Here is a 72,089-nt window from a genome sequence, read left to right as displayed (position 1 = left end):
GTGGCCACACTGTAGAGAAAAGGGTTAGGCTCCGGATTTATACAGCGGTTGACCGAAAATGCTCCGATCAACTTGAAATTTGAAATACAGCAATTAGAAAGGGTAACGAGCAAAAAGGGTCGGATAGGGACATATTTCTCCCGGGTGAGGAAAACTTTGCGATCCCCCCCCCCCGTTCCGAGATATAGAAAAATACAGACCAGGTTTGAGTGCTAGGACACAAGTGATAGGAGAACGGAGTAGAGTAGTAAAAGACCTTTCCAACGAGCCCTGTAACGGCCGGATCGGACAAAGTTGAGTTTCGTGTTATACCGGGTGACGAAAAAGTTTAGAATCTTTTCGGAAAAAACTGGACACGTGGAGACCCATTAGGGGATATTTTGAGAAATAAGGGTGGGGTGGGGTTAGAAAAACCCCCTGGTGGGAGAAAACTCGCCTACCCCCACTTTTTAGCCAAAAAACGGGCTTTTGCGAGTAAAAGGAGACGTTTTTCGAAAAAAAGATTAACAGGCCGAGTAATAGGGACCGCTAGGGCTAAACGAAGAAAGAATAAAAAAGTGGGGTAAACTACCCGAAAACGCCCACTTTGCTCTTGGTGAAAGAGCAAAAAAGTGTTTTTTGGGGCATTTTTCGGAAGAACCCGAGAGTGGGAACCGTTAAAGATATTTTATAATATATTTTATGTTAGGATAGCAAATATAGCACATAGTTTAGATAGGCAAAAAATATATATAAGCGCGTGCGTTATGTAAATAAATTTAATTATTTTCTCAATTATTTTTGTTTTATACACTAGGTTAGCTTAATTCTATTTTGTAAGTGTAGGGACTACAGAAAGTTGGAAAACTGCTGAACACGATTTATGGTATACGTGACTAGACAATGCTATTTTTGAGAGAAGTGTTTAGTTTCAGACCCTAGCATGATTTTAGTTCGAGTTCGTCACAGTCTCAATAGCTGCACACGGGTACCATAAATCGTGGAGTGCCGAAGGACCTTCGACAAGAGGGCAGCGGTCGTCTGCGACCGGAAGAGCCCCACGTGCGAAAGGTCTGGAGGACACCAGCACTATTTGGAAGAGATTTCTCCCTGCCACAAAGGGCAGAGAAAAGTATAAGTAGACAGGGCGATGGAAACCTAGGCAGTGAGTCCTCAGCTACCAGTCTAGACGTCACTCTGTCAGTTGTCCATTCTAAAATAAATCCTCTACAACAAATATCCGTGTACATTGAACCAGATTCCAAACAGACTCCTCAAATTGGTGACTCCGACGTGATCACGAGTTTTGTTGTGAGTGATTTTTTTTTGGGAAAGCGTGTTAACGTGAAGTACAACACTACCATTCACAATGGACGGAAACACACTCGAAACTCAAACACCGGCTCCGGAAGTCAATCGTGTGGCAATCAGAGTGCCGAAATTTTGGCCGGAACAGCCAGAACTTTGGTTTAACCAGCTGGAAGCACAATTCCTCCTTAACAGTATAACGGCCGATTCAACGAAATTCTATTATATCACATCGCAATTGGAACCAAAATACGCGATTGAGGTACAGGACATCCTCAAGAATCCACCAACGACCGACAAATATGGAACGCTGAAACGCGAATTAATAATTCGACTGTCAGCGTCGCAGAGCCAGCGGATACGACAGCTCCTCGAGCAAGAAGAAATGGGCGACAGGACGCCTTCACAGTTCCTCCGGCATATGCGTAATTTGGCGGGCGCGACAGTGAACGAAGACTTCTTGCGAACTTTATGGGCGAGTAGACTTCCCAATTTGACTCGCGCGATTGTTACGGCACAGACTGATCTCCAGTTAAATAAACTAGCAGAAATTGCCGATCAAATCCACGAAGGGACGAGTCGACCAAGTGTCGCGAGTGTTGTGCCGGAAAGTGCGATGGACGTGTTGCTAAAGAGACTCGAAGCTATGCTCAACATAGCTGAGCTATCGAAATCGCGAGGACGATCCCACAAGAGACAATATCGCCCGCGATCTCGATCGCGAAATAGTGCAAGGCGTGCAAGGTCATTTTCCGGAGCAAGGGTTTGCTGGTACCATCAGCGGTTCGGGAGCAAGTGCCGGCCGGAAAAATGTACGCCCCCTTGCAATTACAATTCGGGAAACGACGACACACGCCACTGAACGCGGCTATCGGTGACGGGAGTAAAACAAGCCGCCTTTTCATCGTCGATCGTGCAACTAGAGACGAATTTTTAGTGGACACGGGCTCGGATCTGTGCGTATATCCGCGTACGCGAGTGAAAGACCGAGTTTCAAAGACAACGTATGAACTATTTGCGGCCAACGGGTCCACGATAGCGACGTATGGAGTGCGTACGTTCAACTTAGATTTTGGGTTACGTCGTGCATTCCAGTGGAAATTTGTCCTCGCTGATGTAGCGAAACCGATAATTGGAGCCGATTTCCTCGGACATTACGGTCTTCTAGTGGACATAAGAAATCACAGGCTATGGGACCAGAGGACATCGATGTCTTCCAGCGGAAGGGTTGCAGTGGATGCCATCGCATCAGTGAAGACCATAATGGGAACTTCCCCTTACGAACAGCTACTGGCGGAATTCCCAGGTATCACGAATCCCACAACCGCAACGCGCGAGGTAAAGCACGATGTCGTTCACTTCATAAATACAACTCCCGGACAACCAACTTTTAGTAGACCGCGCAGATTATCGCCAGAATTATATAAAATAGCTAAAGCGGAATTTGAGATTCTCTTAAATCAAGGTTACATTCGTCCTTCAAAGAGCCAATGGGCTACACCACTGCATATGGTGCCTAAGAAAGGTAACGAATGGCGACCTTGTGGAGATTATAGAGCTCTCAATGCCCGTACGGTGCCGGATCGTTATCCCATACCTTATATAGAGGATTTTTCGCGAATGTTAGCGGGAAAGAAAATATTTTCGACTATAGATTTAATTAGAGCTTATCATCAAATTCCCGTTAACCCGAGCGATATCCCAAAGACAGCAGTAACTACGCCATTCGGATTATTTGAATATGTTGCGATGCCTTTTGGATTAAGAAATGCAGCGCAAACTTTCCAAAGGTTTATCGATACAGTTTTAAGAGGTTTAGAATTTTGTTACGCATATTTAGATGACATTTTGGTAGCCTCCACTAACGAACAAGAACATATAGAACACCTGCGTCAGTTATTTGCTCGTCTGGATAAGTACGGGATAATAACGAATCCAACTAAATGCGTTTTTGCGAAAACCGAAGTTAAATTTTTAGGATATACCGTAGATGGACAAGGTACGAGTCCATTGAGAGAAAAAGTTCAGGCCATATTAGATTTTCCAAAACCTCAGCAGATAAAACAATTACGTAGATTTTTAGGAATGATTAATTTTTATCGCCGTTTTATATCTAACGCAGCCGAGTTACAGTCACCTACAAATCAATTATTAAAAGGAGCGAAATTAAAAGGAGATGCTCCCGTAAATTGGTCCAAAGAACCTGAAGAGGCTTTTGAAAATCTAAAAACTGCATTGAGTAACGCAACTCTTTTAGCGCATCCTGTAAACGGTTCAAGCCTTTCTCTCATGGTCGACGCCTCTGATTACGCGTTGGGCGCAACGTTACAGCAACGTGAAGGAGATTTGTGGAGACCTTTGGCCTTCTTTACAAAATCCTTGACGAGTGCAAAACAAAAATACAGCGCATATGACCGCGAATTGCTTGCGATCTATTCCGCAATTAAAAGATTCCGCCACGCGTTAGAAGGCCGTTCATTTACAGTATTTACCGACCACAAACCCATCATTTTCGCATTTAAACAGAAGCTAGACAAATGTACTCCTCGTCAGTTTCGTTATTTAGATTTCATAGCACAATTCACAACAGATATCAAACATGTTAAAGGGGTAGAAAACGAAGTCGCAGACGCATTGTCGCGAATAGAATCAATTACCGAAGCAGTAGATTATCAAGAATTAGCAAAGTCACAGGAAACCGACGAGGAATTAAAAGAATTCTTAAAATCCGAAGGCAGCGCGTTGCAATTGAAACGCCTCAGTCTGACATCTGAGACTTTGGTTTATTGCGACGTCGCGACAGGTAGGATTAGACCTTTTATTACTAAACCATACCGACGCCAAATCTTTGACTCTATCCACGGGTTAGCCCATCCCGGCATTAAGACCACAGTCAAGCTAATAAAAGAGCGTTTTGTATGGCCAGCAATGGACAAAGACTGTCGCGAGTGGGCTCGCGGCTGTATTAAATGTCAACGTGCGAAAGTGACTAGGCACGTGACTAGTCCCATAGGAAATTTTGCGTTACCTGCGGAAAGGTTCGAACACGTGCATATCGACCTGATAGGACCCTTACCAGTTTCGCGAAATTATAGGTATTGTTTGACCTGTATAGACCGTTTTACGCGTTGGCCTGAGGTTTTTCCTTTAGAAAACATAGAGGCCGAAACGGTCGCGCGAAAATTTATGATGGGTTGGGTAGCAAGGTTCGGTACGCCAGCTCGAATTACTACCGATCAAGGTCGACAATTCGAAAGCAACCTTTTTAAACAATTAAACGATCTATTAGGAACCAAACATCTTAGAACCACGGCCTATCATCCTGCGGCGAACGGTTTAGTCGAACGAATGCATCGACAATTGAAAGCTGCAATAAAGTGTCACGGTGATGAACGTTGGACAGACGTACTACCAATAGTTTTATTAGGGTTGCGAGCAGCGTTTCGACCGGATTTAGACGCATCGGTAGCAGAGTTAGTTTATGGCGGAAACCTTCGTTTACCTGCGGAATTTTTTGTTAAAACTCCAGAAAACCACAGCGAACCAATAAGATTAATTAGAGATCTTAAAAAGCATTTCGAAAATTTACAACCAGCAGCAGGGTCACGTCATGGAAATAGAAAAATATTTGTATTCAAAGATTTGAAAACAGCATCACACGTGTTCTTGCGTGTCGATGCAGCAAAAAATGCATTACAAAACCCATATGAAGGTCCGTTCCCAGTAGTCTCTCGTAGCGATAAGACTTATGTTATTTTTGTTAAAGGTAAAAATACAAATGTATCAATCGATAGACTTAAGCCAGCTTATATAGTAAACGATGTAGTTAAAGATAACTTAAAACCACAGCTTTTACCAGTTAGAAACGAAATTGCGGTAGAGCCGGAATCAGAGCAAGCACCGGTGCGGACGCGTTCCGGTAGGCGTGTTAGGTTTCCGGATCGTCTACAAATCGGTAGTTAGCAGTAACTTTAGTAATAAATAGATTAAGATGTAAATAGTAGGTTAAATAATATTAAGTTAGTTTAAGAATTCATTCTAAGACCACTACCGACGCATGTAAATAAGATAACGTTTACACTGGTAAGGGGGTGAATGTAGGGACTAGAGAAAGTTGGAAAACTGCTGAACACACCACGATTTATGGTATACGTGACTAGACAATGCTATTTTTGAGAGAACTGTTTAGTTTCAGACCCTAGCATGATTTTAGTTCGAGTTCGTCACAGTCTCAATAGCTGCACACGGGTACCATAAATCGTGGAGTGCCGAAGGACCTTCGACAAGAGGGCAGCGGTCGTCTGCGACCGGAAGAGCCCCACGTGCGAAAGGTCTGGAGGACACCAGCACTATTTGGAAGAGATTTCTCCCTGCCACAAAGGGCAGAGAAAAGTATAAGTAGACAGGGCGATGGAAACCTAGGCAGTGAGTCCTCAGCTACCAGTCTAGACGTCACTCTGTCAGTTGTCCATTCTAAAATAAATCCTCTACAACAAATATCCGTGTACATTGAACCAGATTCCAAACAGACTCCTCATAAGTAATTAGATTAGATTAGGATTAGCATAGAAATAAAAATAGATAAGTATTTCGAATAGGCGAATAAATAAATAAATAAAGAAATTAATAGTTAAGCTGCGAGCGATCAAACATAGAGAAATAGTTAGAGATAGATAGATATAAATAGATATAGTTATAAACATAGAGACAGATTTGAGGAAAACGGCGAGCGAAGCGAAAGCTAAAACTAAAGAATACGTTTAAGACTCAAATTTGAATTCATGCACGGAGATAGACATAGGAAGTAAAGCTAGAAATAGACTTGAAACTGCGGCGAGCGAACTAAAATTAAAACCAGCGAATTTATGTTATTTTTGAAATTTGAAACGAAATAATAGAGACAAATACCCGTAAAAAAAAAAATAAAAAAAAAGGGTTAGGGTTAGGGAACGTCACGAATCCAACCGCCACGGCGTCCAAACGGTACGAGTTCAATCGGCACGGCGTCCAACTGGGCATCACCCGTGGTCGACCACGGTCGACAGCGCGCGGTCCCACCCGCCCACTGCGGCTCTCAGGACACGGCGCGGCCCGGTCCAAGCTGGGCACTCCTCCAGTGTATGCCGCGCCTGTCGACATTTTCGCCGCAGTGGTAGCACCGCGCAGTCGGCTCCCGCCCCATCCTGTGCAGGTACTCTCTGAAGCACCCATGGCCGGAGAGCACCTGCGTGAGGCGGAAGGTCAACCTTCCCCGCCTCCTGCACCATATATAAAATATGGGCAGGAGGGCCCGGACAATCGGACGTGTGGAGGGCGTCAATAGCGTCCTCCACTCCGAAAATGCTTCCGTCCGGGCCTGACGATTCTGGCTCTCGAGCTCCAACTCCTCCTCGGGCGTGAGTTCCACCCCCGGCGGGCGGCGGAAGGAGCGGGCGATGTGGTATAACTTTGCCCGCTCCGCCGCCACCACAGGGAAGGGTGGAATCACGGCGAGGAGTCCCGCCGCCTCGGCGGAGATGGTGCGGTAACCCCGTATGGGCCGCAGGGCCAACCGCCGCCGAACTCTCTCCAAGAGTTTTCGGCTGGGCGTGCTGGCCCCGAGCAAGCGGTGCCATGCGGGGGCCCCATACAGGGCAATAGACCGCACCATCTCCATATAGAGGCGGCGTATTTTCAAATCCGGTCGCCCGACATTCGGCAGCAGCCGCGCCAAGGCTGCCGTCCTCTCGAGTCGGGGGGCGAGGAGCCCGAAGTGTCCTTCGAATCGCCAGCGGCCGTCTCAGACCAGGCCCAGATACCTCATCCTGGGCCCGATCTCGACGGAGGTTTCAGCTACGCGAATCCGGAGGTCCTGACCACGGGGTAGCCGCCACGGCCGAGGCGATCCATACAACCAGATCGCCTCGGTCTTTGTGGCGGCCACGGTCAACCCCATCCTCCGAATTCGCCCGACCACGCAGTCCAGGGCGGCCTCACCGAGGTGCATGGTCCTCCTCTAGTCCTCCCCCTCGGCATAAACCAGGGTGTCATCTGCTATGCAGATGACACCCGTATCCGGGGGGAGGACAACCCGCAGCACCGCGTCGTACGCCAAGTTCCACAGGAGCGGTCCGAGGACCGACCCCTGCGGAACACCGCGGTGCGTCTCCCTCGTGTGAACGATGTTATACCGGCCGGTGTAAGCCACCTTCCTGCCGCGGAGGTAGTCGCCCACCACCTCCCGGAGATAAGGGGGCACCTGGAAATGGTCGAGCGGCTTATTATCTCCGTCCAGGGCAGGGCGTTGAAAGCGTTAGATATGTCTAACGACACAGCTATCAACACCCTGCCCCGAGCGACAGCCTGTTCCCGGAGGAGGCGCAGGCGCTCCAGGGCGTCTATTGTAGAACGCCCCCTCCGAAATTCATGGCTGTCGCTCAGGTCCGGACCACCCCGCGACAGATGCTCGACGAGGCGGGCGACAATTATTCTTTCGAACAGCTTGCCCGCCTCGTTGAGTAAACACACCGGCCGGTATGCAGAGGGAGACTCTGCGGGTTTCCCCTCCTTTTGGAGGAGAACCAGGCACGCTTTTTTCCAAACAGTGGGGAAGATTCCCCGGCGCAGGCTCGCGTTCATGACGCTCCTGAACGCTGGGGCGAGAACCTCCAGGACTAAGGCCATTATACCAGCGGGAACCCCATCGGGGCCAGGGGCCTTCTTGCCCCTAGCCCGGAGTTCTCGGACGGCCTGGTACAGCTCCCACTCGGTTACCCGGAACTCGTCCGACCATCCCATGGTCAGATCCGGGGCGCGTTCCCACCTCCCGTCTACCCCATCACTCAGGGGGAAGAGGGTGTCAACGACGCGCCCCAGGAATTCCGGGTCTAACCTCTCCGTGACCGGGGACGCCCAGGGGCGGAGCTTCCCAAGCACCGCCTTATACGAGCGTCCCCACGGATCGTCACGGAGGGTGAACAGGAGCTCATCCCAGGCCTTGGCCTTAGCAGCGGCAATCGCACGCTTGAGGGCCACGGCCGCCGATCTGTACTCCCTGTACAGCTCGGCGACCCTCGGCTCCGCGTCGCCGCCCAGAAAATGACTCGCCCATCTGCCTCGCGCTCCCTGGCCGAAGGCCAGGCGGATCCGATAATCACGGCCCTCGGGAGGTCCCCGTCCAGTCGTTTCAGCGCCCATCTGGCCGCTGCCACGTCGGAGGGGCGTGAACCTCCCGAGTTCGGCGGAGTCATAACTGGGTGAGCTGTAGCACCCCACGACCAGAAATCTTCCCCACTTTACCATAACCACCCCCCTGCCCCGTTCGACCACGGAGCAGGGGGGCACTGTCGCCGAGTGGCGACGCCACCATATCGCCACGGAGCCGTCAACGTCACCGGACCAGTGTGGATGGTCCGGGAACCTTTCCTGCCTTCTGCACCATATATCAAGTATGGGCAGGAGGGTCCGGACAATCGGACGTGTGGAGGGCGCCAAAAGCGCCCCTCACTCCGCTAACATGTCCGTCCGGGCCTAGCGAATCTCCTCCTCGCACGTGAGGTCCACCCCCGGCGGGATGGCCACAAATCCTGGAAAATATTTAACCCCAGAGGCTTCTAATGTTTCGTCATTAATATATGACGCATCAATGACAACTTCTTCGACATCAATAAACGTTTCTTGATCAATTTCCCGTTCACGACTTGTATTTGTCGATATTAGTGCAACATTAGATGTACCATCATATTTCGAGTTTGGAAGTAATGTTTCATCCTCATCATGTAAATAATTGGCAGACTGAGCCGGTTTTGATAAATTAAATACAATTTTTTTTTAATGTGCGCCAATCAGCGAGCGCCGAAGCTTCGCGAACATTTCGCGAGGTCCGCGCTTCGCCTATAAAATGTGACGTTATAAGTTTTGCAGCGCCACTGGCCCACCCGTTACGAGATAGCGGAGGGACCGGACCGCCGAATTTTGCGATACACGACTGCTCGTGAGGTTAGGGAGCGCTCCCCGAGGAGCTTCCGTATCGATTTTTGATCGATGGCTAAGACTTTTCGTGCGCGCCGAGCACGGCCGAGTTTCAGGGGCGTGCACCACGCACCAACGGATTCCGGACTTAGCGTGAGGTAACGTCCCGGGCTGCGCCAAGATTATAAAATTGCGAACGTTCGAATCGGGAATCGCGTCTCGCGTGGTTAGTGCCGTTTGTACCGGCGAATTCTTCCCGGCGTACCACCAGCGGGGATCAGTGCGCCACGCCAACAGAGCGTACGAGAATTACCGCATTCCGAGGCATACACCAGCCGGAAAAAGCGCCCCAAAGCGAGCCCCGTAAAACGAACCAGCGGAGTACGGTAAGTCAACGCAGTGGTCCACGCTCTTGGTCCTTTTATAGAATCTCGCGAGTTGGTTCGCAACGCTGCGTGGGAGAGCGACACGTGTGTACGACGTCGACCTCGCGCCCTCGCGACTTCGCGAGCTCGCGGGTCGGTGAGCGGACACGTCGCCACCCCGACTCGTTCTCCACATTTCGTGTGCCGAGGCGCTTCCCGCCTCGCCTAGATTGCTCGTGCCGAGCCGTCGGTGCTTTGAGCGGTGCCGTAGTTTCCCGACGGAACAAAATACGGAAGTCTCTCCTCGGAGGAGCCGCAGTCATTGTAATTTGCCGTCGTTCGCGTCACTCTCGTTTACCGTCGCTTGCATTCTCTCGCGCCGGTTACCGTAGGTCCGTTCGCCGAGTATTGTATCGGATCGCGTCGCGGAACGCCTTCCGTCGGGTGCACGTTCGGTACGAATCCACCGGCCCTCGCGGGCCCGCGACATCGCGAGCCACCTGTCGACCACCTCCGCGACCGTATCGTTCCGGGGTTTATCGCGACAGTCGTTTGTAATTGCGCCGTCCGCCTGCGCGCCTCCGAATCCCGCTCTGGCGAGCGCGATTTCCTCGTGCCGAACTACCGCACGAGCGCGGAGATTTTTACTAAATCTGACCACCTCGCACAGCGACACGACCACCCTATCGCAAATTTGTATGAAGAGCGCCGGCTCTCGGGTGCGGCCTCGTGGCTGCGGCTTTGTAATCCTGACCCAAAATACATGATTTGAGCCCATTTTTCACGTTATTATTTCCGCCCCGCGAGATCCGCTCTGCCGTGGGAGCTGTCCCCGCTATCCCAGCGTCCGAACCCCCGACTCTTCCGCGCTTTCCATCCATCTCGCGGTTCTCGGAGATTTGCATTTCGCGTGGCATCCTTCCGGTGCTGGCGCCCGAACAGAAGGCTCTCGTTACGGTCTCGCACCTCCGGGAACGTGTTAGTACCGGGAGGACCGCGTATTCACGGCCGTACGTGACCCGGCCTCTGAGCCTATAAAGTTCCGGAGTGGACCCCGCTCCCGCCCTCCTACGCGGTGAAAAGGGGTCCACGTTACAAAATATCGCGTCGAACCACGCCAGAACCGGAGTTGGCCTGGAGCAGCTCTCGGGTTACCATCTCCGAGCTCCGGACTTCTCGCAGCCGCGTGGAAGCGTGCGTACTACGGTATACTACCGTGTGTGTATGTGGAAACGCCGGGATTGGCCGTACGAACACTAGGGTTTACGTCCTGTGCGAGGAAAGTCAAGACCGTGAGCAAGCCCAGTTTAGTTGTGAGTTAAACGTTGCGTCATCGGATCGTGCAACCTCGTTTCTGTCACAGGCCGGCCGAGCTCCTGAGAAGGAAGCACCGTCCGCCCGAGCCGGAAACCCGGATCACCGGGCACAATAAAGTTGCTTTCGTTATCGTATTAACACCAGAGTTGATTTATTTCACGAACATCTTCGCCCTCTCTAACGACCCTGGCCGCTGAGCGAATTCAGGAGAGGGCATCCGCGAGCACCGCTCGCGCTTCACGCGGGCGAGGCTCTACCGTTATAAATGATAAGCAAAAAGCTTTTGCAGACGGATTTTGATTATAAGTTTCACCATAAGTGCGGATCATTGAAAATAAATTTTCCAATGGGTCTTGATTCACTCTAGACGTTATAAAAAATTTAATTCCATCGCATTTAAGATCTTCCCATAATTGCAAAATTGCTTTCACAGAAATTTCCAAGCCTTCGTGTTCGAGATTCGAACGGTAACGACTTGGTCTGACTTCTGTTCGCATCCAATCTATAAATAGCCCGTTATTGTTCTGGTCTCGTACATGTTGTCTTCGTCGATGCGATCGCTTCTGTTTCGTCCTTCCTTTGTGTCGCTCCTGCTCCGTCCTTCGTTCCTCTCTCTGCTGTTGTTTCCCCCAAATTTCAAACCACCCGTTTCTTCATGATCCACCGATCGCTCCGACGGAGACAACGATTTTCTCGTATGTTCAATCTACCGTACGCTCTCAGCGGACTCGCGTCTAGTTCACGCTCTATACTCGCCAATTGAGTTACGTTTTCGCAGCCGCCTCGCACGAATTCAATCGTGAGTCTTGTTCTTTCACGAACATACGAACGTCGGCTTTCTTCTCGCTTATCAATCAAAGTTCATATAACTGGTATTCGGTCTTCAGTCAATAATCTTCTTGCATCCGCGTCACGAATCGCCTCTTCTCGCGTGCAAGATCTCCGCTCTTCCGCGGTCAAGATTCTCCGACGCGCCGCGTGCAAGATATCCGTTTTCGTCATTGTCCTCCGTGTTCGTCCGATCTTCCATGTACCGAGAGTGTTGGCATTTAATAAATTATCGTTAGTCCACCGCACCTTTTGTGTCTTGCGAAGTCCGTTCGTCTCCTCCGGAACTTCATCCTTCTTTCCGGTACTCTCATTCCGCGTCCACCGCTGGACGGTCCCGGCACTCGGCAAATCGCCGAACACTTCGAAACATGGTGGTATATTCTGACCATTATTTTTAATAGTGCGCCACAATGCTCCGACAATGCACATCAATCTGGATTCGAATCGTTGCAACTCCGGCTGTTTAAGGAATCAAAACTATCATTAAGAATTTTGAAAAATTCAGCAGTATGCATTACTGTTTGACGTTGAATTCCTCCCACCGTTCCCGCGGTTAAAAGAGCTACTGAAACTCTGCGACTAAATACTTGCAGAGCTAAACGACATTTCATTTTTTCAAAGTTATTTGGATAAACGTGTTTCACCGTTAATTTGCAAGCAGCTCTCGTTGCTTTATCACCTTCCAATTGCCATAACGAACGTACGTCTTTCCACGATGCAATTTTATGATCATCAAACATATCATATTTCAAATATCAATATCAAATATCATATTTCATTATCGTATATCAAAGATCGTGTATATTTTTTGACTTCCATGCATGAAATATGGACGGCCTACAGAAACTCTATATTTAATAGCACTTCGATTACTGGCATTTTGATCACAAACAACAGTACGTACTTTTAATCCCGTGGTTAAAATTGCTTCTATTACTTCATCCAATAAGGACGATAAGTCGATAGTTTTGACTGCATTACTGGTCAAAAAGTATGCTACTGGTTGTTTCCAATTATGTAACAAGCCTCGGACCATAAAAACTAATGCATTAGTCGCTACTTTTTGACTACATCCCAATGATCCTAAATCTTCAAAACTTTCAACTTTCTGTAGACGTTCATGGAAATCAAAACATTTTTTATCCGCATTTCATCTACTAATAAAACAGTTACGTTCGCTAATGTCCATACAATCAACTTTTGATTTAAATTGTAGAAACAAATTATTGCAAATTCCTGGCCATAGATTTACAGTGCTAAACCATTTGCTAATTATACTTCTCCCAGGTAATATAAAATTAAATTCTTGACGCATTTTTGCGAACAAACTGGGCGAAGTATAATGCATTTTTTTTTTGTTAATTGCTGCTCTTCTTCAGTGTAAGAAGATTGCCCGTTGTGAAATAATTGCATCGTTATGAATGTAAATAAAAATCCTTGTACTCGACGTCGTATAGCATTTCGAAGTGTTTCATCCGATATATTACCTTCCCTCAATGTTTTTAATTTTTGTCGCAAACGTAAAATCACTTGATTCTTATTTTTATTTGCCAGCAATAGCTTAGTATTTTCTCGCTTTGGTTTTAGTTGCAAAACCTGTATTTGCTTTTGGTAATAATCTAAAATATGAGTGACAGAATCTTCGTCCTCATTAATGGATTTAATATTATTTTTAATAGGTTCCGCATTTCTTTTTAATCTTCCATTTGGAGGTATTACATTTTCTGAAAAATGTCTGCTACATATTATAAATTTTTTCAATTCTGCGCCTGATTTCTCTATTAGATGATCGCAACCACTATTTACTAACCATGTCATTAATCGATCTCTATTAGCAAAAGGCAGACGATAAAATTGGACATATAATATGTTGTCCCTACTTCGAGTTCCACAATTTTTATAAATGCACACGAAACTATGCATCACATTACTCACCATTTTGTTGATGATTCTGCACAAATGTCAATGCTAATTGAATTATACACCTTCAAACCTCAACACTTCACAATTTCACTGCACTACAAAAGCACACGCGGAAAATGTCTTATACGCGTGAGCATTCGATTGCACGATATCGCGAAATGAACGAAAACACTCACGATGCGATGCGGGATTATTCGGTTTCGGTGGTGAGATACTATGAAGGAAGGAACAATATATGGCTTTTGCGAGAACATCGTGTCGTTTAGGATACACGTGTTTCACGAAATTATTCTAAACCTCCAAATAAAACGACGACTCTTATCTATATACTTTATTTTGCCTCCCCTAAGGGTTACAATATCTTTTTTTTACATCATCTTCTCCTTCTATCGCCGCCTTTCCATCTTCACTTAACCTAACTTATCCTTAGCCTAACTTAACCTATCTTATCCTAACTTGTACTTAACTTAAACTAGACTTATGTACTACATATATATAGAGAAAAAGTATATATACAAAAGACCTTATATTCGTAACCTAACCTAACTTACCCTGTTTTTTCGTGGGGAAAATATCTTTACGCATACCCAGACTCCCTGGGGGGAGCCGGGGTTATGTGGGACTACCTCTGAGGAAAATCCCCAAAGGCTACCCACTAAAAAACCCATGCCCACCGAAGCTAAAGGGGGAGGTGCCTGGATCACGCGAGTACTCAACAGGACACGTCGCAGCTATCATCACACCCCGGGGGAGGGGTTAACCTCCCCCATTGCCTACCCCTTAAGTCCCCATCCCTGGAGCCTTCGGATTGGGCTTCCCGAGCCCCAGCTCGGTCCACCCACAGCTCCCGAACCAGTCTCAGCCGGGGCAAGAAGACGCCGCCACCGGAAGGAAGGGCCGTCGGAGGCGCGATCCGGCACGCCCCGACCCTTCCTCACCCCAACCCCCCACGAATCCCCCTCCCCTAGGGGAGGGACGGACCGATACCCCCCCAAACCGGGAAATTACCCCGGGGGTGTCGTCCTATCACGGGGGGAGCTATGCTCTCCCCCGGGGGCCCGGGTCAGCTCGCACCCCGGGCCCCCAAATTCACCGCCCCCAATGGTGGGGGCACAACATGGCGCGGGGAGACCCCCCGCGTCGACACCACTGCGCCCCCCACTCCCGGGGGCACCTGTTGGCGCGAGGGTGACCCCCGCGCCCTCCCTACCCTCGCCGCCCCTCTCGAGGAGGGCACACGTCGGCGCGGGGGTCGTCCACGCGCCCAGATGACACTCGGCGGCCTTCTTCTGGATCATTACGACCTCACAGAAGGAGGCCACCGCTTTCCACGACCCCACGCTGTCGACCATGTGGTCGACCACGGTCGGCAGCGAGAGGTCCCACCCGCCCACTGCGGCTCTCAGGACACGGCGCGGCTCGGCCCAAGCTGGGCACTCCTCCAGGGTATGCCGCGCCGTGTCGACGTCTTCACCGCAGTGGTGGCACTGCGCCGTCGGCTCCCGCCCCATCCTGTGCAGGTACTCTCCGAAGCACCCATGGCCAGAGAGCACCTGCGTGAGGCGGAAGGTCAACCTTCCCCGCTTCCTGCTCCATATATCAAGTATGAGCGGAAGGGCCCGGACAATCGGACGTGTGGAGGGCGCCAACAGCGCCCTCCACTCCGAATAAGCTTCCGTCCGGGGCTGGCGATTCTGGCCCTCGAGCTCCAATTCCTCCTCGCGCGTGAGTTCCACCCCCGGCGGGCGGCGGAAGGAGCGGGCGATGTGTATAACCTCGCCCGCTCCGCCGCCACCACAGGGAAGGGTGGAATCACGGCGAGGAGTCCCGCCGCCTCGGCGGAGATGGTGCGGTACCCCCGTATGACGCGCAGGGTCATCCGCCGCCGCACTCTCCCCAAGAGTTTTTGGCTTGGCTGGCTGGCCCCGAGCGAGCGCTGCCATACGGGGGCCCCATACATGGCAATCGGCCGCACCACCTCCATATAGAGGCGGCAACCTAACTTCCCCTAACTTATACGTAACTTAAACTAGACTTATGAACTATATAGAGAGACAGAGAGAATATATATACAAAAGACCTTATATTAGTAACCTTAAATTTACCCCCCCCCCCTCAGCCCTCTTCGCCCCCACTACCCTTGGACCTCCCCTTCCTGTCGCCCATCATCCACTCTACTCTTTTCCTTTCTCCGCTCTCTCCACTCTTCCACCCTTCTCATCCATTCCTCACCTCCTCCCTCATCTTCCAACACCTCCCACATTCTCTCCTGCCATCCTTTTTCCTCATCCTGTCTCATGCACACTTCCCACACATGCTCCCACGTCTCATTCTCCCATCCACACACTCTGCATACTTTCTGCTCCTCCTTCAGCCAAAACCACTCTCCCCTCATCCCGCACCCCAACCTAAATCTCGCCACTCTCTTCCACCTACTTTCCCCCATCCTTTCTTTAGATACCCCGGCAGTCCCTCTCCTTTCACCATCCCCTACCACTTGTTTGACCTCGACTCCCCCATCTTAACCCTTCTTTCCTTTGTTTGTCTTTCCTTTTCTTTTTTAATTATTTCCTCACTCATTCTCTCCCTTTTTTCATCAATCATTTCATTTACTCCCTTCGCCGACCACCCTCTCTCCATAAAGAACTCCCACCTCTCCTTCTCCCACCCTTCTCTTTCCTCTCCCAACCTAACCCTCCTTCTTACATCTTCCCAGCATAACCGCGCCAGCTTCCCCCCTTTCCCTTCCGCTAATTTCTTCTCGTATCCCCACGCCCTCAGTCCTGCCTTTCCCCTCAATAACTCCCTCTGCTTTTTCTCCCTTACCATGTATCCCGGTGTTGTCCTTTCCACTCCCAGAACCCACCTTAGATATCTCTCCTGCAGCTTTTCCATGTCTGCCCTCTCTTTCCATCCTCAAATTTCCACCCCATAGCTTATTACCGACTAGACCAACTTGTCAAAAAGCCATACTCTCCTGCCCCAATCCTTGCCAAACCTCCTTTTTCCTATCCCCCACACCTTTCCCATTATCGCTGCTCCTTTCCTCACTCTTTCCTCCACTTGCGCTTTCTGCCCACCATTCCTCGCTATCACGTACCCCAGGTATTTATACTCTCTGACTTCTTCAATCTCCCTGTCCTTCCACCTCCACTTCACCCTTTTCCACTCCCCCCGCCCTTCCTACACCTCATCATTTTTTATTTCTCTGCATTTAACGGTAGTTTTTTCCCTTCCAGGTATCGCTCCATCTTCCCCATCATCCCTCTCATCCCCTCCTCCTCCTCCGCCAGCATCGCTATGTCGTTAGCGTACGCAAGCGTATAAATTTTCCTTCCTCCTATCTTTACCCCCCCCCCCCAGCCTCACCTCTCCAACTCTTCATCTACATCTGCTATTAACATCGTAAACAGTAGTGGGCGTAGTGGCCATCCTTGCCTCACTCCCCTTACAGTCCAAAAACATTTCCCTACTTCGTCCCCTACTCTAACTTTGCTTTTCGTTTCCTTCAGCAGCTCCTCGCACCTTTCTACTAGTCCTTCCCTTACCCCCCTTTTCCTCATTGCCCTTACCAACTCTTCCCTGTCTACCGAGTTAAATGTCGCTTTTAAGTCTATGAACAATATTATCAACCCTCTTTTTCTTTCTTTCTCATTTGCCTGTTTATCAAATAATTTAAAATATATATGTTATCTATACACCCCATCCCCTTCCTAAAACCTGCCTGACTGTCTGGTAATAACCCCTTTCTCTCTATCTCCTCTCTCAACCTCTCCGCCAATATTGCCGCGTATACAGGGTGAGGCGCTAGAAGCAGGCCACCTGAAAAACTCGGCTGCTATTGGTGTTAGAAAGAAATGCATCAGATGGAACTTGCTTGGTTTCGATGGGACATTAATCTGATGTTAGTAGCTTTTTTGTAGGTGGACGCGTAAAGGACATATGAAGGCCGACTTCATTTTTTTAAATGGAATGTCCCATTTTTTATACCATAGATCGATAGAGTATCAAAATCTGAGTATAAAAGCGTTGACCTTCATATGTCCTAAACCTAATAGTTAACGAGGTATTACCCAAAGAAGAAGGAAAATTATTTCGATAATATCTCGTTAACTATTAGATTTAGGACATATGGAGGTCAATACAGTTTTACTCAGAATTCGATAGTCTACCGATTCATAATACAGAAAGTAGGTCTTTCCATTTAAAAAAATTAAGGTGACCTTGAAATCTCCTCTATGCCTCCACCCACGCAGAGAATGTTTGTGTCAAAATATGCCCCCCCCCCCCTATACCGTGTAAGTTTTGTATAGAACATTTTTGCATATTATTACAAATAACGGCAATATTCAAAGTAGACACAGTTATTGCCCCACCTTGTATAATACACACTTCCTTGCCGCCTCTGGTTGTTGATATTGCTTCATCTGTGTCTCGTAATCTCTTGTTATGGGTCGTTGAATGTAAATAAACATTCAATCACGCTGTACGCTTCACCTGTACTTTAGTCGTTTATGAAAATCTCTGCCGAGCGAAGTGTATCTTAAGTGGCGGGGCATGGGGGGGGGCATATTGTAGGGATGTGAGTGTGACTGAGTCAGGATGTATGGTTATGAATGCGACTGTGTGTGGTGCGAGACGCTGAGCCGCGTCGATAGCGTTTTGCTTTTCGAAGGAACGTTTTTGTTCTTCGTAACGTTTTTGTTCTTCGTAACGTTTTTTGTTCTTCGTAACGTTTTTGTTCTTCGTTAACGTTTTTGTTCTTCGTAACGTTTTTGTTTCTTCGTAACGTTTTTGTCCTTCGTAACGGAGCAGGTTCAGTTGAGCGAGAGTCGCGAGCGAGTTAGTTGTCGAGACAGCTAACATCGAATTGTAACTTGAGAACAGAGACGTCGAACTAAAATAAAGTATTTAGTGAAACCGGTGTCAATCATTTCACCCGATACGTCACACCCGAGACGTAGGAGTTCAACATATTCCTACAATATTGTGACACAAACATTCTCTGCGTGGGTGGAGGCATAGAGGAGATTTCAAGGTCACCTTGATTTTTTAAAATGGAAAGACCTACTTTCTGTATTATGAATCGATAGACTATCGAATTCTGAGTAAAACTGTATTGACCTCCATATGTCCTGTTCAGTATTGGCATAAAAGAGGAGAATTCAAACGAAGGTGTTCCTCGCTCGCGTAAACAGCCGTGTCACCGGCGACAAACACCTCCGTTTGAATCTCACCTCGCGCGCAAAGGTGAACCGAATTCACCCATTAGAACAATGAGATCAACCGTCCTTCCGACGTTTCGTGCGTTCTCGTGCGCGAACGAGATCTCAGAATACGTTCTGACTTCGCAGCGCTCGCTTGCAGTAAGACTTCGCTCGTGACTTCGTCACCTATTTCCAATTATTCATTTTCACAACAATCGTTCAAGCCGAAACATTTGGTCCTTCGAGCCGGATCTGAGGAAGTGGACGTTGACCGTTCAACACCGACCATGGCCGAGCATCTGGAGCAACAGCTCACCCTTCAACGGGCCATCGAGCGATCGGTGGTCAACTTTAAAAAACTGGGCAAGGAGAAGTGGACGAAGAGTGTCGTGCAGACCCGAATCGTCCACATAAAGGAGCAGTGGAGGAAGTACGAGACGGGTCATGGGAAGGTCGCAGCTGCCCTGTCCCCGAAGGAGCAGATGAGCCACCCTTACTTCAGCGAGGACCAGTTCGCAGCCACGGAGGAGGTGTACCTCGACAGCCTCGCCTTCATGACCGACATCCTCGACCAGCAGAAGCAGGAAGAAGTGAGTGAGTGCTGCCCAAACTGGGTCCGCCGGCTCCCATCTCTCGATGGAACCGCCCGCGCATCTCCCGCGAATCCACCTCCCGTTATTCGAAGGTCAGTGTGAGACCTGGGAAGCGTTTCGCGATCGATTTGACGCGCTCATCATTTCGAACCGGTCACTTACGGATGTCTCCCGCATGCATTATCTCGTATCCTCGCTCAAAGGCCGCGCTCTCGATTGCGTTATCAACATTCCGGTGACCGCTGCAAACTTCAAAATCGCGTGGGCCGCGCTGACATCGCGTTACGACAATCCGCGTCGCCTTCTTGCCGTCCATTTGTCAACGCTACTTCAATTACACGCTCTTAATCGCGAATCCGCGTCGGAGCTACAAAATCTTCGCGACCGAGTCTGTATGTCCGTTGCGTCGCTTCAGAATCTGTTTCTACATATATACATATCTCGACGATCGTCGAACGATCTATATACCGTGTGAACTTTTTACAAGGTAATTATACAGAAAAGGGTACAACTCACCGATTTTGATGACCTTGAACAACTTTTCCCTTTATTTGTTGCCGCCGCTCGGCATTAGCTTCTGAGATATTCTATAAACTGGTGCTGCTGCTAGAACGGATTCTGCATACACTTCCACGTAGTACAAGGTATGATTAACATATATAAGTTACTTTGTTAATAACGAATATGCAGGATCACGTACAAAATGTCAAGGAGAACGTACAATTCAAATTGGTTGGGATTAGGTCGGCGAGGGGGTGGAGAGGGCGGGCCGTTAGGCTTGTTACGAGCCAGGGCTGCGAGCAACGCGAGAGGGCGGCGAGGGGTTGTTACCCCAGGAATATGGTTTCAATTTGTTAGTTAGGTACGCGGACGCACCCAATGTGAAATCGGGGAGCCGCTAGGATAGTTGACGTCGAGGACGCACCTGATGCGAAATCAGGGAACCTCTGGGAGGTTGGAGTCAAACGCAGACGCACCCGATGCGAAACCGAGGAGCTACTAGGAGGATGAAACTTCGCGAACGCACCCAATGCGAAATCGGGGTGTCACTAGGAGAGACACGCGGCGAACCCGATTTGAAAGGAAGGTGGATAACTCACAGACGCACCTGATGCGAAACCAGGGAGCTGCTAGGATACGGAAGAACCCAATGCGAAATCAGGGATCCGCTAGGATGATATAGTTTTCGTGGACGCACCCAATGCGGGATCGGGGAGCCACTAGGTTGGAGAAATCTTCGTTGGTTTGAATTTAAGATTAGTAAGCCTCGTAACTTATATATAATTTAATTGATACAATCTGAGCGGTAAGATTGTATCATGTGGGAATGTTCAATTATTAGATTAGGATATTGGACAATAATTAAGGGTTGTAGATTACGCGAGTTAGCAAACAAGACAAATATATTCTGATTTAAGATAATAACAAATGTTGTTGTTTGTGTCGCGAGTGAATGTAGTAAGTGTACAATTTGAGAAATTGTTACCTATGATGCGCGGTGTTGACGCACTGGCTATGAGGGGTCGGAGAGCGCGATTGTTGAATGCCAAATAGAACATATACCGACCTAACGGAATCTATAAGGTTACGAATTGATTCGAAAGGGACTTTAACCCGATCTCACTAGAATTGTCGCGACGTGACTGCACGAGTACTGAACCGCGTTTTAATCTCGACTGAACCGCTTCTCGACTAACCAAAGAGGATGAAAATGAACGGGTTTATATACCTTGAAAATGAAAGGGGTACTCTGTTTAAGATTTAATGTACATAGGGTCACAGTCACATTTTTTGTCAATTCTAATGAAAACCAGGCCTCAGTTAGATTTTCGTTAAAAGGGGTTAATGAAGGTTATCCGGGCTATTTCCTATCAGAATATTAATTAACGGATGCCAGAAGGGAGTGTCTAGAGATTTTGATATAAAGAAGGCATACAGTATTTTTCGTTAATAAAAGGGGCCTGTTGGGACGCTTTTCGTTCTCAGAAAAGAGATTACAAATTCTAATCGAAATGAACGTGGAGAACGTCTCCATACGTAACAAGCTTGAAGGAATAGGGTTATGTAAAGGCGTATGCCTTCGAATAAGTATTCACAAATCAGGTTTACGTGACTGAGTCGTTTATTTATAAAAGTGATGTCGCGATAGTGTCCGGGGTAGATCGATAGCGCGACTGTAAATCTACGACCCGACTAGAACTCGGCGCGACTGAACTTTTACTCGCAGCGATAGAGTGTAGCTATGAGTCGGCTGTGACTAGACTGCTTGACTGGACTCTCGCGTCGGTAGTCTGCTGCCTTATATCTCAAAAACGCTCGTCGACTGATTGGTGGAAGTCCTTTCGAGGAACTTCCACCAATCCGTGCATTTTGCATAACACGCCCACGTTCCACGCCTCTCGTGCGTGAGAAGGGTGAGCGCGTCGTTTTGTTACAAACTAATTTTGGTGATGCAGCGGGGTGTCTTCCGGACCCAGTGCTAAGTGCGGTACATGGCTGTTGGCTTACGTCAACGGGCCCAGCTTTCCCGGGTGATAGAAACCAGGCACGCGTCGCTGGGACACTCTAGGCTGGAGACCCTTCGACTACCCAAAATTTATGGCGTCCACTTGCGCTATTGAGTTCGTCGCTAGGAACTACAAGGACACATCTGTCCGCTAAGTGGCCAAAAACGTTAAAGACGTTTTCTCACAAATAGCGTCTTATGCTGTGCAAACCACAAATCTTTCTTGGTGCTGGTGCGCTGAAGATTTCTCTTCCGGCGTCCAGCTAGCCGCTACAGGCCAGCCCGACAACGCTTACATTGTTAAGTATATGATCTGGAATAGCTAAAAATTCCTTAAGTATACACAAATCCATGTAAAAGTGAAACACTGTCAGTGTAATCGTCCTCTCCACCCCCCCCCCCCCATCTAATCCCAACTAATTTTAATTATACCTTCTCCTTGACATCTTGCACGTGATCTTGCATATTCGTTAATAAGAAAGTAACTTATATATGTTATTCATGCCTTCTAATATGCGGAAGAGTGTGCAAAATCCATTCTAGTTTCAGTAACAGATTTTGAGAATATCTCAGAAACTACTGCCGAGCAGCGGCAACTTATATAGGAAAAAGTTGTTCCGAATGTTGAGTTTTACAACATATTTAACTTTTACCAAAATCGGCGAGATGTAACCTTTTATGTACAATTACTGTTGTTCGGGCTCAACCGTCAGCCGAGCCCGACAACGAAACGGGAGCAACGACCGCGCGACCGAAACGACCGCCACGGTCACCAAACAAGCGAGCGCGTACGCCAACGGTCGCCCGCACCGGGCGAATTCCAACGGAGGTCACGCCTCGAGATGATGGTTGCCGCCGAACCGTTCGGCAACGCTACCCCGCGACACCCTTCCCCGCGCCTGGAAGGCCCTGACAATATACACCCCGCGCACCGACGCGCGGGTTGAGTTGAGCTGTAACTCTCTTGCTAATCGAAGCGCATCATAAAGCACCGTTCTTACGAGCTTATCGGTATCGCGCTATCGCCTACTTGCAAGTCCGCGACACAATTCACGTCGCGCCTCGAAGCACACCCAGTGCCTCGATTCCTTCGCGCCTCCGCGAAGTGTAACTAATTGTACATAAACTGTAAATATACTATTCGTTGTGCGTCGTATAAGTGCTTGTGGTTCTTTCGTGCACGTCCCACCGTTACACCGGCAATTCCCGTCCCAAACGACGGAACAACTGTCATTTTATATGATTTTATTTCATCCAGACTGACGAACTGAATTGTCCGCGGACAGTCCGCGTACAATCCACGTACAGTCCGAATACTGCACATGTTGTCTGTGCATTAAATCAGAATACCCTTTTTAAAATTGGACCAAACGACTTGACTTTTCTTTTAGCAATTAACCCCTTAACGCACAGTTTAAAAAAAACCGGCCAAAAAAATTAATTTTTGATATACTGCGCTTTTGTTCCATGAAAAAAAAGCTATATTCTATTCTTAAATAAATAAGTGTTATAGCTTACAACCCCATGTAAATGATAAATATCAATAAAACGATTTTTTTTCTTTGCTTTCACATTGTTATTTTCAATTCTCGATTACATTCGAGTGTGAAAAATTATCTCGAGTGTGCACAGTTTGGCATGTTTAGCATGTTTAGCGCGCTCGAATTAACTCGAGCGTACAAGTTAAGGTCAATGCATTGTTACGTCCCAGGTGGGACGGATTATGATTTTTTACGGGATAGGGACGCAGTTTCGAACCTACTTGCATTCACCGGCTACGGTTCGGGAAATTGAGGATTGTTTAAACAACTTGTTAATGGAGAACTCAAAAATACTGTGGAACGCAGAGGAAAGAACCGGGGAATCAGAGAAAGAACACGTACTCGATTTTAAGATTGCTAGATTTATTTGATATTAGATTGTTTCGATGCGAACAGGTTGAATGTAGTCGTAATACTAACGGCTCGACAGGGCACGCCCGAATCAAGAACGAGAGTAAGGATGTGTGAATAGCTGTAAGAGAGAGTGATGAGAATGTATATGTATATGGATATAAAGTGTGAATGTATATGTAGATCAAGAAACTAAGTATGAAACATAAACAGGGCGCGTTGCTCTGTCGAGAACGTTTGCGAGTGTACCGGGTGATTACTGAATTATTTCTGAAGCGGACTTGTTCGAAATCGCCGCAGGCGTTACCGAGAATCTCGGTAACGCAAACAACATTTCGACTCTTACACCTCGGTTTACAGTTTTTGCGACCTAATCCGCAGACGAGCGGCCTCGGTGCGACCGTGTCTCGGCGTTGACAGAGTGATGCCCAGTTGGACTCCGACCGATTGGACACGTCCCGATTGGACGGGTTCCTTTTGGACTCCGTGCCGATTCGACCCGTGCCGTTTGGACGCTGTGCCGATTGAACTCGTACCGTTTGGACGCCGTGGCGGTTGGATTCGTGACGTTTGGACGCCGGAAATTAGATAATCGTTGGACGCCGCGAATTTTATAATCATTGCTTTTCGAAGTCTACATATGGTGATATTGTACTGTGAAATATATGGTTAAATATGATTTGGAATCTATTCAATTTGGATCTGAATTTAAATTTTGATGTGGTTTTTTTATGTGTTTCTTGTGTGTGAGGATATAACGTGTTTTTACAAAAGAGAATAACTTATAAGAAATCTTCCGTGCCGTTGTCAAAAAAAAATATAAAAAATGGTGTTTGATTGTGAATATCATAATACAAATTTACATAAATATTAATTTTGTGCAAAGAAGAAACAATTGTATAAAATATCGTTTGACAGATATAGGTTAGAGTGAGGAATAGCTGGACGCTAATTATTAAGACAGTGGAAGAAAATTCCACCAGATATTGGATGAAATAATGCACAAGACACAGTAATTTTGCCTTGTAATGCATGTGTGCACGCATTAGAACCATTATGGATTTCAGCAGTACGACATGACATGGTACCTATATAGCGCTATCTTTGCAAAGTGGTATTTATCTGTTTACAACTATAAGAGGAGCATTCAACAGAGATTCATCAATAAAAGAGTAAGTAAAATCCACAATAAAAAGCAGATTATGTTTCGCATTATTTGATAAGTAGTTTTGTGCGCTTAAAGTATACGTACTATTGTTGAAAATCCTTGTGCGTATTCTGTTCTCACAGTCTTTGATTGATCTAGTATTTAGTAGTAGCAGAGAGGAATGAGAGTGCTCACGCCCGGGGTTTCGGCGTTCCCACTTTCGTAACATCGCCGCTTTAGCATGGCACAGAACCGGTCAGTCTTTCCTGGAACAGAACCGGTCAGTCTTTTAGCACGGCACAGAACCGGTCAGTCTTTTAGCATAAAACCACAGACGAGGTATAAGGATAGACCTATCATCCAATGCATTTTCGTGTCCAACGTTTTTGGGGTCACGTGTCACGTCTGCCGACGTGTTGCTGCGCTAGCTTATAACTAGATGTCACGCCTATCGACATGTTGCGTTAGCTTCTGAATAGATGTCGCGCCGTCGGGATGTTGTGTTTAGTTATAACTAGATGTCGCGTTAGGACATAAGTTGTATAATATATAGATAGCCACTACATTACATCACATAGAATTCTAAGTCCCGTTATTACGTCACCGCGCTCTAGCGAGCCCCACTACGACGCGTAATACGTCACGCGCCCCTCCACGCGATCTCCGAGCGAAGGAGGTCTGGACAATTCCCGAGGAAGTCGGTTCTCATCCGCGACCTGGTCGCGTCAACATCTCGCGTTTCTATTTTCAAGCGTTACTATATCTAGCTGTTCCAATCTTAGTATTAAGCGCCTTTGTATCCCAACTATTTTTGAATATATATACTTAGTGTTAACCATTCAAATCCTGTCATTTATTATCCGCCAATCCCGCGCAAGAGAGTGCCGCGTCGCGCCGGTTGTAAACACTAATTACGCCAGTTATCTCGCCCTCTCGTGTATAACAATCCAATCCATTCGGCGAACGTCCGCACCATCTCGCGGCCGCGCAGCATCAGGACCAGCATCTCCAGAGAGAGAGAGAGAGAGAGAGAGAGAGAGAGAGAGAGAGCCATCGACCTAAGAGGGACAAGGACACCGAACCATTCTCCGTAGCCAATCCGAGGGAGCACGGCTGCCCCATCTGTCTCTGTTTCTTGCAATCTGTCCAGGACTGTTGGTGAGTAGCATATCTACGTATTTATGTGGAACCGTGGACCCGGCTAGACTTCGAACGTACGAGTCGAGTGAGCCAAATGGTTGTAATTTTGAAGCGTCTCTCCGCGGTAAAATCGCGAAGCGTCTTTACCATCGTGTAACCAACCGCGGGACGTAACACACGTAACCCCATTACCATTTTCGTGTCACATCCTGTATTACCAACTGGAACTAAAATCTGCTGACAGCGTCGTTAGTGGTAGGAATTAAAATTAAAAATAGCTATATATCTATAGTCACTGCGGTCTCGCGAATACAATAGAATATTGTTTTCTAAAACGCTTTAACGATTTCAAATACTAATTTCGGTTATGATTAATTAAACTTTATGTTGGGTATAAATAACAAATGAATGAAACTGTACGTACAATACAGAATATGTTTAACTGCAAAATTCGAAATGTTGTAAACAGCCAAATATTAATATGTACTTTATAAATGTAACGTATACGCGAATAAATTAATTGTTCAGAACTGTATTGTTATTGTTATAGGATGACATCATTTTGTTCCTATTATTAATTAACTACATTGCTTTGAACAGTAATTATTATATAAATATTTTTTAAATGGTTTTTATGAAAATTTTCTTGAACATTACAAGACAAATGTTTTAATAACTTACTAAAAACTACAAAGCCAAGCTTTCAACGTAACTTGTTTATATATAAATAACCTTTTGCAATTTTGAAATTTGAATACCAATTATTACTATATTTGTTAACAATAAATAAAAGATTCGTCTTAACATCAGCTACAACAATATGTAATAAAAAATGCTTAGTTTTATATTTACTTAAAAAATTAAGATGACCATAATTTTTTATCAAAAAAATTTTTTTCTATTGGGATTTATAGATAACTGAGTATCGATTAACTTTTGTTGGAAACATTATTCTGCCAGATTATCCGAAATGTTTAAAACATCCCCAGATGGCTTCTTTTGGGTCACTGAGATCTTGGTTGATGGCCCGTCGAGAAATTTTCCGAGTGTGGTGCTCGCGAAATGATCGTAATTCCTTATGCGTTGCTTCCTGGGTATCTTCTGAAAGATTTCCGATGGATAATAGGATGCTTTCTACCACATCAGCACCTTGTATGAGCACTTTGTGTACAGTTACCAATATACAATACCATGGATATAAATTCATTCCCCGATGCTCTGTGTGCAACTCGTGCTATGTACTCCAACTCTTCCGGGGTGTACTGCGTCAACAGGCTTTCTATTTGCCTGCGATTTATCATGTCACTTGCCTCAGAAAACCCTTTTTTTGGTCGTCCACCTTCACTGCGTCCTTCAAATTCAAACAGTGGTTGTTCAAACCAATCGGGCCATTTTAAAAGAAATCTATCAACATCGCGTTCGTTGTTCTTCCATTTTTTTTGCTAAATTGATAGAAAATTGTTTAATTATTGTTCTAACAAAATCTTCTGACGTCTATCAAAATTTTCAAAATTACATGTCTGAGCCACATGTTCATAAATTGAATTTTGGACACCAACACTACTAGACGCACAGACGTTATTTCTATCTCGAAGAAATTGAAAGATGTCCCTCCCTACAAACAATCAATATTAATGTAGAATACTTTCCACAAGTGTTCATTAGATTTATCTAAGAATTTCGCAGTATTTCGTTCGTAAACAAATTTATTTGAAGAGAGAAGTCAACCTTTTGTCCGAACTGACCGTTCTATGTAAGTGCTTATGAATCAACGGCTATCGCCATTGTATATTGTTTTGAAAGAAGTCAAAGGGCAGTTAGGACCTCGTGTACGAAGAAGTGTGTTCACGGCAGCTAATGACCACATTGAAGCTTCCACATCGGGTAAACTAACGAAAGAATTATTTAGAACGTGGTTGACTGAAGTATTTCTCCCATCTGCTCCAGAAAATTCTGTTTTACTTCTTGATTCATGGAATGGATATAACAACGAGATCATACGTAACGCCCGGCCAGAGGGCCGATCTTCCGATCTTGCAATATTATTAAATATTGATATCAATCTACACGCAAGAGATAATATTATTAAACTACACTCATTAATCCACAACCAATTATCAGCTGCGCGTTATAAACGGCTGTTTCAATATGCTTGGTTCCGCAGTGGATATATAGAAGAGCGGCCAGGAGAATTTGAAAATCCCGTAGAGTTCTGCTTTACAAAATTAGATGGTCTAACGTGTTTCCATTGCTCAAATGTAGTTGTACTTAAATGTTCTTGGTGCAAAGAACATTTATGTTTTTCTCATTTTATCCTTGAGTATCATTATTGCCAGAATTATGTAGAATAATCTTTGCGGATAGCTCTTCTTTCAAAATCAGATCTTTTCAGAGCTACCACAAACGACGAGGGAAACTCTAGCTTCGATTACTTTAATGATCCACAGTTTAAAAAGGTTGCAGATATATTTTGACCGAAGGCCCAACAACCGCAGAATATCAATATTGCCAGAATTATGTGGAATAATCTTTGCGGACAGCTCTTCTTTCAAAATCAGCTCTTTTCAGAGCTACCATAAACGACGAGGGAAACTCCAGCTTCGAGGATTCACAGTTTAAAAAGGCTGCAGGTATATTTTGACCGAAGGCCCAACGATTGCGGAATTTCACAGGCGAATTGGCTATAAAAGTCGGTACCCTTACTCCGCCGCACAGTGGTCTGAGAGCGGCTAAAACTCCATATTTTCAAGTGTCTTATAAAATGAAATTTGTTATATTTTTTACTAGTAGGGGATTAAATCAAAACGTTTCAAGGATGAATCAAATTCGGCAATTCCATTAAAATGAATTAAATTCGGCCATGCTAAGCATACCTAGGTTTCAGAATGAACTCAAGCGCATGTTTGAAGAAACCGTATGCGCCTGTAAAAATAGAAATACGAAAAATATTTTTTTTTCCTGGCTTACTTCGAGTACTAAGACTCGGAAACAACCGTGGAAACTATTTATTTTTAATTTCTTCGAGTAGTTTTACATGTAATGCCATTAAACGTGGAAAAGAGCAACGTTAATGAAGTTTAAAAAGTGATATCTCTCTTGCGCCAACGTGCGCCAACGTGCGCATGCTAAAAACACGTTTGTAGATGTCTAAGTAAATAATAAATCCAAAATTATACTGCGGCAACCTGCGGCTTCGCGTTTTATCTCATGAAATGTCGGTGAAAAACGTGGTGTCCCGGGTGAGGTCAGGTTTTTAGTGGGTCTAGGTACGCCAAAAATCTGCTACCTGAGCCCCACACTACCCCATTCTGGGATGTGCGTAAGGCATTTTCCTCCTCTTACTTAAAGAAAAAAAAGTATACCTTTTTCGTGTAAATAATAAGCTTAATTAAAATTTAAATAACAGTTACCTCTATATCATAAATTTTCATTAAATCTTGTACATAAGCGTATTCTTCTAATTTCATTTTATTTTAAATTACATAAAATTATTATTATTTAAATTAAGTAGTATTTTTTTGTGGAGAGGAATTATTTTTTATCATTTTTAATCTAAATTGTTTCTATACTCGTTTAAAGCAGAATAAATGCTTTTTCAATTTATATAAATAAAGTTTTATTTATTGATAGTAAACAAAATAATAATTGTTGTTGAAAATTTAAATACCTATTTAGCGCTATTTATATCTTGAAATTGATTCATATAAACTGTTGTTGGCTTCTTTGAACCTTTTGTTATCAAATACAATTTTCAAAAAGTACGGAAAAATATTCAAAAGATTGTCAAAAAATATTTTAATGACAGTTGTTATGCGAGGTTCTATATTCGTTATAAGTTGCGGCATGTCTGTTATTATCGATAATTATTATCGATATTGTTATTATTGATAAACAATTACTTCAAAACTGATAACAATAATGGTAAGAGATCAACTAAATCTGAACTCCTGTATGCTTTTACGATTAAACGATAAGTCAGATCAGCAATAAACAGAATTTTATACAGATTTATTGTTTATAATTAAGAAGTTCTTGCACAACTTATGAAAATATTTGGAAAAAAGAACTAATAATTGTATGTGTAATGTTAACATATAATAACAGACACGCTGCAATTTGTAACGAATATGGAACCTCGCATATCAGCTGTCATTAAAATTTTTGTTGACAATCTTTTGAATATTTTTCCGTTCTTTTGAAAATTGTATTTGATAAAAAGAACGTTCAAAGGAGCCAACAACAGTTCATATAAATCAATTTCAAGATAAAAATAGCGCTAAATAGGTATTTCAATTTTTAACAACAATTATTATTATGTTTACTATCAATAAATAAAAGTTTATTTATATAAATTGAAAAAGCATTTATTTAGCTTTAAAATGGGTATAGAAACAGAAAGCATTGTACTTAAACAAAGATGAAATATTCAGGTTGAATTAATCATGTAATATCTCGTTTCGCTTACTTTTCCAGAATTGCGACTGTAACGTGGAAAATAGCCGAAATACGCGCTGTGCATTACACGGCAGTAACAGTAAATTGGCAACTATGCGACGAATATTCGCCGATGTGGTTTGGCAACTACGCCTTCGATACCTGTGATTAAATTTAATTCCTAAACTCACCACTCTAAATCTTAGAGGGCATACCAAAACCTCTGATTTTTTGAACGGTCGATATTTCAGAACATCGGACACGAAGTCCCATAAGATGATAGGTCTATCCTTATACCTCGTCTGTGATAAAACTGAACGCACATTATTTTTTTAACCAGGATTAGAACGTACAGCTTAATTGTTTTATATGAAATATGTAACTAACATGTAAATCTTGTGTACAAAATCTCTAATTAATATAAATTAAGAATAATATTAATTGTAATGATACGTATTTTATTTTTTTCCAAGTTTGTAGTTGCAAACTTTAGTTGTAAAAAATGGAAAATCCGGAAAAATTCGAACAAATACAGATCTCTTATCGAAGTTTAAAAGCGACCAACCTGAATATTAATTTAATAATGAGCTATTGTCATCAACACTATCTTAAATTTTTTCATATATTTAGCTACTGTTATTATTAATTTAAAAAATTTTTCTTTCATGAATAAATATTTTTTCCACCTCAGCACCATAAGATTTTTACTAGATGACTTTAAAAACACATTAGAACTATTTTTAAATAATTTTACTCGAAAACATTCTAGTTTACTCTTTATTTCACCGTTCTACTAATTTTTTATGGGCTGCATTGCAGCTCTGTTTAACACTCTTTTACAACTCAATACCATGGTACCATCCATATTCAAGGAAGAACAATTTTTGGCAACGATCATTGAAAAAACAAAAGTGTTTCCTTCATTTCAGTCCTTTAGTGCGTTGGTGACGTAGCGCCCAGCACACCTATCTGTGTTCTGTGTCACATCTGGAGTTTTATGGTACGCTAACAATTGCTATTGACTCGCAAGCCAGACCATACAAACGAATGCATCCACAACTTCCAGAGACCTGCCTCCAAAACTAATAGAAAAGCTAGACATGCAGTGTGTACTAAACTCCTCAAAAGAGGTGGATTCCAGTCGCTCGTGTTATAAACCTCATTCAATACTTCATCGAAAGGGTGATCTTACATATTTCTGTAACAGTTCCAAGTGCATGCACTTTGTTCATGATACACTCTTTGTAATTATTAAATTCAATTAAATATTAAGTAAATCTTTCACGGTGCTAACGGCCCTCGCAGAGATGGGCATTATTTGGGATAAAAAATTATTTAAATAAAAATTTAAATAAAAGATACTTTATCTTTATTTGTTATTTGAAGGTTCGAATAAAAAAAAGCATCTTTATTGGGCGAGTGTCGAATAAATAATTTTATTAGATGAGAATTTATCCGACGAATAAGAATACTTTTTTATATTCGAAGCTTCAAATTAAATTTTAATTTTTTATCTGTACTGTTATTCGGAGGCTACGAGTAATTCTTCCGAATTTCGAATAATTTTCATCAGCTCGAATAAGCGGCTTCGAGCAGAGTTGGGCAAAATATTTATCTAAATAAAAATTTCGAATAACGAATAAAAGATAAAAAAATTTTTATTCGTTATTAGAAGGTTCGAATAAAAAAAGTATCTTTATTCGACGAGTATCGAATAGTTTTTTTTTCAAGAATTTATCCGACGAATAAAGATAATTTTATTTATTCGAAGCGGATTTATTCGAACTTCGAATAATTTTTTCATCTTTTATCTGTATCTTTTATACGAAGGCTTCGAATAAATCTTCGAATAACTTTTGCCGAGCGCCGAGCATCAAAGACCCAGCGACGACAGACCACATATAATGTAAGCGGATGGAGAATCGCGCACGAATGAAAGTTTAAACTTTTAGATTTTTCAACATATCCTCATAAAATTGTGACGAGCGAATGGAGGGGATTTTCCTGATGAAAATTAGGTCAAATTCGAGTGTAATCGAACAAGTTTCACTGATACATAATTTTACGATAAAAATTACAATCTCATTAAAGACAGTCCAAATGATGTCGTGTTTGGACTCATTTCGATCGGAACAAGCTCTACAACTCGTTCGTCTTAACAATATTGTTCTGATTAAAAACATACAAGCATAAATTGCCAATAATGCACGATTCTCCATCCGCTTACATTGTATGTCGTCTGTCGTCGCTGGGTCTTCGACGTTCGGCGCTCGTCGGCCCTCGTCGGCCGTCGTCGCCGTTTATTCGTCGAGCTGGCAAAAGTTATCCGAAGATTTATTCGAAGGCTTCGAATAAAAGATACAGATAAAAGATGAAAAAATTATTCGAAGTTCGAATAAATCCGCTTCGAATAAAAAAAATTATCTTTATTCGTCGGATAAATTCTCGTCGGATAAAAGTATTTATCCGATACTCGTCGGATAAAGATACTTTTTTTATTCGAACCTTCGAATAACGAATAAAAATATTTTTATCTTTTATTCGTTATTCGAAATTTTTATTTAGATAAATATTTTGCCCAACTCTGGGGGCGCTCCACAATAGACGCCTTGGAGGGTGTTGATAGCCGTGTCGCTAGACATATTTAACGCTTTCAACGCCCTGCCTTGGACGGAGATAATGGGGGCGCTGGGCCATTTCCAGGTGCCCCCTTATCACCGTATAATATCGTACATAGGAGGGAGACGCACCGCGGCGTTCCACAGGGGTCGGTCCTCGGGCCGCTCCTGTAGAACCTGGCGTACGACGCGGTGCTGCGGGTTCTCCTCCCCCGGACACGGGTGTCATCTGCTATGCAGATGACACCCTGGTTTATGCCGAGGGGGAGGACTGGAGGAGAACCAGGCACCTGGGAGAGTCTGCCCAGGACTGCGTGGTCGGGCGAATCCAAAGAATGGGGCTGACCGTGGCCGCCGCAAAGACCGCGGCGATCTGGATGCTTGGATCGCCTCGGCCGTGGCGACCACCCCGTGGTCAGAACCTCTGGATTCGCGTCGCTGAAACCTCCGTCGAGATCGGGCCCAGGATGAGGTACCTGGGCCTGGTCATAGACGGCCGCTGGCGATTCGAAGGATACTTCGAGTTCCTCGCCCCCCCCTCCCCCGACTGGAGAGGACGGCAGCCGCCTTAGCGCAGCTGCTGCCGAATGTCAGGGGGCCGGATTTGAAAGTACACCGCCTCTATATGGAGGTGGTGCGGTCGATTGCCCTGTATGGGGCCCCCGTGTGGCACCGCTCGCTCGGGGCCAGCCAGCCAAGCCAAAAACTCTTGGAGAGAGTGCGGCGGCGGCTGGCCCTGCGGGTCATACGGGAGTACCGCACCATGTCCGCCAAGGCGGCGGGACTCCTCGCCGTGATTCCACCCTTCCCTGTGGTGGCGGTGGAGCGGGCGAGGTTATACCATATCGCCCGCTCCTTCCGCCGCCCGCCGAGGGTGGAACTCACGCGCGAGGAGGAGTTGGAGCTCGAGGGCCAGAATCGCCAGGCCCGGACGGAAGCTTTTTCGGAGTGGAGGCCGCCGAGCGGGCCCGGTAGAGGGACCCGGGTTCCGCGAGGCGTATCTGGGGGCGGGTCGACCCCTGCGCCGACGTGTGCCCCCCGCGTGGGGGGCGGCGAGGGAAGGGAGGGCGCGGAGGTCTCCCCCGCGTCAACCGGTGCCCCAGCAAGTGGTGGGCGGAATGGGGTCGGCGCGGGGAGATTCCCCGCGCCCTGTTGTGCCCCCGCCAATGGGGACGGTGGATTTGGGGGCCCGGGGTGCGAGCGGACCCGGGCCCCCGGGGGGAACATAGCTCCCCCCGTGATAGGACGACACCCTCCGGGTTAATTTCCCGGTATGGGAGGGTGTCGGTCCGTCCCTCCCTTAGGGGAGGTGGATTCGTGGGGGGTTTTGGGATCGCGCCTCCGATTGCCCTTCCTTCCGGTGGCAGCGTCTTCTTGCCTCGGCCGGGGTTGGTTCCTTCGAGCCACCGGCTCCGAGCGGGGCACGAAGACTCCGGGAGCTGTGAGTGGACCGAGCTGGGGCTTGGGAAGCCTAATCCGAAGGCTCCAGGGATGGGGACACCGGGCGGGTCCCTCCGCCCGGGGTCTTATAGCGTAGGCAATGTGGGAGGCTAACCCCCTCCCCCGGGGTGTGATGTTAGCTAGGATGTGTCCTGTTGAGTACTCGCACGATCCAGGCATCTCCCTCTTTAGCTTAGGTGGGCGTAGGTTTTTTAGTGGTTAGCCTTTGAGGATTTTCCCCAGGGGTAGTCCCACATAACCCCGGCTCCCCCCAGGGAGTTGGGGTATGCGTAAAGACATTTTCCCCTCGAAAAAAAGGGTTCGAGAGGCTCGGAACAAAGGCACAGCGTGTCCGCTGCTACCAGAACCCCAGGTGTTCGCTGCCCAATGCTAGAGTCGTACGACTAGCCTGCGACTATTCTCGACGAGAATAAGACAGAATGAACATGCTGTATTTATTTTAAAAGCTGTTAACTAGAACATTTCAGAGTCCCTCGTGGTAATAGATGGGGAATACCTTGTTAAGGAGTTTAAATGTTATTAGGTAACTGATTTTACAGTTTTTTGACATTTATATTAACATTTATTATGACTATATTCACATTGAACATTTATACAAGGAAATAACTATTCTAACGCATTAAAACTAATTTTACTTAATCTAACCTAAATTCTAATTGCTTTTCCTCCAAAGCCATGACTATCTCGAAAATTTTCATTTTCGCTGTTATTTTTAATTTCTCGTCGAGTTTGTTGAGCGTTATCCCTATGCTCTTCAAAAACAAGTCCATATCAGTTTGTGGCGGCTGCTGAAATAGACTCTTCAATACGACGTTCGATTCGTCCATAGATTGCACTATGTCGGAAAAATCCCCCTGCTACCTCCGTTTCTTCCGCGGAGGCTCCATCTCTTCTTCTGTGCCCGAATTCATGGTGTATCGGAAACGGTCGCCGACCGAACGATACTTAGAATGAGGAGGAGCCGGAATCGCACAGCGCTGTGCATCGAAGTTGAGTGAAAAAGAGTCTGTGACGAACACGTGTATTTGGATGACAGTGGACTGTATTTTGAACTGTATGAAAGTGAACTGTATGTGAAACTGTACGAACACTGTACTTTGAAATATACAATAAATATGTACACGAATAACGCGTTGATGAGCGAGTTGAAACCAACGATTAGGAAGAGCGCAGAGAAACAGGACCGAGTCGCACGACGGTTGCACAGCGAAGAGGAAGCAGAATTCGGAGAGCGATCGAATCTGCCGTCCTGGAAGTCGCGTATTGGTCCTTTTTGGATCACGCGATGATCCATGATCGATCATTGGGTCGCGATCGATGGATCCCGAGGGGAAAGACGGGGGTAACGCGAGCTGGCGCAACGGCTTTCCGCGAGGCCGCGTTCGGTGGCCGACGTCACGGCGGGGCAAGAGGAGCGCGAGACGAAAACCCCACCGCGAACGTTCGCGCGATCGCGAACACATGGCGACAGCACCATTAGACGTGTCCTCCGTGGACTGGCTGCTGCTGCCCGCCTCGACCCCCGCCCGAAGACTGGACATCATCTCCCTTTACTTTGGAGAAACTCCAATAAATGCCCATACTTTTGTTTTTTTAGCGGCGGGGTTTCTGCCGCCTGTCCGCTGCGCGTCGCGTTGCTGCGGGAGCGAAACTTCCGGAACGAGTCCCGGATGTTGTACCACCTGCTTTTGCATATATTAGCTGCAAACAGAAATATTTTTAATTACCCTTCTATCATTGTTTTAATAGAATCATGCGTTTCTCTATACCAGGGCTGCTTAACTTCTTTTCCGCCGTGAGCCACACGACCACAATTTCATTTTACTATTAATTTACTGAATTTATTAAAGAAGAACATAAAATTTTAGTTCTCTTCTGTCTATCAAAATAAATGTACATGAAGGATGGATGGTAATTTTTAATGACGCTCCCACCATTCCCCCTCTACAATCTCCTCGGAATGACAGCAAAATCGATTGAAAACAAAATTTTAAACAAATGCCGAGAAATCTTGTTGTCTCATTCTGCCGCGCTTCGCCTCGCTTGCTTTCTTCGTTGAGCCCAATCCCCTCCTCCAACGTCCATCGCACAGAGAAGAACCCTGCATTATTTAAGCCTTTGTTTTTGAAAGTGGTATAAGGTCATTTATTCACAATAAAAAGGTACTGACAACGGAGTACCTCTTGAAGCACAGGTTCGGATACCAACAATTTTTGTTCAATAACGTTTATCAACAACTTTAAAAATACTAATAAAACATTTGAGATCCATTCACAGCACATTAAAGATTGTAACATATTGAAGTGTGAACAAATGCCGTAACTGCACTTCAAAAGGAATGACCGTCACGAATGTATAAACTAACAGAAAATGAAGTTGTATAGATAATAGTATGAATAAAGAGTATAAATAAAATTGTTATTAAAATACTGAGAATACTGACCTGGTTGATTCAATTCCACTCCAATCTCCCTCCATGCGATATTTTTGTATCTTGTATCCATATACTTTGGATGTTTCAAACTACAGAGGAAGTCTCGACACCTCACGCACTTGATTAATTTTTCGTCCTGCATACTGATACTGTGTTCTGCTGTTTGCTGCTCTGCAGTCGAAACTAGCTATGTCTCCTGCGGCGAACTTCTGTCACGAAGAAACCTCGGAATTGTCCTTTGCGTGGAGGTAAAAAGCGCGATCCGAAATATTATTTTTGGGTGTAGCATTTTTACATTCGTCAAAGAGGTCGGGGTCTACAAATTACTTTGCAGTAAACAGATTGTATCTGAACACAACTTTATTTTCACCCTTTTAACAAATTCGGATTTGCGTAGTGGTTCGATGACGAATGGACAACTGAACTGAAAGTTCGCTCGTGCGCTTTACATACTGTTCCCCTACTTTTATCAACTAAACTGAGATTCGTGGAAAAGGCTAAAGCTGTCGCTTTGTACTGTTTATTTTAAACCGTCGTCCCAGGTATACAAATTCTGGGCTCATCCTTGCATGCCACATGCGCAATGACTTTCACCAGACGGTTCATCGCTTTAATTTACAATCATATTTCCTTTTACCCGAACCTCGCGACCCTTTGTAGCCTGGCGGCCCCGGATCCACCTTTCGGTTTTTCCGTGCTCGCTAGAACCCTTCAGGTGAGAAAATTCTCCAAATTGAGGTGTTTTTGCGGCCTAAGATAGACATATTGTGACTATCTTTACACGCTATTGGCTTGAGATGCAACAAACGCTATCGCGTAGTCGCCAAAGTCAACGAGATTCGGGTGTTTACTCTTTGTGGTATACACTATTTTCGTATCAAATGACTAGCAGTAGCCATCCTCCACTAATCTCTTACAATATTTCACATCTCATTCCGTGTCAATTTCGCATACATGAATTCTGCAGTTAGAAACAAAAATACGCATTTCTATCTGTAACACAGATGTTGTTCGACCGTGCCGACTTCCAGCTCAATAGTAATAATCTGTCATAAACCACTCCATACAGAGTCTATCGTAGGTATGCCTATCCCCATCTCTGCCGCGGCTGTTGGCCCAATATTTTGACACCGAAGGCCGTCACGCTACACAGTATGTGTGACCGTTGTAGCCAATATTTCGAATTCAGCCGAAAATGCGTGTGAAACGAGGCCTGCCTCTTCCACTCTGAACCAATCGGCCGCTCATTCGTATCTAGATACGTCACCGCAGTCCTGCCGTGGAACCTTCTTCTAAGCTTCGCATCAATACAATGTTACCACTTCGAACCCATACGAAACGGCGTTTTGTCACCCCCCACAATCGTGGAGTAGTGGGCGGCAACAGTTTAATATCTTAGCCCACTCCTATAACCCACAGCTTACGTCCAATATCATGGAGTTAATCACATGGGAATTTCTTAGTAAAAATAGTATCTATTGTTATGTTTTCCGACTAGGAGGTGCGATATTATGATTTACTACGACAGGGAGTCCCTTCCAGCACGCGTTGACCGTGTGTTTTCCTTCGTGTATTCGTCGGACGGTGATCATAAAGTAATTAAAAAACACGTCGCAGAAACTCATTTTTATGCTAGCCTCATCTGACTTTGCCCGTCATAAAATTGATGGAATACAAATCTGACATTTCTAACGGTTGACATACATGCAAGGATGCATGGGGTGCCTCATTACCGCCAAGTGGGAAATTCCATCTCGCCGGGGAAATTCCACCCTCGCCCTTGCCGTTGTGGAGTGGGGGTGCCGGTAGTGTATTTAAGGAACTGTGAAGCCAGATTTCAGCACCATTTTTGGCCTACCTAATCATGGCAGTTATCGCGTACGCGTTTTTTTCCAAGAAGATGGATTTAAGAATTGAGTAATTGGCAATCCTTGCCCTGCAGTTCAATCTGCGACGAGCTGCGCTACAGCGAGCGCTCCGGATCCAACAGGATGCAGGACGCAGTAGAAGGACACGTCGCTACGGTGTTCATCCACTTTGGCGAAGCAGAGACGCCGTGGGTGAACTAACCCTGTATAAGGAAACGTGCAACGAGACACATACGTCCCGTTGCCGAGTTTTAGACCAGGCCCGCGCCAACCAGCGACGAGGACCAGCCGCGCGCCAATCCGCGAATCCGGCCAGGGCGCGGACCAATCGACGAATACCGAAGATTCGCGAACGAGCACACGAGGTCCGCGCTCGAGCTATAAAGATCGCGACGGAAGCCGACGAGAGCGGAGTTGGCTTGGAGCAGCTCTCGGGGGAACACCAGAGCCCAGGTCTTCTCGCAGCCGCGCGGAAACGTGCGAGTTACGGTATACTACCGAGCAAGCACGAAGAAGCGCCGGGATCGGTCGACACGTATGTGGGTATACGTCCCCTACGCGGAAAACCGAGACCGCGAGCAAGCCCTGGGAGCCAGTCGATCGGCGGCTGTACTTCTCAGCACACCGTCATTTCGACACTCCGGCCCGACCTCCCCACTACTCGGACCTGCTCCCGAATCCTGTATTCCGGTTCTCCGATCCGCGATCGCGCGTCGCGCTCCGCGAGCTTAGTCGTCGACCGGCCGCAGCAGCGTGCGGAGCTCGCCCCGCGGTATACTACCGAGGACGAGCGACCACGCCGGCACCGAGCCGTAAGTATTAGGTTTACGTCTGTGCGTACGACTCGTGCCGCGGTTGATCGGGGACAGCGGACGGAGTGTCCTGCCGATCCGGAGACGAACTTCCTCGCACCCCGCAAGCTCAGCTGACGCAGGAACGTCCATTCACTATACACCTACTGAGCCGCGGTGGACCCGAACACCTCGTTGGACAGGCCGTGCCCAGGGAATCGGGCACAGTCGGGATTCTCCGTCGCGGACCCGACTACGAGCGCCGCGCTCTCCCTCTCGCGTCGCGACCAGGCGCCCCGCGCTCCGCGGACCACCGTCCTAGCGCGTTCTCGCGCTTCCTGCTCCGCGACCGAACCGCGTACCGATTCGCTTCCTGCCGTCGTCCACCGGTGGACGGCACCGCGCCGCGAATTTGCAGACCGCCGAGAGAGGAACCAGTCCCGTCCGCCGGCTCGGGGATTCCGTCGCTCCGAGCGTTAGACTTAGTAATTAGATTAAGTTCCTGTTAGTATCGTAAGGTAATTAGCATTTAAGATTGCGCGATTTAGTTAACCACTAGGCTAGTACACCGTTCGTTACCAGGCGTCCACGCTCATTTCTTTCTTTTGTTCGACTAGGCCGGCCGAGAGACAGGCTCCCGCAGGGGACCCGTTGCAACCGGACCCACGGGGAATCCGGGAAACCGACTTAATCAATAAACATTTCTTTTCTTCGTTACACCAATTAAGAGTCTTCATTATGTTACCTTATCCTCCCTCCCCAAAGAACCCTGGCCGCTGAGCCAATCCAGGGAGGGCCCGCACGCCTCGCCGCGCTTCCCGCAACGAGGCGTGTACCGTTACAAATGTTATTGACGGATGACGAGGACAAGTTGTTTGAGATATATTTAACCATGGTCTTATATTTATATTTATATCTTACATATTTATTTCATATCTTACATGTAATTAGCCGTTTCCACTTTACATTGTGTTAAAATTGTACATATACTCAGGACAAATAAACCGACACGAACGACGCTATTTACGTTGCGCGCCTGGCGGCCTCCCGCCTCGCCCATCAGAACCCGCGAGTGCCGCGGGTGGACCGAGTAGATCGAACACCGCGGGGGTCAATGGGCGAGCGAGAGGTGTCGCGCACAACGGGCAACCTGTAATCAGTTCAGTTCACGTGTGAATGCAGACAGCAATAGAGCATCGATTTCGATCCCGTTGTTTCGTCGATTCCTACCAGCACTCTTTAACCGATCGGAGACTTTTGCAATCCTGGTAAAATCCGAAAGGTTCAAAACATTGGTCCTTCGAGTCGGATATCATCGCGCTTTCGATAATCCGTTTTTTCCGTTCTTGATAACCGGAGTGACGAACGCCTTTTGTTCCGAAAAGTCGGGTTGTTCTTTCCGGTGTCTTACCGTCGGTCTTGCTGTCCTCTTGCCGCGCTTCTTGCCGATGTGTCGTGGAACGAATTCAGTGCGACCTGAAAAGCGAAGTTCTTCTAAGTGCAAGTGAAGGCGTCAGAAAAGGTGCAAAACTTCCAAGTACCGTTGGAGTTGCCGTTCGCGTAACGCTCGGCTCCAAATTCGAACGAGCTAGCGGACATTTTTTTTGTTCATCACGCACCGAAACAAGCTATAGTGATTACCTTTTGACTCAACCGCTCGCGTTTCGAACGTTATGATAAACAAACCGATAGGCACTAACCGTCACTCCGCTTGTTGACTTTTTCGTCCTTTCGCAACCGTTGGAACAATGTCCGCAACGGAGCTCTTGGTCTCCCAGCGGGAGTTGGGTGCTCGAATCTCGCGTTTTTTAGTTAACCTAAAAAAAAACGGGGAAAGACAATATCACTCTGGCGTTGCTTAAGGGGGCCGGCAGGGTTCGAAATCCATATGCTTATGCATGGGTCAAAACCTTTTCAAACTATCGCTTCAATATTGCAATGAGCAGTTTAAAACTGGTCACTTGTGTTTCCTAAAAGTCCAATTTATGTCTGTATAGAGCCCAAATTTCGAATTTCTACCTCATCGCGGAGTAATTAACAATATTCGGCAGAAAATTCGAATTCTGAAGCAAGTATGACGTCACAAGATGGCTGCCGCTGAGAGATTCTCTTAATTTCGCGAGATTTAGTGTTCTTATCGAAAAAAGGGCTCTATACAGACATAGCGAAGACATGTACAAACACGGTGGTATGCATTTTTAATTGATTACTTACTTATTTAAGACGTAAAATGACTAGAAAAAAAGGCACAATTTTGCTGTTCCGGTTACTAGCGCCACGGTCTCTCCGCGACAAACACTATACGTTGCGATAGAATACGGTCGATAATGCAGATCGATAGTACAGGTTTACGTATGTACGATATGTATGCTGCCGAATATTGTAAATTACTCCCCGATGAGGTGGAAATTCGAAATTTGGGATCTGTACAGACATGTATTGAACATTTGGGAATGACAATTAGCCATTTATAAACTGCTCATTGCTATATTGAAGCGATAGTTTGAAAAGGTTTCTGACCCTTGCACTTGCAGCTACGCGGCTCGTAACGTCAGGCTTGTTTCGTACGCCTCGCGACCGGCGGCATGCTGCCGAATATTGTTAATTACTCCCCGATGAGGTGGAAATTCGAAATTTGGGCTCTGTACAGACATGTATTGAACCTTTGGGAATGACAATTGCCCATTTATAAACTGCTCATTGCTATATTGAAGCGATAGTTTGAAAAGGTTTCTGACCCTTGCACTTGAGGCTACGCGGCTCGTAACGTCAGGCTTGTTTCGTACGCCTCGCGACCGGCGGCATGCTGCCGAATATTGTTAATTACTCCCCGATGAGGTGGAAATTCGAAATTTGGGCTCTGTACAGACATGTATTGAACCTTTGGGAATGACAATTGCCCATTTATAAACTGCTCACTGCTATATTGAAGCGATAGTTTGAAAAGGTTTCTGACCCTTGCACTTGAGGCTACGCGGCTCGTAACGTCAGGCTTGTTTCGTACGCCCCGCGACCGGCGGCATGCTGCCGAATATTGTTAATTACTCCCCGATGAGGTGGAAATTCGAAATTTGGGCTCTGTACAGACATGTATTGAACCTTTGGGAATGACAATTGCCCATTTATAAACTGCTCACTGCTATATTGAAGCGATAGTTTGAAAAGGTTTCTGACCCTTGCACTTGAGGCTACGCGGCTCGTAACGTCAGGCTTGTTTCGTAGGCCTCGCGACCGGCGGCATGCTGCCGAATATTGTTAATTACTCCCCGATGAGGTGGAAATTCGAAATTTGGGCTCTGTACAGACATGTATTGAACCTTTGGGAATGACAATTGCCCATTTATAAACTGCTCACTGCTATATTGAAGCGATAGTTTGAAAAGGTTTCTGACCCTTGCACTTGAGGCTACGCGGCTCGTAACGTCAGGCTTGTTTCGTACGCCCCGCGACCGGCGGCATGCTGCCGAATATTGTTAATTACTCCCCGATGAGGTGGAAATTCGAAATTTGGGCTCTGTACAGACATGTATTGCACCTTTGGGAATGACAATTGCCCATTTATAAACTGCTCATTGCTATATTGAAGCGATAGTTTGAAAAGGTTTCTGACCCTTGCACTTGCCGCTACGCGGCTCGTAACGTCAGGCTTGTTTCGTACGCCTCGCGACCGGCGGCATGCTGCCGAATATTGTTAATTACTCCCCGGTGAGGTGGAAATTCGAAATTTGGGCTCTGTACAGACATGTATTGAACATTTGGGAATGACAATTAGCCATTTATAAACTGCTCATTGCTATATTGAAGCGATAGTTTGAAAAGGTTTCTGACCCTTGCACTTGCAGCTACGCGGCTCGTAACGTCAGGCTTGTTTCGTACGCCTCGCGACCGGCGGCGTGCTGCCGAATATTGTTAATTACTCCCCGATGAGGTGGAAATTCGAAATTTGGGCTCTGTACAGACATGTATTGAACCTTTGGGAATGACAATTGCCCATTTATAAACTGCTCATTGCTATATTGAAGCGATAGTTTGAAAAGGTTTCTGACCCTTGCACTTGAGGCTACGCGGCTCGTAACGTCAGGCTTGTTTCGTACGCCTCGCGACCGGCGGCATGCTGCCGAATATTGTTAATTACTCCCCGATGAGGTGGAAATTCGAAATTTGGGCTCTGTACAGACATGTATTGAACCTTTGGGAATGACAATTGCCCATTTATAAACTGCTCACTGCTATATTGAAGCGATAGTTTGAAAAGGTTTCTGACCCTTGCACTTGAGGCTACGCGGCTCGTAACGTCAGGCTGGTTTCGTACGCCTCGCGACCGGCGGCATGCTGCCGAATATTGTTAATTACTCCCCGATGAGGTGGAAATTCGAAATTTGGGCTCTGTACAGACATGTATTGAACATTTGGGAATGACAATTAGCCATTTATAAACTGCTCATTGCTATATTGAAGCGATAGTTTGAAAAGGTTTCTGACCCTTGCACTTGCAGCTACGCGGCTCGTAACGTCAGGCTTGTTTCGTACGCCTCGCGACCGGCGGCATGCTGCCGAATATTGTTAATTACTCCCCGATGAGGTGGAAATTCGAAATTTGGGCTCTGTACAGACATGTATTGAACCTTTGGGAATGACAATTGCCCATTTATAAACTGCTCATTGCTATATTGAAGCGATAGTTTGAAAAGGTTTCTGACCCTTGCACTTGCCGCTACGCGGCTCGTAACGTCAGGCTTGTTTCGTACGCCTCGCGACCGGCGGCATGCTGCCGAATATTGTTAATTACTCCCCGATGAGGTGGAAATTCGAAATTTGGGCTCTGTACAGACATGTATTGAACCTTTGGGAATGACAATTGCCCATTTATAAACTGCTCATTGCTATATTGAAGCGATAGTTTGAAAAGGTTTCTGACCCTTGCACTTGCCGCTACGCGGCTCGTAACGTCAGGCTTGTTTCGTACGCCTCGCGACCGGCGGCATGCTGCCGAATATTGTTAATTACTCCCCGATGAGGTGGAAATTCGAAATTTGGGCTCTGTACAGACATGTATTGAACCTTTGGGAATGACAATTGCCCATTTATAAACTGCTCACTGCTATATTGAAGCGATAGTTTGAAAAGGTTTCTGACCCTTGCACTTGAGGCTACGCGGCTCGTAACGTCAGGCTTGTTTCGTACGCCTCGCGACCGGCGGCATGCTGCCGAATATTGTTAATTACTCCCCGATGAGGTGGAAATTCGAAATTTGGGCTCTGTACAGACATGTATTGAACCTTTGGGAATGACAATTGCCCATTTATAAACTGCTCATTGCTATATTGAAGCGATAGTTTGAAAAGGTTTCTGACCCTTGCACTTGCCGCTACGCGGCTCGTAACGTCAGGCTTGTTTCGTACGCCTCGCGACCGGCGGCATGCTGCCGAATATTGTTAATTACTCCCCGATGAGGTGGAAATTCGAAATTTGGGCTCTGTACAGACATGTATTGAACCTTTGGGAATGACAATTGCCCATTTATAAACTGCTCATTGCTATATTGAAGCGATAGTTTGAAAAGGTTTCTGACCCTTGCACTTGCCGCTACGCGGCTCGTAACGTCAGGCTTGTTTCGTACGCCTCGCGACCGGCGGCATGCTGCCGAATATTGTTAATTACTCCCCGATGAGGTGGAAATTCGAAATTTGGGCTCTGTACAGACATGTATTGAACATTTGGGAATGACAATTAGCCATTTATAAACTGCTCATTGCTATATTGAAGCGATAGTTTGAAAAGGTTTCTGACCCTTGCACTTGCAGCTACGCGGCTCGTAACGTCAGGCTTGTTTCGTACGCCTCGCGACCGGCGGCATGCTGCCGAATATTGTTAATTACTCCCCGATGAGGTGGAAATTCGAAATTTGGGCTCTGTACAGACATGTATTGAACATTTGGGAATGACAATTGCCCATTTATAAACTGCTCATTGCTATATTGAAGCGATAGTTTGAAAAGGTTTCTGACCCTTGCACTTGCCGCTACGCGGCTCGTAACGTCAGGCTTGTTTCGTACGCCTCGCGACCGGCGGCATGCTGCCGAATATTGTTAATTACTCCCCGATGAGGTGGAAATTCGAAATTTGGGCTCTGTACAGACATGTATTGAACATTTGGGAATGACAATTAGCCATTTATAAACTGCTCATTGCTATATTGAAGCGATAGTTTGAAAAGGTTTCTGACCCTTGCACTTGCAGCTACGCGGCTCGTAACGTCAGGCTTGTTTCGTACGCCTCGCGACCGGCGGCATGCTGCCGAATATTGTTAATTACTCCCCGATGAGGTGGAAATTCGAAATTTGGGCTCTGTACAGACATGTATTGAACCTTTGGGAATGACAATTGCCCATTTATAAACTGCTCATTGCTATATTGAAGCGATAGTTTGAAAAGGTTTCTGACCCTTGCACTTGAGGCTACGCGGCTCGTAACGTCAGGCTTGTTTCGTACGCCTCGCGACCGGCGGCATGCTGCCGAATATTGTTAATTACTCCCCGATGAGGTGGAAATTCGAAATTTGGGCTCTGTACAGACATGTATTGAACATTTGGGAATGACAATTAGCCATTTATAAACTGCTCATTGCTATATTGAAGCGATAGTTTGAAAAGGTTTCTGACCCTTGCACTTGCAGCTACGCGGCTCGTAACGTCAGGCTTGTTTCGTACGCCTCGCGACCGGCGGCATGCTGCCGAATATTGTTAATTACTCCCCGATGAGGTGGAAATTCGAAATTTGGGCTCTGTACAGACATGTATTGAACATTTGGGAATGACAATTGCCCATTTATAAACTGCTCATTGCTATATTGAAGCGATAGTTTGAAAAGGTTTCTGACCCTTGCACTTGCCGCTACGCGGCTCGTAACGTCAGGCTTGTTTCGTACGCCTCGCGACCGGCGGCATGCTGCCGAATATTGTTAATTACTCCCCGATGAGGTGGAAATTCGAAATTTGGGCTCTGTACAGACATGTATTGAACCTTTGGGAATGACAATTGCCCATTTATAAACTGCTCTTTGCAATATACCTGAGCCCCACACTACCCCAGTCTGGGGTGTGCGTACGGTATTTTCCCCCTCTTCCTTACAAAAAGGTATACCTTCTTCGTGTAAATAAGAAGCTATAAACGTTACTTCTATATCATAAATTTTCAATCTTGTACATAAGCATATTCTTCTTCTTTCATTTTATACTTACATACAATGATTATTATTTAAATTAAGTAGTATTTTTTTATGGAAAGGAATTATTTTTTATGAATTTGAATCTAAATTGAATTATATTGTGGGGAAGGATAAAACGCAAAGCGTTTTTGCCAAAGGACACCCGCGAGTCGCCAAAACAACGGTCGACAGGTGAATGTCCAAGAGAGCGAGTGTGAGAGAGTGAGAGCGTGAGTGAAAGAAAGAAAGAATCTTAGAAGGAAAATGACCGTGTAGTATGTATGTATGCATGTGTGTGTAACTAGTCCAATATAAATATGCGGTAGGGCGCGGGAGCGCAAGAGTTATTGTGAAGGAGTAAAATGTATATATTGTGACGTTGCAACTTTGGCGACGTCACTTCTCCGTATTTCCGCGAACGGCGAAGGGACCGGGCTGCCGTTGGCGCCAATTACGACTGTTCGAACGGGCAGGAGGTGCTCCCCGAGGAAGTACAAAATCACCCCGGGATACAAAATAACGAATTTCCGCGCGCCGAGTATGGCACATTCGCAGGAATACTCGACGATGGCGACCCAGGAGGACCAGGAAACCCGGTACCGGTAACTTCTTCGGATGGGACGAGACACCGAGAGGCGAGCTGCAGGACGAGGACCCCCCTCACCGAACATCCAGACATTTTGTCGCGGTCCTGCCGCCGCCTCACCTCAGCCACTTGAAAGGGGTCCCGGCGGGGGTGGTGTAAGCGGACCCATCGGGGCAGATCGCGAATCTGCCTCCTTTCGCGATTCGGGAAAGAATTTCCCAAGAGGGTTCGGGGCCCGCGTATTCCTCGAGTATACGATCCTGTGTTCCCGGAAACTCGCGAGAGGCGCGCCCCATTAGGGAAAAATCGGCACTAGGACGAGGAGTGGGGATACCTAGTCCTCGCGACCGAACTACGAATTCCGAAGGATCACTGTCGTGGTACCTCCCGCTGGAATACGTCACGAAGTTCCGAGTCTCGCGTTCCGACGATAAACGCTCGCGCCCCGCGTGTTGCGTGTTCCCAAAACGCCCGTGTTTCCGGCCATCCGATCACGAGATTCCGCCAACGTTCCGGACTAGGAGCTTTTGGGCGAGGGGCAATAATCCGGGGAATTAGAGACTTCTGGATTGACCGTCCCGATCCCGAACTACGGAAACGGTAAGTCCGCGCAGTGGTCCTTCTGTCCGACCCTTCTTGGGGCGTTTTATTCTCGTGAGTTGGTTCGAAGATTTCGCGGGGGAGCGAGGCGGGTGTTCCCCGTCGCGTTCTCCAGGTTTCGCGCGCCGAGACGGGCCACCGTCTCGAGCGATATCCCTCACGCCGAACCGTCGGCGTTTTGAGACAACCGGTAAAAGGCCCTTCGCGACGTCTTCCTCGGGGGAATCCGTCCCAGTCGTAATTGGAAAAGGGATCGATCGTACCGCGTAATTACATCTGCGCCGTTCCGAACATCGTGTATGCGTTCCGTATGTCCGTGCGAGAAAACCGCGACAGTCCCCTTGTTATCGCGCCGACCACCAGCGTGCCGCGAGATTCCGTTCCGACGGACGGAATATTGTACCGTATTACCGTACTCGTGCGGAGAATCACGTTTTAACGAATGACCACGCGCGGCGAGTCTTCCACCTTCTCGCAATAATTGTACAAAGAGCGCGGGCTCTCGGGTGCGGCCACGTGGCCGGGTGCTTGTAAACGACCCGATTTTATAATAAAAGACCTAATAGAGCCGACGTCATCTCTCGTTATTACAACCTGCGCGATCCGCCCTGCCGTGAGGGCTGTCCCCGTTATCCCGTGTCCGAACCATTGGCCCCTTTCGCGTTTTCCGTCGTTCCGCGCATCTCGGAGATTCCCTCCGCGAATTTCGCGTGGCACCCTTCCGGTGCCTGGCGCCCGAGCAGAAGGCTCATGTAACGTAATTTCGTCGTGCGTTATTTTCCGGGGAAATTTCCGAGATCGCTTTGTACCGGGAGGACCGTGCATCGCCACGGCCGAGCGCGGCCCGGCCTACGAGCCTATAAATTCCCGGAGTCGTCCCCGATTCCCGTCCTAACACGCGGCGAAAAAGGGACGACGTTACAATTTGGCGCCCGAACAGGGACCTCTCTCTCGAAAGGGCTCTTCCCGAGAAGGGAGAGAGGCACGGTAATAGCGACGGACTCGCGCAGGAGATTCCGTGATTCGCGAATTCGGGGAAACTGTCGCGGGACGCTTAGGCTACGGTCGATCCAAATTCCGACGACGAACCAACTCGACAAAACGAAAATTGTGTAAAATTTTAGTGTGTAGCATTTGTGTTAATTTATTATATATCATTTGGTGTACGTGGAGTGTACGTTTGAGGTGGCTGGGCTAAGAAAGTGCCCCGTGTTTCCCGCTAGCGATTTACGTGTAGTTCCAGTAGGTTGTTTTTTTTGTTTTTTTTTTGTTGTTTTTTTTTCTTTCATATCGCGTAGCGACCGGAACGCGTAAATAGGGATAATAGGTTCCCCGTTAGGGTCGGTTGGAGCGATACGAAAGCGAGAAGTAAATATCGCGAACAATAATTGTTTACGCGACGCGATTCCGACACCGATTATTGTTGAAAGATAATCGCTTGGGTTTGAATGGCAGGTCGGTTGGGATAGCGAGTTCGGACGGGGTTCAATAGTAACCGTCGTAAACGCGTAAACATTCCGAACGACCGCGCGCCCCTGCCGTCGCGTGTTTACGACTTCGAACGCGGGCATACCAACGGTCGCGCTTTGTTTGGGTTACGGTTCGTAGAAATTCTCGAGGATGTTGGCGGACGAGGAGCGTTCAGATTACGAAGAGTGTTCGGGCGAAGACGGGGGAAGGGATGCGTGGCCACCCCTAGGGGACGGACGTAAAACAGACCTCCCGGAGAAATTCGAACATTTTCCGGAAAATACGAAATCGGCCCTAAATCTGCCGAGGGGCCCATTGTACCGCACAATGGCGACCCTCCCCGTACCGACCCCTCGACACTCTCGGGAAGCGGATTTGCACCGTCCCACCCGCACGAACGAAACTGGCACCGGCTGGGCCGTGCCCTTGGGGACGCGAAAGCCTGCGGCGTACGAGGTCATGCGCGACTGGCGTTTGCATTTTTCCGGGGCGCCCGGAGAGGATCCCGAGGCGTTCCTGACGCGTTTAGACCGCATGCGGGGATGCGCCGATTTAGATGAGCGCGACCTCCTACGCTGCTTGCCGATGTGTCTCTCCGGCATGGCCGCCCACTGGTATGAGACCAGCAGCGAATTCCGTACGTGGGATCAGTTCGTGCGCGCGTGGCGGGAAAATTACGTTGGTCCCGATTACCAGGAACGCCTGGAACGCGAACTCTTAACGCGAAGGCAGGGCCGCGACGAACCGGTCCGGGATTACGTGACCCTTATGCGGGTCATGATGAAACGGCTCGCGACACCGTGGTCAGAGTCTAAACGAATCGACACTGTATATTGGGGGGCAAGGGAGGAATTGCGCGCCGTGGTGTCCCTACGGTTGGCAGCCTCGCTGGAGGATCTCGAAAGGGAACTCCGAGAAGCCGAGGTTCGCCTCCGTCCCGCCGACCCGGCCCCGTACCGTACTCCGGGAAAGAGTTATGCGGAATTCGCGTACGATCCGCGAAGATACCACCCGCGGACCGGGGGCAACCCTAAAAACTCAGATCCGGTACCCCCTCGATACGAGCGTGTAAATATGGTGAGCGAGGAGCGGGGGGAGTCGCGCGGCGAACCGTGGTATGAGTCCGGGCCCTCTCGTCCCCGCAACCCCCGGGAGGCCCTATCGGAAAATACCGCCGTAAGGCGAGCCGTCTCGCCCGCAGAGAGATCACGGGAAGGGCCGAACAACACCGAGCGCACCCGACCGCGGTCCGATATGCTTCGTCCCGCCGAGCGCCGGGGAACGGCGACGAACACCGATTCCCGCCGAGCCGTTGTGCCGTCGGACAAACAACCGTCGGCCAACGACACGTGTTGGAATTGCCGTCGACCAGGCCACAGGTCCCGGGTCTGTCCCCAACAATTACGAATTCACTGCTTTGGGTGTGGGCGACCAGGGGTACGAGTTCCGGATTGTCCGCGTTGCGGCCCGGGGTCGGAAAACCGGCGGAGGAGCCGCTCGGGGGAACCGGGGCGGCTCCAATCCCGTTAATTTCGGCGCGCGTAGTCGACCACGAATACGAGAACTTTCGCGAGTTGCGCCCCTCCCTCCTCATCCTCGACGCTCACATTGAGGGAAAATCTTTCCGCGCTCTTATCGATTCCGGGTCGACGGTATCATTCATAAGCCAGCGGGTGATCGACGAATTAGGAAATACCGGGAGGGTTATCGCAGCGGAGCGCCCTTGTTTCTTTCTCCTGGCCACGGGGTCGGTAGACCGAGCCTCCGAGCAGGTAAATCTCGCGATACGCATCGGGAAAGAAACGCGGAAAATGACCACATACGTTTTAGAAAATCTCGTGAACCCCCTCCTACTCGGAATCGACGCCATAGCGACATTCGGTATCGTGGTCGAATATCATCGAGCGATTTGGTATTTCGCGTCGCGGCCGCGAGAGGAACACCCCTTCAGTCCGGTTTCCCGTGAATCCCTCTGTTGCGGGTTACAGATTTTAACCGCGGATGAACAGGGGCGGTTACGAGAATTTTTGGAAACCGAACTCACGGATTTTGCCGCGTTACCTGGGCTAACGGATTTGACAAAGCACCGGATTGACGTTGGGGAAAACCGTCCCATAAAACAACGGTACTATCCCGTCTCGCCCAAAGTTCAGGAGGCAATATACCGCGAAGTCGACAAACTTCTTGCGGAAGATATAATCGAACCGTCGAACAGCGAATGGTCGAGCCCGATCGTGATGGTTAAGAAATCTAACGGCAAATACCGGTTTTGTTTGGATTTTCGGAAAGTGAACGAGGTTTCCAAAAAGGACGCGTACCCGCTCCCAATTATGTCAAGTATTTTGGATAAATTACGGGCCGCGCGATATATTTCGACCCTCGATCTCAGCCAGGCGTATTTTCAGATTCCGCTCGAGGAATCTAGCAAGCCAATTACCGCGTTTACCGTCCCGGGAAAGGGCCTATTCCAATTCAAACGAATGCCGTACGGGCTTTCGGGAGCTCCCGCCACGTTCCAACGACTATTAGATCGTTTAATCGGTCCGGAGATGGAACCTCACGCGTTCGCGTATTTGGACGATATAATAATCGCAACGTCCACCTTCGAGGAGCATCTTTCGTGGCTTTCGCGAATCTTCCGGAGAATAAAATCGGCGGGGCTCATCGTGAATCCGGAAAAGTGCGAATTCTGTCGGGAGGAGGTGCGATATTTGGGGTTCGTGGTCAGCAGGGAGGGGCTTAAAGTAGATTCCGAGAAAGTCGCGCCGGTGCTGTCCTTTCCCGTTCCCCGGAACATAAGACAACTGAGGCGATTTCTTGGGATGGCTTCGTGGTATCGAAGGTTCATCCCGGATTTCGCTACGGTCGCGGAACCGTTGAACATCTTGTTACGGAAGGGGCAGCCCTGGAAATGGGAGGACGGACAACAATCCGCCTTCGAGAAAATACGGCACCTTATAGCGACAGCCCCCACCCTCGCCTGCCCCCACTTCGACGTACCATTTGTCCTCCAGACAGACGCGAGCACGGTTGGATTAGGGGCGGTCCTGGTACAAGAGATCGAGGGAGTAGAAAGGGTTATCGCGTTCGCGAGCCGTGCATTAACCGAGCCCGAGAGGAAGTATTCCGCGACAGAGCTGGAATGCCTCGCGATTGTCTGGGCGGTTCAAAAATTCCGACCATACCTCGAGGGTTATCATTTTACGGTCGTCACCGACCATCACAGCCTTCGATGGCTGCGTACTTTAAAAAACCCTTCCGGACGATTAGCGAGGTGGGCACTACAGCTGCTAGAATACGATTTCGCGATCGCGTACCGTCAAGGCGCGCTAAATCACGTTCCCGACGCTCTGTCCCGAATGTTTGAGAACACCGAAGAGGGTTCCTCCGAGGGGGGCATTCCGGTCGTGGCCGCGATCGAAACAAATTGGTATGACGCGAAGTTCAGCGCAGTTACGGAAAATCCGAAAGGGCATCCGGGATGGGAAATTCGCGGGGGGCAGCTCTATCGTCGGAGAGCAGATCCATGGGTGCAGGAAGTGCTGGGAGACGATCTCGACGAGTGGAAACTCGTCGTACCAGAAGACCGAATTCCCGAAATATTACGGGAAGCGCACGACGAGGAGCAAGCGGGCCATTTAGGGGTAGAAAAAACCTACCGCCGTATAATAACCCGTTACTTTTGGCCGGGAATATTCCGTACCGTGACCGAGTACGTGCGGCGTTGTCCTACCTGTCAGCTTACGAAGGTGGAACAAAAACCCCCCTCCGGGCTGATGGGGCGACGCCGCGTAGAAGTACCGTGGGTAGTGATCGCCGCGGATATAATGGGCCCGTTTCCTCCGAGTCGTGCCGGCTTTCAATACTTGTTAGTAATCCAGGATCTGTTCACCAAGTGGATCGAGTGTTGCCCCCTTCGGCGAGCCACCGGGCCAAAAATTTCGGAAGCGCTTGACGATCTTATATTTTCGCGATGGGGGACGCCGGAGGTTATTCTGACCGACAACGGTACCGAATTCGTGAACCGCGCGATACAAGATCTCGCAAGCTCGCGTGGTATCGCGACAACGACAACCCCGCCTTACCACCCCCAAGCGAATCCCGTCGAGAGGGTTAATCGAGTCCTTAAAACGATGATCGTATCATACATCGGAAAAGATCACCGTAACTGGGATCAGAATTTATCGAGTTTTCGTTTCGCATATAATACCGCGTATCATTCGGCGCTCCAATCCTCCCCGGCGTTTCTGAACTTCGGACGAGAGCCGCGCCCCCGCACGTGCCGACGAGCCGAGGGAGAAGGAATACCGGAGCTGGAGACGGCGGATACGGAAAACTGGGGGAACCGCGTCACGCGCTTAACGACCCTACGGGCCTGGGTCGCGGAAAATCTAGAGCAGGCCTATCAGTCCCAGGCGAAACACTATAACCTGCGGCGCCGAGATACGCAATTCAAAATCGGCGATCTCGTTCTACGGAAACAAAGAATACTGTCATCGGCCGCACAGAATGTCGCCGCGAAACTATGTCCGAAATATTGCGGCCCCTTTTGCGTGGGAACAAAGTTATCCACGGTTGTATACGGGCTACGCACCATGGAAGGGAAGGAGGCCGGAAAAGCTCATGTGTCCGATCTCAAACGATACACTCCACCACCCCCGAAGAACGTCACCCCTTCTACCTCTGCCTTACAACCTCCCACAGATGCCGCATATTTCCGAGGTAACCGCCCGGGGGCAATGCCAGGCGATCGTCCAGCAAATCCGGAGGTTCCGCCACAACCTCAAAGTGGTGGAGGATTTCTTCACGTGCCTGCCGGACGACTTCCAGTGGCCGCCGACCGAGTCCTCCGACGACGAGGACGTCCCCGTGGAGGACCTCCTAGGGCTGGGGCTCCCAGAAAAAAGAAAGCTGCCGATACCGCTGCAGCCCAGGAATCGACTAGTTCCGGGGAAGAGCGAGTCCCGCGCCACCGTAAACATAGAAACGATCCCAACCCCTAGCGAATCGGCCGACCCAGCCAAGGAAACAGCCACCCCGGAAACCCCGTCCGAAGAAACGCCACCTACCGAAGCTCCGGCCACCGTAATCCCGGCTCCGAAGGACAGGGCCACGCAAAGTCCGGAAACGAAAGCCCGACCCGAAAGCATCCCGGAAGAAAGGGAAGCCCGAACGGAAAAGACCGCAGCCGCGGAGTCTCCGATCAAAAAGGCCGCGACCGGGGAAATTCCGGCCAAGAAGTACTCGGCCGAAAAGGCACCGGCCAAAGTAGCCCCGGCCAAAAGCGGGAACGGGTCACGGCCGCAAGCAACCACCAGGAATACCCCGAAGGAAGGACCTCGACGGGCCACGGAGCGCTGGGTGGAGTATTGGCGAAGGCAGGCAGGGGAGAGTAAACCAGAGGTACCACGTCCGGACCAATGCTGGAACTGTGGGGAGATCGGACACCGGCGTAAAGACTGCCGACACCCACCGCGGCAACACTGCTACCGATGCGGCCGAGCAGGATGCTCGGTAAATACCTGTCCGGTATGCGGTCCGGACTGGTGCCAGGAAATCCTGGACCATCCGGAACGCTTCGTCCGTAAGGAGAGGAAAGGATAACGGAATTACGCGGCGACAAGATTGCGGACCCCCCCCATGATTCCCGACTATCCCGAAGTATATTTTTTTTTTTTTTTTTTTTTTCCTCTCTTCTTTTTCAAGTTTTTTTTTCCCCTCTCGACTACGGTGACATTTCGGAAAATTTTTTTTTGTTGTTAAGTTAATTTCGGTTCCGCCGTTCGGAACTCGACTTCGGAACGCTACGTAGCTACGTAAAATAGAAAATAAGATTATAATAAAAGAGCATATTTTTCAAACAGTATCACCATTCATTTAATCACCTCTGGCTTCCGTCCCACTCACAAGACGCGAATAATACCTCTCGTCCGAGATCCGTAAATAGGCCACCCCGTGCATGTTCGTTTTGTCGATTGGGATTATTCGTCCATCGGTAAGGGTTCCCAGTACTGTAAGAGAAAGACTTCCGAAGGGAGATGCCTCCGAACCAGCTGAGCAGGGGGATCGGTGCGCGGACCACCGGGCAGTCCCGGTCCACTTTAAGGGGGGGGGAGTTGTGACGTTGCAACTTTGGCGACGTCACTTCTCCGTATTTCCGCGAACGGCGAAGGGACCGGGCTGCCGTTGGCGCCAATTACGACTGTTCGAACGGGCAGGAGGTGCTCCCCGAGGAAGTACAAAATCACCCCGGGATACAAAATAACGAATTTCCGCGCGCCGAGTATGGCACATTCGCAGGAATACTCGACGATGGCGACCCAGGAGGACCAGGAAACCCGGTACCGGTAACTTCTTCGGATGGGACGAGACACCGAGAGGCGAGCTGCAGGACGAGGACCCCCCTCACCGAACATCCAGACATTTTGTCGCGGTCCTGCCGCCGCCTCACCTCAGCCACTTGAAAGGGGTCCCGGCGGGGGTGGTGTAAGCGGACCCATCGGGGCAGATCGCGAATCTGCCTCCTTTCGCGATTCGGGAAAGAATTTCCCAAGAGGGTTCGGGGCCCGCGTATTCCTCGAGTATACGATCCTGTGTTCCCGGAAACTCGCGAGAGGCGCGCCCCATTAGGGAAAAATCGGCACTAGGACGAGGAGTGGGGATACCTAGTCCTCGCGACCGAACTACGAATTCCGAAGGATCACTGTCGTGGTACCTCCCGCTGGAATACGTCACGAAGTTCCGAGTCTCGCGTTCCGACGATAAACGCTCGCGCCCCGCGTGTTGCGTGTTCCCAAAACGCCCGTGTTTCCGGCCATCCGATCACGAGATTCCGCCAACGTTCCGGACTAGGAGCTTTTGGGCGAGGGGCAATAATCCGGGGAATTAGAGACTTCTGGATTGACCGTCCCGATCCCGAACTACGGAAACGGTAAGTCCGCGCAGTGGTCCTTCTGTCCGACCCTTCTTGGGGCGTTTTATTCTCGTGAGTTGGTTCGAAGATTTCGCGGGGGAGCGAGGCGGGTGTTCCCCGTCGCGTTCTCCAGGTTTCGCGCGCCGAGACGGGCCACCGTCTCGAGCGATATCCCTCACGCCGAACCGTCGGCGTTTTGAGACAACCGGTAAAAGGCCCTTCGCGACGTCTTCCTCGGGGGAATCCGTCCCAGTCGTAATTGGAAAAGGGATCGATCGTACCGCGTAATTACATCTGCGCCGTTCCGAACATCGTGTATGCGTTCCGTATGTCCGTGCGAGAAAACCGCGACAGTCCCCTTGTTATCGCGCCGACCACCAGCGTGCCGCGAGATTCCGTTCCGACGGACGGAATATTGTACCGTATTACCGTACTCGTGCGGAGAATCACGTTTTAACGAATGACCACGCGCGGCGAGTCTTCCACCTTCTCGCAATAATTGTACAAAGAGCGCGGGCTCTCGGGTGCGGCCACGTGGCCGGGTGCTTGTAAACGACCCGATTTTATAATAAAAGACCTAATAGAGCCGACGTCATCTCTCGTTATTACAACCTGCGCGATCCGCCCTGCCGTGAGGGCTGTCCCCGTTATCCCGTGTCCGAACCATTGGCCCCTTTCGCGTTTTCCGTCGTTCCGCGCATCTCGGAGATTCCCTCCGCGAATTTCGCGTGGCACCCTTCCGGTGCCTGGCGCCCGAGCAGAAGGCTCATGTAACGTAATTTCGTCGTGCGTTATTTTCCGGGGAAATTTCCGAGATCGCTTTGTACCGGGAGGACCGTGCATCGCCACGGCCGAGCGCGGCCCGGCCTACGAGCCTATAAATTCCCGGAGTCGTCCCCGATTCCCGTCCTAACACGCGGCGAAAAAGGGGCGACGTTACAATATGTAAAAAAACGTTTTATAGCGTCCAGAAGAAAACTAATATACAAATGAAATAATAGTTGATTTGATTCGTTGGACGCGTGTTATGGTGTTGTGTAAAAATTGGAAGTGTGCGAGAACGGTGTTTTCGTGACCGTATCGGATTCGTGAACAAAGATTCTAAGTGACTGCAGGTGTGTAATAATTCGAAAGAATCGGGTACATAATCGTTGGGATGGGTCGGAAATCCACGGGGTGGAGACGTATCAGTGAAGAGCAAAATTGAATCAACACCGTTTTGAACAGCATTCACACCAAAAGACTTGAGTGTTTTCGAGAAGCTACAAGGATTATTTTATTAGTCGAAGATGTAGGAAAAGTTACATTTTACAACGTTTTTATCTGGGCCTCTATTGAAACTTCAAAAAATGTGTTCCATTAACTCGAACAAATTATATCCATGCTGAAAATGTTATCGATATTTGTCAATTATAAGTCGAATTCGTTAAAAATTGCAATTTTTCCCAAACGTTTATAACTCGTAAACGAAGGAAAAAACCAATATCATAGGTTTCATTGACTAAATTTCCAGCATCGATACAGTTTATTCGAGTCAATGAAACATATTTTTTAAAGTTTCAATATAGGCACAGATAAAAGAATTGTAAAATTCAACTGTAACGATTTCAAATGAAATCACAGTTTCAAAATTTTTTTGCACCGAATTATTGCACACCAGCAGTCACTCACAATCCGATACGATGCCGAACAAAACATTCTCGCACACTTCCAAATTCTACACAACACTATAACACTTCACCACGCGTTCAACGAATCAAGTTTATTCGCGTAGTAAATAAAGAAAAAAAATCGACATTCAAATTGACTGACAAACGTTTCTTCACCTATATTCGCGATAGATAGACTTTCTAATACTTACGTTGTTTTCCCTTCTGAAGTCAAGCTCGGAATGAGCCTTCGGTCCCAGCGTCGAGCACGGGGGATCCACCGATTTTCATGAAAATGCACCGGTCGGTCACGAAAGATCGCACCTCCCCTTCGTCTTTCGAATTTCCCGCGACCGCTGGCCGCGGCACTAAGGTCGAAATTCAAATCATTGCCATATGTTTCAAAGCTTGGGCTTTCTGGTGGACTACCAGGAGGGGGTGCGAAAAAACTGAAAGATGCTGTTTACTGACGAAGAGAGACGCGTTCGGTCGTGAAAAAATCTCCGTCAGTAATTGTTCAAAACGCGATATTTATTTCTCATTTTTTCCTTCTTATTTTTATTCTACTGTATTCCATTCTATTCCACTCCACTCCACTCCACTCCACTCCACTCCACTCCACTCCACTCCACTCCACTCCACTCCACTCCACTCCACTCCACTCCACTCCACTCCACTCCACTCCACTCCACTCCACTCCACTCCACTCCACTCCACTCCACTCCACTCCACTCCACTCCACTCCACTCCACTCCACTCCACTCCACTCCACTCCACTCCACTCCACTCCACTCCACTCCACTCCACTCCACTCCACTCCACTCCACTCCACTCCACTCCACTCCACTCCACTCCACTCCACTCCACTCCACTCCACTCCACTCCACTCCACTCCACTCCACTCCACTCCACTCCACTCCACTCCACTCCACTCCACTCCACTCCACTCCACTCCACTCCACTCCACTCCACTCCACTCCACTCCACTCCACTCCACTCCACTCCACTCCACTCCACTCCACTCCACTCCACTCCACTCCACTCCACTCCACTCCACTCCACTCCACTCCACTCCACTCCACTCCACTCCACTCCACTCCACTCCACTCCACTCCACTCCACTCCACTCCACTCCACTCCACTCCACTCCACTCCACTCCACTCCACTCCACTCCACTCCACTCCACTCCACTCCACTCCACTCCACTCCACTCCACTCCACTCCACTCCACTCCACTCCACTCCACTCCACTCCACTCCACTCCACTCCACTCCACTCCACTCCACTCCACTCCACTCCACTCCACTCCACTCCACTCCACTCCACTCCACTCCACTCCACTCCACTCCACTCCACTCCACTCCACTCCACTCCACTCCACTCCACTCCACTCCACTCCACTCCACTCCACTCCACTCCACTCCACTCCACTCCACTCCACTCCACTCCACTCCACTCCACTCCACTCCACTCCACTCCACTCCACTCCACTCCACTCCACTCCACTCCACTCCACTCCACTCCACTCCACTCCACTCCACTCCACTCCACTCCACTCCACTCCACTCCACTCCACTCCACTCCACTCCACTCCACTCCACTCCACTCCACTCCACTCCACTCCACTCCACTCCACTCCACTCCACTCCACTCCACTCCACTCCACTCCACTCCACTCCACTCCACTCCACTCCACTCCACTCCACTCCACTCCACTCCACTCCACTCCACTCCACTCCACTCCACTCCACTCCACTCCACTCCACTCCACTCCACTCCACTCCACTCCACTCCACTCCACTCCACTCCACTCCACTCCACTCCACTCCACTCCACTCCACTCCACTCCACTCCACTCCACTCCACTCCACTCCACTCCACTCCACTCCACTCCACTCCACTCCACTCCACTCCACTCCACTCCACTCCACTCCACTCCACTCCACTCCACTCCACTCCACTCCACTCCACTCCACTCCACTCCACTCCACTCCACTCCACTCCACTCCACTCCACTCCACTCCACTCCACTCCACTCCACTCCACTCCACTCCACTCCACTCCACTCCACTCCACTCCACTCCACTCCACTCCACTCCACTCCACTCCACTCCACTCCACTCCACTCCACTCCACTCCACTCCACTCCACTCCACTCCACTCCACTCCACTCCACTCCACTCCACTCCACTCCACTCCACTCCACTCCACTCCACTCCACTCCACTCCACTCCACTCCACTCCACTCCACTCCACTCCACTCCACTCCACTCCACTCCACTCCACTCCACTCCACTCCACTCCACTCCACTCCACTCCACTCCACTCCACTCCACTCCACTCCACTCCACTCCACTCCACTCCACTCCACTCCACTCCACTCCACTCCACTCCACTCCACTCCACTCCACTCCACTCCACTCCACTCCACTCCACTCCACTCCACTCCACTCCACTCCACTCCACTCCACTCCACTCCACTCCACTCCACTCCACTCCACTCCACTCCACTCCACTCCACTCCACTCCACTCCACTCCACTCCACTCCACTCCACTCCACTCCACTCCACTCCACTCCACTCCACTCCACTCCACTCCACTCCACTCCACTCCACTCCACTCCACCCACCCACCTCCACCCACCACCCACTCCACCCTCCACCCACCACCCACTCCACTCCACCCCACCCACTCCAACCCACACCACTCCACCCACCCCACCCACCCACTCCACTCCACTCCACTCCACTCCACTCCACTCCACTCCACTCCACTCCACTCCACTCCACTCCACTCCACTCCACTCCACTCCACTCCACTCCACTCCACTCCACTCCACTCCACTCCACTCCACTCCACTCCACTCCACTCCACTCCACTCCACTCCACTCCACTCCACTCCACTCCACTCCACTCCACTCCACTCCACTCCACTCCACTCCACTCCACTCCACTCCACTCCACTCCACTCCACTCCACTCCACTCCACTCCACTCCACTCCACTCCACTCCACTCCACTCCACTCCACTCCACTCCACTCCACTCCACTCCACTCCACTCCACTCCACTCCACTCCACTCCACTCCACTCCACTCCACTCCACTCCACTCCACTCCACTCCACTCCACTCCACTCCACTCCACTCCACTCCACTCCACTCCACTCCACTCCACTCCACTCCACTCCACTCCACTCCACTCCACTCCACTCCACTCCACTCCACTCCACTCCACTCCACTCCACTCCACTCCACTCCACTCCACTCCACTCCACTCCACTCCACTCCACTCCACTCCACTCCACTCCACTCCACTCCACTCCACTCCACTCCACTCCACTCCACTCCACTCCACTCCACTCCACTCCACTCCACTCCACTCCACTCCACTCCACTCCACTCCACTCCACTCCACTCCACTCCACTCCACTCCACTCCACTCCACTCCACTCCACTCCACTCCACTCCACTCCACTCCACTCCACTCCACTCCACTCCACTCCACTCCACTCCACTCCACTCCACTCCACTCCACTCCACTCCACTCCACTCCACTCCACTCCACTCCACTCCACTCCACTCCACTCCACTCCACTCCACTCCACTCCACTCCACTCCACTCCACTCCACTCCACTCCACTCCACTCCACTCCACTCCACTCCACTCCACTCCACTCCACTCCACTCCACTCCACTCCACTCCACTCCACTCCACTCCACTCCACTCCACTCCACTCCACTCCACTCCACTCCACTCCACTCCACTCCACTCCACTCCACTCCACTCCACTCCACTCCACTCCACTCCACTCCACTCCACTCCACTCCACTCCACTCCACTCCACTCCACTCCACTCCACTCCACTCCACTCCACTCCACTCCACTCCACTCCACTCCACTCCACTCCACTCCACTCCACTCCACTCCACTCCACTCCACTCCACTCCACTCCACTCCACTCCACTCCACTCCACTCCACTCCACTCCACTCCACTCCACTCCACTCCACTCCACTCCACTCCACTCCACTCCACTCCACTCCACTCCACTCCACTCCACTCCACTCCACTCCACTCCACTCCACTCCACTCCACTCCACTCCACTCCACTCCACTCCACTCCACTCCACTCCACTCCACTCCACTCCACTCCACTCCACTCCACTCCACTCCACTCCACTCCACTCCACTCCACTCCACTCCACTCCACTCCACTCCACTCCACTCCACTCCACTCCACTCCACTCCACTCCACTCCACTCCACTCCACTCCACTCCACTCCACTCCACTCCACTCCACTCCACTCCACTCCACTCCACTCCACTCCACTCCACTCCACTCCACTCCACTCCACTCCACTCCACTCCACTCCACTCCACTCCACTCCACTCCACTCCACTCCACTCCACTCCACTCCACTCCACTCCACTCCACTCCACTCCACTCCACTCCACTCCACTCCACTCCACTCCACTCCACTCCACTCCACTCCACTCCACTCCACTCCACTCCACTCCACTCCACTCCACTCCACTCCACTCCACTCCACTCCACTCCACTCCACTCCACTCCACTCCACTCCACTCCACTCCACTCCACTCCACTCCACTCCACTCCACTCCACTCCACTCCACTCCACTCCACTCCACTCCACTCCACTCCACTCCACTCCACTCCACTCCACTCCACTCCACTCCACTCCACTCCACTCCACTCCACTCCACTCCACTCCACTCCACTCCACTCCACTCCACTCCACTCCACTCCACTCCACTCCACTCCACTCCACTCCACTCCACTCCACTCCACTCCACTCCACTCCACTCCACTCCACTCCACTCCACTCCACTCCACTCCACTCCACTCCACTCCACTCCACTCCACTCCACTCCACTCCACTCCACTCCACTCCACTCCACTCCACTCCACTCCACTCCACTCCACTCCACTCCACTCCACTCCACTCCACTCCACTCCACTCCACTCCACTCCACTCCACTCCACTCCACTCCACTCCACTCCACTCCACTCCACTCCACTCCACTCCACTCCACTCCACTCCACTCCACTCCACTCCACTCCACTCCACTCCACTCCACTCCACTCCACTCCACTCCACTCCACTCCACTCCACTCCACTCCACTCCACTCCACTCCACTCCACTCCACTCCACTCCACTCCACTCCACTCCACTCCACTCCACTCCACTCCACTCCACTCCACTCCACTCCACTCCACTCCACTCCACTCCACTCCACTCCACTCCACTCCACTCCACTCCACTCCACTCCACTCCACTCCACTCCACTCCACTCCACTCCACTCCACTCCACTCCACTCCACTCCACTCCACTCCACTCCACTCCACTCCACTCCACTCCACTCCACTCCACTCCACTCCACTCCACTCCACTCCACTCCACTCCACTCCACTCCACTCCACTCCACTCCACTCCACTCCACTCCACTCCACTCCACTCCACTCCACTCCACTCCACTCCACTCCACTCCACTCCACTCCACTCCACTCCACTCCACTCCACTCCACTCCACTCCACTCCACTCCACTCCACTCCACTCCACTCCACTCCACTCCACTCCACTCCACTCCACTCCACTCCACTCCACTCCACTCCACTCCACTCCACTCCACTCCACTCCACTCCACTCCACTCCACTCCACTCCACTCCACTCCACTCCACTCCACTCCACTCCACTCCACTCCACTCCACTCCACTCCACTCCACTCCACTCCACTCCACTCCACTCCACTCCACTCCACTCCACTCCACTCCACTCCACTCCACTCCACTCCACTCCACTCCACTCCACTCCACTCCACTCCACTCCACTCCACTCCACTCCACTCCACTCCACTCCACTCCACTCCACTCCACTCCACTCCACTCCACTCCACTCCACTCCACTCCACTCCACTCCACTCCACTCCACTCCACTCCACTCCACTCCACTCCACTCCACTCCACTCCACTCCACTCCACTCCACTCCACTCCACTCCACTCCACTCCACTCCACTCCACTCCACTCCACTCCACTCCACTCCACTCCACTCCACTCCACTCCACTCCACTCCACTCCACTCCACTCCACTCCACTCCACTCCACTCCACTCCACTCCACTCCACTCCACTCCACTCCACTCCACTCCACTCCACTCCACTCCACTCCACTCCACTCCACTCCACTCCACTCCACTCCACTCCACTCCACTCCACTCCACTCCACTCCACTCCACTCCACTCCACTCCACTCCACTCCACTCCACTCCACTCCACTCCACTCCACTCCACTCCACTCCACTCCACTCCACTCCACTCCACTCCACTCCACTCCACTCCACTCCACTCCACTCCACTCCACTCCACTCCACTCCACTCTATTCTACTCTATTCTATTTTATTCTATTCCACCTCATTATATTATAATAAAATGACAAAAATTGTGACAAAAAACGACGAATGTGCATCATCCGCGTCGCTACGACATGTGAGGGAGAATGCAACAGGAAGGCTTCGTCTTTCCAGCAGAAGATTGAGTGTAAAACGAAAATTGAGGGAAACGTGAGTATAAATTTGTATTATTATGTCTAGCTTGTATTTGGTAATTTTACCACCCACGCAAAAATCTGAAAAAATCGGAACCACTGTTTTTGGTGATACCCTTCGATACAAGTAAAACGAAGAGTGCATAACTTTCCAACATGTGAAAACATTTTTTAAACATTACTAGAAAAATAGCCGTTTCATTTGTAGTGGACCTTTTACTATAAAAGACTGTAGGCCATAAAACATCTGCGTGCCAAATGCGAGTAGGTACGTCCGAAAACATTCATCGCGATCATTTCGCAGGCAAGAAGGGATTTTTCCTGTTACCTGGTCGTTCTCATATTTTTTTCGCGCGCAGCACAACGTCCAAAGGCCCAAAAGCCGGCCAAGAAAACATTGGAAACCTTTTCAAAAGAAAACCGTGCGCAAGGGTTTTTGAGGTCGCTGGACACGAATATGTTAATTTAACATTTTAATCAATAATTTAATTTTCATTAATTGATTTTTTTATTTTGGTCGGATAACATGATTTTTCTTTTATGACAGTGTACATTCGAAACCATGTACATGCTGATGCATGGTCACGCAAGCAATTTTAATTAAGTAATAACTTTCAATCGCAAGATTGTCCTCCAAAGTGTACACATTTGACACAATAGGAAGAAACAAGCATTACAGTTCGCAGTATTTGACTGAAGAGAACATAATAAAAATATGATTTCACAATGTTAAAATTAATTTGTAAAGTTGTTCGTTGTGGTTTGAAGAAAATGACATCGCAACTCAAATGAACAATATTCGTAATTTCGAAAAATTGTCCTATGGCCGGCTTTCGGGCATTCTCGCGCACTCTGCGCAGTGGCGTGCGATGATTTCCGTACATTATTCCTTTCGTTATTTCCTAACTCGTGGTGATCTGGACTTTGTCAGCCAGGTCTGTCCTGCTCAGGTACACGTGTTTCCATATTTTATGGAACCCAGCCTTATTTGCGCCAATTTGCTTTTCCCCGTCGAAGGACCCGAAATGAGAGAGCACTTGAGAGTGCCATAAACCTCACCCCCCGTACCAGGCCGAGAGGACCGGGCATGATAATTCGTTGGTTTCGTCTCTGGCAGAGTTGGGCAAAATATTTATCTAAATAAAAATTTCGAATAACGAATAAAAGATAAAAATATTTGTATTCGTTATTCGAAGGTTCGAATTAAAAAAGTATCTTTATTCGACGAGTATCGAATAAATAATTCTATTCCACGAGAATGTATCCGACGAATAAAGTTACTTTTCTATTCGAAGCGGATTTATTCGAACTTCGAATAATTTTTCCATCTTTTATCTGTATCTTTTATTCGAAGGCTTCGAATAAATGTTCGAATAACTTTTGCCGAGCGCCGAGCATCAAAGACCCAGCGACGACAGACGACATACAATGTAAGCGGATGGAGAATCGCGGACGAATGAAAGTTTAAACTTTTAGATTTTTCAATATATCCTCATAAAATTGTGACCAGCGTATGGAGGGGATTTTCCTGATGAGAATGAGGTCAAATTCGAGTGTAATCGAACAAGTTTCACTGATTCGTAATGTTACGATAAAAATCACAAACAAATGATGCCGTGTTTGGACTCATTTTGATCGTGAAAAGCTCTAAAACTCATTCGTATTAACAATATTGTTCTGATTAAAAATATAAAAGCATAAATTGCCAATAATGCACGATTCTCCATCCGCGTACATTGTATGGCGTTTGGCAGTCGCTGGGTCTTCGACGTTCGGCGCTCGTCGGTCCTCGTCGGGCGTCGTCGCCGTTCATTCGTCGAGCTGGCAAAAGTTATCCGAGGATTTATAGCGAATACATCCGCTTCGAATAAAAAAAATTATCTTCATTCGTCGGTTACATTCTCGTAGAATAAAATTATTTATTCGATACTCGTCGGATAAAGATACTTTTTTTATTCGAACCTTCGAATAACGAATAAAGATAACGTATCTTTTATTCGAATCGTTATTTAAATAATTTTTTATCGAAACAATGCCCAACTCTGGTCTCTGGTGCGTGTTGAGCGCCAGTGTCGGATGACAATATGATACCCTTATTTGAAGATCTGTTCGAATAAAGTCTGATTATTTACTATTTATTTATAGAATAGAAAAATATCCGTTATATTCTAGTAATTAACTAGAATGAAATATGTTGTAGTCCATGTAACAGTTGAAGAGGTTTAGCAATAATTTCTTTTTTGCAGCTTGAGAACTATTTTTAGAAATTACAGGCGAAGTTTGCAATTTCTGCCTACATTGTCGATGAACGGGCCTCACTTGCGAATTATTATCTCCGGGACTGTTTCTCCACTTCAGCTACACTACTTTTTGTTTAATTTAGAAAGGATACGGCTGTTATAAAATAATTTTTTCGACCATGACAAGTAACTTTACAATGTAGGAAACTGTAAACAAATTCCTCTTTTGCGTTTTTTTCCGATGATGAGCCAGTGATTCACATGTTGGAAAAAATATGGTCACATTCCCTGAAGTTTCCCCTTCAAAATGAACCCTTCAGAAGAATGGAGAATTCTGATTGATTACGTATACATGTTAGTTTGTATGTGAATTGTATATGTTCTACAAGAAAGGTGTCATTGCTCAATGAAAACCACGAGAAGGTGGTGATTATTTACTTGACAATTAGGGTTTCATAAAATATACTTCAAAACCAGAATTTCGTGTTGTCGGCTTTGCAGTCTGCGAGGTACTGTCTGCAAAATATATGTCTAAATAAAAACTTCAAATAACGAATGAAAGAAAACAAAAAATTTGATTCGTCAATCGAAGGTCATATCGTCGATTTGGGAGTTCTAGTCTTAGAATTGGAAAAAGGGTGACACGTTTTTTGAAATGTCTGTAAAATCAACAATTTGTAAGAGATCGAAAAATCCTTTGAGATTCGGTCACTAAACACCACATAGAAAGAATAAAAGCCGAAACATTACTACAACAGGGATGACCCATAGTTCTCGAGGTAAAAATAGGGTCATTTAGTCGTAAACGAAGTCTGCTGGTATTGCGGAGCGCACCACTCACCTACCTGAAACGGGGACACCCCGCGTCCTTTTCCAGCTCATTGTGAAGCCAATGTTCAATTCTCCATCCTTCTAAAGGGGTCATTACGAAGGGGAAACGTTTTTAGTAGATACTTTTATGGTTTTACTTTTCTGACTTTATAATGTAATGAAGAAAGGGTGATCCGTTTTTTAACACGTCTATTTAAAATCAACATCGAGATGTCTCATCACACAAACGTAATAGTAACTTGTTCGAAATCCGGAAAATCACAGGAAATTTATAAAATTTAATATATAATTATTATATAAAAATCGATTGAAAATATAAATACATAACGATAAAACATAATAAAATAAAAAAAAAATGCGTTAGTAGGCAGGATTTGAACGCTGGTCGGCCGGGTGAAAGCTTGGCACGCTACCGTCGCGCCACACCAATTTTTGTAGTGTACATAAAATACGGCATGACATAGACGATATATATAAATATACATATATATAATAGTATACATATATTATTACATTTATGCGCTTCGTGGCATAAAAAGAGCTGCTTTAAATTTCATTCAAATGAGATTTGAATATAATTTTCTTTCTGCCAGGAAGTAAATGCCGGCACATTTTCAAGAAGTCCTGGTAATATATATAAAATTATTATAATGTTAAGAATAAATTGATTTAATTTAATATACATCAAATGATTTCATTAGCTTTTGCATACACGTGACCGCCATTCGAGTTTCATTCCAGAGATATTAGCGAAAAAGTGCAGAGGTAATGTGACAACGAGTCCTGCGTATATCTACGCGCCCGTGGCAATGTATGTGTTAGCATGTGTTGGTCGGCTGAATCGGGCTCACGAGGCAGGAATCAGTTTCACGAAACGCTTGTACATTTACGGTTTTGATGACATGGCAACAGTGAGGCGAAGGATTATATGTGGCAACCATGTCTAGTCGCTAGCTTTCTCTCTCAATTTTCGTTTCTCTCTTCCGCTACTACTCAATCTTCTTACCATCCTCAATCGGCATTTCATATATTCTTTTTTACCGATATGTCGTAGACGCGACGTAGTTCCACAAAAAAAATTTTAACCATTCCACAATGAGTTTTCCCTACTGACCGTTCGAGGACCGTTCAAGAATTGGCGTGACAGTCAAGGTCAAATTCCTGCCGGCCCCCTTAAGCGTCGGCAGACCCTGCTCGACGAATACTGGCGAGAATTTTCGGCTCGCCATCGCGACCTCGTGTTGAAAGTGGACAAGTCGGAACTGTACCTAACTTCGGATTTCTTCACCGACATCGAAGACGAGTACCTGAGTCACGGAGCCGCCATCGATGAGTGGATTACGTCCATGACTCCGTCGATCGCTGGCAATGCCCCGTCGCCCGGCCAGCCTCCTACGCCTCAGGAACCTGGAGCTTCATTGCCTCCGATCAATCTGCCGACCTTCGCGAGGGATCTGCTCCAATGGGAAAGCTTCAAGGATCAGTTCACCTCCTTGGTGCACAGGTCGGCGAAATTGTTCAAGGTACGCAAGCTCCAGTATCTAAAGTCTTGCCTGACCGGTGAAGCGGCGAAGATGCTCGCACTGACCCCCGTCACGGACGGAAACTACGACGAAGCCTGGGCGTCCTTGGAGATGCGGTTCGGCAACCGTCGGGTACTTTCCGCAGCACACATGCGGAGGCTGATGAACGCCCCGCCCGCGACGAAATTTCAATCGTCCGAGGTCAAGCGTCTGCTGGACGAATTCCGCCAGACCCAGGAGGCATTCAAGGCTCTCGGAAAGCCGGTTGAGGAGTGGGACGAGTGGTTTCTCTTCCTGCTCGTGAAAAAATTGGATTACACCACGCGACTAGCGTGGGAGGTTACACTCACCGATCCGTTAGCCATCCCGCGCTTTGAAACGTTGAAGATGTTCCTGGAGAACAGAGTTCGTTCACGCCATTTCCTCAGTTCGACCCACGGAAACCATCTCTACTCCGAAACTTGCGGTGCCTGGACGTCTAGGCGGCACCCCGGTTTCCCGCACCACGATGGCCGTGAAGGTCGAGGAGTCCAGGAAGGCGAAGGGTCGACAGTGTCCGCTGTGTTCTGGCGGTCACGCTTTGGGAGCCTGCAAGAAATATAAGGGTCTGACATCCAATGAACGCCGCGATTTTGTACGGAAAGCCGGGGTTTGTTTTTCTTGCCTTGTTCCAGGACACAACCTTCAGAGTTGCACCTCCAATTTCCGGTGTTGGGTGTGTGGGGACTTGCATCACACGACCTTACATGATGCTTGCCCCAAGGGCCCTGAAGGGAAGCGCTCGCTGTTGCCGATTCCAACGTGCTCATCCTACGCCGTGAGCTCGCGCGGTGTGACCCTCCTCGCCACCGCACGCGTACTGTTGGAAGGCCCGGATGGCAGGACGCTCACCGTACGTGCGCTGCTGGACTCGGGATCGGAGTACTCCTTCCTCAGCGAGTGGTCAGCGCAAACTCTTCGACTTCGGCGACGACCTGTTCGTGTAGAGCTCACCGGCTACCAGGAGATCAAGGTGGGTACGGCGCGATCAGAAGTCTCGGTGGAGCTCCGCTCTCCTGTCAATACGAAGTTTCGGACCTCGATGGAAGCCCTGGTCACCAAGAGCCTCACCGCACACACGCCGTCGCATCCTCTGGAAAAGAGCGACTGGGGTCACATTAAGGGTCTAACGCTGGCAGATCCTTCGTACAACGTACCTGGCGGTGTAGACGTCCTGCTCGGAGCCGACGTCTGTGGTCGACTGTTCCAGGACAGGCGTGCGGGACCACCTGGAACTCCGACTGCGGTGCTGACTCCGTTCGGCTGGACTCTGCTGGGATCGACTCGTCATTCGGAGCCTCGGAAGACATCACGAGTGTTGCACATCCGACGTCGGGAGTTGCCAGACCTACAGCGATACTGGGAGCTCGAGGAGGTTCTAGTTTCGACCCCTCTGACTCCGGACGAACTCAAATGCGAACGTCTGTTCCAGGACACCACGGTTCGTGATTCCACTGGTCGCTACGTAGTTCGTCTGCCTTTCAGAGCCCCCCCCCCCCCCCCCCCCCCCCCCCAGGTGGGGACCACTCGATCTGCTGCGTTCCGGATGCTGCTTTCGGCCGAGCGACGACAGCAACGAGATCCAACTCTGCGCCAGAACTACGTGGAGTTCATGGAAGGATACCACCGCTTGGGACACATGCTCGAGGCCCCAGGAACGCTAGACGACGAAGACAACGGGTGCTACGTGCCGCATCACGCCGTGTGGAAGACAACGGAGGGACGTCAGAAGATACGAGTTGTCTTCAATGCGTCGAACGTCACCTCCGGCGGGTCTTCGCTCAATGAGGCGCTCCTACCCGGTCCGAAATTACAGGCAGACCTCTGGGTGGTCGTGACCCGGTGGCGGCTCTTTAAACTGGCGTTCTCGACAGACATCGTGAAGATGTTTCGCCAAATCCTGATCCACCCGGACGATCAGGACTGGTTACACATCCTGTGGAGGAAACACCCTGGTGAGAAGGTTACGGAGTACTAAGAGACCGGGCCGTCCTTTGGCAACGCCGCCACGATTATGGCTATTGCGATCGCTCTCCCTGGGACAGTCCGAGAACCCAAATGTGGAGACTAACGCGTTTGAACGCCGCGCCACTTAGCGCCACGCGAAATTTGAGGACCGTAGCCGGGTCCCAGGGGGACCCGGAACCCTTTCCCGCCTCCCAGGAGCGCGGGAAATTTTGCGTAGAAGCGTTCGGGGGACCGCTGCCAGGGACATCCGGCAGCAGGCGTTCCACGGAGGAGTCCAGCTCGGGTTAACCAACCTGGAGGCGCCGCCGAGGCCATACGGACCGGAGAGAATGACACCTTAGCCTCGACGCCGCCTCGCCCCGAAAAGCAGCGAGGGTCCTATGCGCGAGCAGCTCGACATCTTCCGCCGAGGGATGCCGCCAATCATCGAGGAGCACCGACCAAGAATTAGACAATAACTCGGATGCCGAGGGCCCCGGACCGCCGGGTACGGCCCTGCCGCTCGAGCGGTAGTGATAGGTCCGAGCGTCGCGCGAGAGCCGGGGAAATTAGGAAAGTGGGGGACGCCTCGCTTCCGCGTTAGCGAGCCTTCGCGAACTAGGGCACTGTGTCAACGGTCCTAGTACGAATTAGTCGTTAACCATTGCATAATCTCTAAAGTACGATTTTGCGTCGTTGCCTGCCACGATTGCTGAGGAAGCTACCGCACTAAGATCTGGGTAGCAGGAA

The 72,089-nt window shown here is 48.5% G+C and overlaps 1 protein-coding gene across 1 annotated transcript; it reads left to right on the top strand.

Moving 5' to 3' along the window:
• The first annotated feature begins 50,161 nt into the window (after window positions 1-50,161).
• On the top strand, window positions 50,162-71,370 carry LOC143361015 (uncharacterized). The gene is made up of 7 exons (XM_076800255.1): window positions 50,162-50,551; window positions 51,616-54,349; window positions 54,417-55,211; window positions 69,079-69,685; window positions 69,741-69,958; window positions 70,028-70,833; window positions 70,990-71,370. The coding sequence occupies exons 1-7, from the start codon at window positions 50,162-50,164 to the stop codon at window positions 71,368-71,370; spliced, it is 5,931 nt and encodes a 1,976-aa protein (XP_076656370.1).
• The last annotated feature ends 719 nt before the right edge of the window (window positions 71,371-72,089 follow it).

The sequence above is a fragment of the Halictus rubicundus genome, chromosome 14, assembly GCF_050948215.1.
Source record: "Halictus rubicundus isolate RS-2024b chromosome 14, iyHalRubi1_principal, whole genome shotgun sequence".
NCBI lineage: Eukaryota > Metazoa > Arthropoda > Insecta > Hymenoptera > Halictidae > Halictus > Halictus rubicundus.
The sequence above is the reverse complement of the archived record's forward strand: the minus strand, read 5'-3'. Positions and strand labels throughout refer to the sequence as shown.

What these genes read in the sequence shown, in the direction of transcription:
- LOC143361015 (XM_076800255.1), top strand. Translation starts at nt 50,162, where the DNA reads ATGCGGGGATGCGCCGATTTAGATGAGCGCGACCTCCTACGCTGCTTG. An exon ending in CCATCCGGAACGCTTCGTCC is followed by an intron (nt 55,212 to 69,078) that starts GTAAGGAGAGGA and finishes TCGTGTTGAAAG; the next exon opens with TGGACAAGTCGGAACTGTAC. An exon ending in GTCTGTTCCAGGACACCACG is followed by an intron (nt 70,834 to 70,989) that starts GTTCGTGATTCC and finishes ACTCTGCGCCAG; the next exon opens with AACTACGTGGAGTTCATGGA.